Source organism: Zea mays, chromosome 6 (assembly GCF_902167145.1).
Source record: "Zea mays cultivar B73 chromosome 6, Zm-B73-REFERENCE-NAM-5.0, whole genome shotgun sequence".
In the NCBI taxonomy this organism is placed as follows: Eukaryota; Viridiplantae; Streptophyta; class Magnoliopsida; order Poales; family Poaceae; genus Zea; species Zea mays.
In genome coordinates, this window is record NC_050101.1 from 174049682 (window position 1) to 174119558 (window position 69877).

The following is a 69877-nucleotide window of genomic DNA, read 5'->3' on the forward strand; positions in this document are numbered from 1 at the left end:
TTAGTTTGCTCTAGATTACATGTTCTACAGGTGCCAAAGATTCAACTCAAAACCAATAAAAAGAACAAGACAAGGTTCAAAACAAAGGAGCAAAAAGAAACCGAAGTGCTCCCTGGTCTGGCACACCGGACTGTCCGGTGTGGCACCGGACAGTGTCCGGTGCACCACCGGACAATGTCTGGTGCACCAGGGAGGATCGCCTTCGAACTCTTCACCTTCGGGTTTCTCAGGCGCAGTCCCACTATAATTCACCGGACTGTCCGGTGCTCCACCGGACAGTGTCCGGTGCTCCAGAGAGAAGCGGCTCCAAACTAGCCAGCTTCGGGAAAACGGGAGGACGCTCCGCTATAATTCACCGGACTGTCCGGTGTAGCACCGGACTGTCCGGTGTGCCAGCGGAGCAACGGCTACCTCGCGCCAACGGTCGACTCTGACAGTGAACAGTGAGCAACAGTACACGCGACAGAAGTCAGAGCAGAGAATCAGAGAGTCACCGGACTGTCCGGTGTGCACCGGACTGTCCGGTGCCACATGAGGACAAAGCCTCCAACGGTCGACCAGCTCCAATCTCAACGGATAGGATGACGTGGCTGGCGCACCGGACATGTCCGGTGTGCACCGGACTGTCCGGTGCACCATACGCCAGCAGACTTCTCCAACGGCCATATTTTGTTTGGTGGCTATAAATACCACCCCAACCAGCCACTTCAAGTGAGGGAGTCCAAGCAACATTCCAAGTCATCAAGTTGACATACTCAAGTCCTCCCAACCACATATATTCATTGATACATCCTATACACAAGATCTAGCCCACTACAACCAACACAAGTGCCACAAAAAGAGAGAGCGAGCAATTGAGAGCTACTCAATTGAGTTTAGCCCTAGTGCCTTGTGAGATACATTGAGAGATAGTGTGTGCTTCATCCTTGTGTTCATTTGTGCGTGGAGTTTTGACTCCCATTCGAACTTCCTCCAAAGTGTTGGAGGCTTGTAAAAGCTAGCAAGAGACACCAAAGAGTGTGGTGGTCCTTGCGGGATCGAGAGTGATCCTTGAGAAGAAGAAGAGCTCACCGATCCTTGTGTGATCGGTGGAGAGAGGGAAAGGGTTGAAAAAGACCCGTCCTTGAGTGGACTCCTCAACGGGGACTAGGCCTTCGAGGGCCGAACCTCGGTAAAACAAATCACCCGTGTTCATTGTGTTTTTGCTTGTGATTTGATTACTTTCCCTTACTCTAAGTTCTCTTGCACTATTCTTTGCTCATATCATTTGGTGTTGCCTCAAGTTAAATTCTCATTTAGTGAAGCAACACTCCGCAAGAAAGAACTTGAGTTATTGCTCTTTTCATCTAAGCCCTCTTGCTTGACTATCCATATATCTAGTAGTTGTATTGATTAGTACTTCCGCATTATTTGAAAGCAACATTATTTACAGCAAAGGACTTAGCCTTTTATACTCCGATATTTGTTCATCTTGTTCTAACCACTAATCAAGGGATCTAGTTGGGGGATAAAGTTTAAATTTTCAGGTTTCGCCTATCCACCCCCCCCTCTAGGCGACTTTCAATTGGTATCAGAGCCAGGCACTTCATCTTGAGTCTAACAACTCGAAGTGATGGCTCGTAGAAGATCCCAAAAGAACAAGAAGTCCAAGGAGAACAAGGAGGTAACTCTTGAGATATTACTTTCCGATTGTTCTAATTATGTTTCTTGGTCCACTAGAGTGATAAATGCTTTTAGAACCATAGATCCACAATTAGAACAAATTTTAGACAAGAGTATTATTCCTCTTAACTATGCTAGGGAAAATGCCTCCGAAGAAGATTTAAGATGTATACGCTTAAATTATCTAGCTTATGACATCTTAAGTAAATCCCTTAGCAAAGAAGATTACCATGCCTTCATAATAAAATATGACAAACCCATTTGTGATGTGCATGATATTTGGAGTAGAATTAAAAGCAAATTTAATAAGTCCAAACATGATAGTTCATTTTGTGCTTCTACTTCCTTTGGTCCTTGTGATACTAACCCTTGCAAGGAAGAAGAAGAAAATGAACGATGGAGACCAAACGATGAATCCACCTCTCCAAAAGGTTTGTCTTCCCATTTCAATTCCTACATATGTTGTGTGGCTAATGAAAATGATAGCGGAAGCACAAATGAGGATGAGGAGGAAGAAAGGAGCTTTGTGCAACTCTACGCTCGCCTAAGCCAAGAAGATAAGGCGGTCATGCTCAAACTTCTAGAAAGAGCGAGAGAGCAAAGCGAAGCTCGTCAAAGGCTAGAAGATATTCTCTCCATGAAAATGCTACACTTTGACAAGTTGACTAAAGAACATGAGGAGCTAAAGTGCTCTCATGTTGATTTGGTCCAAAGGTATGAAACTATTTCAATTGAGCAAGATAACGCTTTACATTGTATAGCTCAATTAGTAAATAAGAATACCTTGCTTAAGGACCAAGAAGAAAAGCTAAAAATTGAAAATCTAGCTTTTCAAGAAAAATATGATATGCTCATATGCTCTCATGAAAATCTTAGAGATGATCATATCATATTAAACATTGCTCATGAGGTTGTAATAGAAAACTTAAAATCTCAACAACCTCACTCATGCACATGTATTCAAATAGAAACTATATTACCATGTGCTAATGCTTGTTGTCCGTCGACAAGCAAATCTTCCTTTGAGCTAGAATTTGCAGGAACAAATGATGATACCTATCAAAAGCTCAAAGAAGAAAATGAGAGGCTAAAGATGAGCTTGACACAACTTAAAGGGAAGTGCATTGCTCGACCTTCTCAAGATAACCGTGATCACATGGTGAAGAAGCTTGAGACGGGAACAACCGAGGCATGCACTACATCCCTTGAAGAAAATGTCAAGGACTTGAGGATTGCCAAGAGGAAGAAACAAAAGATGAAAATCAATACCTCTTCCAAAAGCCTCAACCGTGCCTCCATACAAGGTAACATCCAAGGTAATAATCAAGCCACACTTCACACTAAGAAAAATAAGAAGTGTAGTGAATGCTTTGAAGAGGGACACTTGATTAGGTCATGTCCCTACATTAAAAAAGGCTTGATTATTAACAAGGATGATAGACTTTGTTTTAAATGCTCAAAGAAGGGACACTTAATCAAATCTTGTCCCCATTTGAAACAAAAAGGCATAGGGTTAGAAAAGAAAGTTTTTACTAACCATGTAGCAAGCGACAAACAAGGAAAGAAGAAATTTTCAAGACTTCAAAAACGCCTATGCTACACATGCCGGAAAAAGGGACATCGATGCAAGGATTGTCCCATTGGTAACAACCCCACCTCTAGCTTGTCAATCATTTCGCATGTAACTAGGGAACCCAAAATTGCAACTTGTGCTAGAAAGGTAACAAGTTTACCAAGCGCTAACACAAAGGACTTTTGGGTTCCTAGATCTTTGTTTACTAATCTTAACGGACCCATCAAGCGATGGGTACCAAAATATACTTGACAAGCTTTGCAGGAAGAGGAGATGGTATGAAGCTTTGGGGTGCTTGAGGGAGTTAATTCAATTCTTAACAACTCAAGCTATCAATCTTCAAATGATCTACATAGTCTAAATTAACCCAAGGTTACTTCAATTTATTATATTCAAAACCCATATCATCTCGGGAAGATATTAATGTGTAGGAAATAAAGAATCATCATGTGCGGAAATTCAAGACCTACAACATGGAGGAATGTCAAAGGATGGTAACACTTATGCTTTTAAGTGCAAGTATCTTAAATTGTCTTTTCTTATGTGTCTTGTGTAGTCACATAGGAAAAGGAAGCACTGAAGATGTTTTTAAAATTATGTCGCCATTCTTTGAAGAAATTCCTCTCATATGGTAGATTGCATATTCTTCATTTCTATATTATGGCAATATACATGCTTTAAAATTGTTGCAAGTTCCCATGGCATGTTTTACTTTAATTATCCTATTATTGCCATGATCTAGATATAGAAGAAGTTTCCATGTTCTTAAAAGAATAAGGTGTCATGCAAGGAATTCAAATCCTAAAGACACTTATAAAAGGGAATCTTTCTTTATGTCTAGAATAGTGAGACTAATGCTTTTATCTAAGTAACTCATGTAGTCTCACTAGTAGAGAATATGTTTCTCGTTGGAGATGCGTAATTTATCATGACAAGACAAATCAATCCAATAATTTATGTTGTATGTCCTATTACTTAAATTGGATATGATTCTTCTTCATTTATCGCTCTCCATGTTATGGATTAGATTTATTCCCATAATCTTAAAGGATTGGTCATGCTTGTTTTATGAGTTAAAATTGAGCATAACATCTTCTATGGATAATCTAGTTCATGCTATAAAGTTTCCATGCTTTTAGTAATCTAGTCTTTCATTCCTTATCAAAATGATTACAAAAAGGGAAACTAGTGCTTGTGTTGCCATTAACCTTTCGCTTGAGCTTACTTATGAAAATCAACAAGAAAGTATGTGCAAGTTTAATGCCACAAGCCTCAAAGGGTTTGATCTTCACCCAAAGGAAGAAAGGTAAAAGCAAAGGTATGGGAACTCATCCTCTTAACCAAATATAGTTCCCATCAATGACTGTTTACTATAATTATATCTTTGTGAAGAAATAGATTCTTTATTAAATTTAAATTGGCTAAGAAGTGCATTCAACCTCAATCTCATTAATGCACTTGTCCATTAGAATCTATTTCATACCATTGCTATAAATGTTCTCATATTGACTTGTTTTTAAAGAAATGATTAATAAACTCAATATGAAGAAGTAAATTCCTATGATTGATCAAATGGTTAAATAGTGCATATTCCTCTTTTCTTATGATGTGCACTAATGCTAGGGTTTTTACTTCATGTCTTTGTGACTTATGAGTGATGAATTGTTCATATTTATTTTCTAAAAGAAATCATCATTCATCATATACTTCCTTGTGCTATTGACATCTCTCTTGAGTATTTTCAATAAGTTTGGAAGGAAAAAGAGACAACTACAAAGGGAGGACACTCAAATGAAAAAGGAAGAACATCAAGAACAACAACACCTACTTGGACAATAAGGTCTTCACGTTGTAAGCATTCTAAATCTTTTTCATTGTGAGAACACATGGCTTAAGTTATTTATTGCAAAATTTTATAAGCCTCTATCAAGATGTATTATGGATCTCCTTTTATGTCTTTTAAAGTGAATGTACTAAATCAATTCTTTCAAATACTTGGTGCATACCTTTAGGGGGAGTCCATTCCTATATTCATGATTATGTTGAGACTATTGCTTTATCTTAGTAATTTCATATAGTCTCTTACATAAGAATAATGTTTCTCATATAGTATGCTACTTCACATCAATCCAACTTGTTAAAATAATGACGCTTTTTATCAAGGATTGTTGCCTTTATTGCTATAGTAGCATGCTTATTGGATCCTCCTAAAATAAGCTTATATGTTAATCTAATGCTCATGTTTTTCTTTTGATCACATCTGTTGTTTGATCATTGAATAACTTCAATTATCACTTATGCCTCTTAGTGCTTCATGCAATTTCAATTTGATTTCAATGAGTAATTTCAATCGACATCTATCTCTTGATATGCACTAAGTTGAAAGGAGAATTCATGTTGCCTCTATACAATTTGTGATCCATTTAATTTGATCTAACATTAACTTGGAAAAGGATCACTAGTTGTAGAACTCTCTCTTGTGCAAAATATTTCCATGTATTGTCTTGAGTACAGGTCTCAGGCAAATTCAATAAGACCAAGGACAATGCACAGTGAAGTGAGCATCACTATGTAAAGGTACAAAAGGTGTAAAACTATTCAATCTTATTCATACATGTACCTAAATCTTCCTACATTCCTTGCATATCTTGTATAAAAGGAAGAGAAAGTATGTTCATGCATTTATCCCTGCTTCATACCTAGTTTAACCTCTTAAATTTTCACTCATGCATTATTGCATCTTTGCTAAAACTAGATGAAGTGGTTCTATTATCAAAGAGCTTAAAGCTTAACCTTGTAACGAGGATAAGCTACCTTTGTTCCAAAGGTGGATGGTCCTTAAGTCTCTTTGAAATCTTTAAAGGAAAATGCTTAAAATGTTTGCAACATGCTTTCATAAGTGCATAAACTGTCTTGAGCATCACACATATACTATGACACAATGCACTTCACTTTCTCTATGATATAGATCTGTTCTCATTAACCTAATTATGTGCACTTGGCATTTAAGGCCAAAATATGTATTCCTCTCAAGGCACATACTTAGGGGGAGAAATCTATATTATATAGAACTATGATCATGCTTAACTGACATATCTCTTGATCATATCTCTTTCATTTTGGTACAAATGCTTATATCCTATTATTCCCGTACCATGACTACGACTAATATGTTTCCAAGTATATTACTATGCTAAGTCGTAGATTGAAAGGGAAATGGAGTCTTCGGCGAAGACAAGGCTTCCACTCAACTCTATTGGTATTATCTACCCTTCGCCATCACTCCATACTATCTCTCCACATTGGTATAATCTTTCACTCATATATTATTTACCAAAGGGGGAGACAACTTATAGAGAGGGCTCTAATGATTCCGTTTTTGGCGATTCATGCCAAAGGGGGAGAAAATAAGAGCCCAAAGCAAAAGGACCGCACCACCACCCATTTCAAAAACTTAGTGTTGAATATTTTCAATTGGTATCCTATTATGTTCAAAAGGGGGAGAAAATAGTATTTCAAAAATATATATCAAAACCCTCTTGAACACTAAGAGGTGGATCTCATTTAGGGGGAGTTTTGTTTAGTCAAAGGAAAAGCATTTGAAACAGGGGGAGAAATTTCCAAATCTTATGATTCATTTACCTCTGACTATTTACAAAAGACTTTGAAAAAGAATTTCCAAAACATTTGCAAAAACAAAACTTGAAGTGCAAGCATGGTCCAAAATGTTAAAAACAAAGAAAAGCATCCATGCATATTTTATGAAATGAATATTGGTTTAATTCCAAGCAATCTTTGCACCTATCCTATGCAAACTAGTTCAACTATTCTCTTATATATTTGCTTTGGTTTGTGTTGGCATCAATCACCAAAAAGGGGGAGATTGAAAGGGAAATAGGCTTTAAACCTTTTCCTAAATGATTTTGGTGGTTGAATGTCCAACACAAACAATTGGACTAATTAGTTTGCTCTAGATTACATGTTCTACAGGTGCCAAAGATTCAACTCAAAACCAATAAAAAGAACAAGACAAGGTTCAAAACAAAGGAGCAAAAAGAAACCGAAGTGCTCCCTGGTCTGGCACACCGGACTGTCCGGTGTGGCACCGGACAGTGTCCGGTGCACCACCGGACAATGTCTGGTGCACCAGGGAGGATCGCCTTCGAACTCTTCACCTTCGGGTTTCTCAGGCGCAGTCCCACTATAATTCACCGGACTGTCCGGTGCTCCACCGGACAGTGTCCGGTGCTCCAGAGAGAAGCGGCTCCAAACTAGCCAGCTTCGGGAAAACGGGAGGACGCTCCGCTATAATTCACCGGACTGTCCGGTGTAGCACCGGACTGTCCGGTGTGCCAGCGGAGCAACGGCTACCTCGCGCCAACGGTCGACTCTGACAGTGAACAGTGAGCAACAGTACACGCGACAGAAGTCAGAGCAGAGAATCAGAGAGTCACCGGACTGTCCGGTGTGCACCGGACTGTCCGGTGCCACATGAGGACAAAGCCTCCAACGGTCGACCAGCTCCAATCTCAACGGATAGGATGACGTGGCTGGCGCACCGGACATGTCCGGTGTGCACCAGACTGTCCGGTGCACCATACGCCAGCAGACTTCTCCAACGGCCATATTTTGTTTGGTGGCTATAAATACCACCCCAACCAGCCACTTCAAGTGAGGGAGTCCAAGCAACATTCCAAGTCATCAAGTTGACATACTCAAGTCCTCCCAACCACATATATTCATTGATACATCCTATACACAAGATCTAGCCCACTACAACCAACACAAGTGCCACAAAAAGAGAGAGCGAGCAATTGAGAGCTACTCAATTGAGTTTAGCCCTAGTGCCTTGTGAGATACATTGAGAGATAGTGTGTGCTTCATCCTTGTGTTCATTTGTGCGTGGAGTTTTGACTCCCATTCGAACTTCCTCCAAAGTGTTGGAGGCTTGTAAAAGCTAGCAAGAGACACCAAAGAGTGTGGTGGTCCTTGCGGGATCGAGAGTGATCCTTGAGAAGAAGAAGAGCTCACCGATCCTTGTGTGATCGGTGGAGAGAGGGAAAGGGTTGAAAAAGACCCGTCCTTGAGTGGACTCCTCAACGGGGACTAGGCCTTCGAGGGCCGAACCTCGGTAAAACAAATCACCCGTGTTCATTGTGTTTTTGCTTGTGATTTGATTACTTTCCCTTACTCTAAGTTCTCTTGCACTATTCTTTGCTCATATCATTTGGTGTTGCCTCAAGTTAAATTCTCATTTAGTGAAGCAACACTCCGCAAGAAAGAACTTGAGTTATTGCTCTTTTCATCTAAGCCCTCTTGCTTGACTATCCATATATCTAGTAGTTGTATTGATTAGTACTTCCGCATTATTTGAAAGCAACATTATTTACAGCAAAGGACTTAGCCTTTTATACTCCGATATTTGTTCATCTTGTTCTAACCACTAATCAAGGGATCTAGTTGGGGGATAAAGTTTAAATTTTCAGGTTTCGCCTATCCACCCCCCCCCTCTAGGCGACTTTCAGTAACCATATCATTTCACCTCCTGTTGATCATCATCTCTCTCAAAAAGAAATGGGAAACCTTTCTTGAGGAGCAATGAAACACTTCCAGGTTCTTTGGCCTAAAAATCAATCTTTTGGTTAAATTTTCCACAGTGCATGTTCTGATTCTGATGATGTCAAAAACTCTCTACCCATGTATTGTACAGATCATTCTTCTTCTCACCTACATGAACTAATTCTTGTTTGTTTCTCTATCGACTTACATCAAAAGAAAAAGAAGGGGCGGAAATAAAGAAACAACATAGAAACAAGAACACCATCCCCTATTCCCATGCAATTTAATTGATTCACTAAATCAGATTCATTATGTTAAAACAGTAGCCTAGAATCATGACAGACTCGTTTGCTTCGCTTCCTCAGAACAACACGATGTGGGTGGTCTTAAAGTCATAGCTGGCGAGGCAACTCTTTGATGTTCATCTTGTATATCTTGAGCAGCTCTAGGCCATCTATCTCGCCGCCGGCGAGCACTCGCTCTACATCAGGAGAAGCAGACTCGTCAGCCCGCCCTCGACCGCGATAGATGCGTCCGCCGCCCGACGGTCCGAGTATCAGTGGTAGACCCCATAGAGCACAACCACACCGTCCTCCGCGCGCGTCGCGCCCGGGCTTCATCATCTTGCCCACCACCGTGAGGATGGCGTCCACCACGTCGTCGCACAATGCAGTGTGGCCCTAGGCGCAACCCATAGCGTATTCAAGGACCCGGAGCGCCTTCGCGGACGCGCTAGGATCTGTCATGGAACGCAGAGCGTGCACCGGGCGCCAAGGCGCACCATCTCACCATGGGCGGCGGCGCGGCGCGACGCGACCCGTAGATGGCGCAGGAGAGGTCGCTGTACATGGCGTTCCTGTCCAGGGTGCCCATCTCATCGATAGTGCCCACGAGGCATACCATCTTAGCCAGCAACTCAAACGACTTGGCCACCGCCGCCACCTTCGCCTTGGCCTCATTGGCCACGCTGTCGAGACCGTCACGTCAGTTCGTCGGTCTCTTAATTCCACCCTTTTTAATAAATTATAAAATGCATTTTAAGTCCTCTTCTGAACTAACTGAATAATAGAATCTCCCAATTTGGTTCTATCCTTGTTGTGTTCACAACCCTTTGAACCATCCTATTAGTTATGCAAATTTAGAACCCTTTGCTATAGAACTGGTGACTGGTGCCTGACAAGTTACTATAACTATTTGTTCTATGAACAAGTTTGAACCTTTCTTTAGGACAAAAACTAAATAATGATTTGTTCTATGACCTGGTGTGCGTGATGAGTATGAAATGGTAGGCACACATTTTGATATGTAGAAACCGAAAACATGCATAGAATATATACATGTTGCAAAAAGTATGCACCAATATCAGGCATGGAAATATAAATGTTGTTGAAAATATAAAGGTTGTTGAAAATAGATAGGTTGCAGAAACTGAAAACCTGTACAAACTAAAACTGCCATAGAAACTGAAAAATTGTACAAACTCAAAATGGATATGTTTGTTTATATGAAATGTCTGTTTATGTTGCTGAAATATACATCGTCTGATTATGTTACAGAAAAATGCAGATTGTCTGTTTATGTTGTAGAAATATGCATAAACACACAGATTGTAGATTATGTGTTTATATACAGGTAGCGAAACCTGTACTGAAAGTGTGCAGGTTGTTTGTAACACTAAATAAAATGAATAAAGTGATGTATGCAATAAAAATAAAATGTTATCTATCAAGTGGTTTGGTTTGTGATAGGGCAATGCCACTATACTCTGAACTCCTTGCAAACTTTGTAACATTTGTAAATTGCTTCATCCTATTAGGCACTCTCTTAATCTCTTACAATTATCTGTTTCCACATCGTCTTCTCTATTTTGCATTACACAAACCAGTAAAGGAGAAAAATACTACAACTTTAGTGCAATAACGGCTTGAATGCATAGAGATATGTTAAGAACGTATGGCATGTCAACAAAATAGATATTGCTGCTAGAGCTAGACTGTGCAAGATTTTACCTCCCCACTTCGCTAGGTCTAAACGGAAAGCCTCCAAAGCACGTTTCGAACACAAGGATTCAACCATATCAATATATCTGCAACCAAGAAAACTCAGGATACAAACCCCAATTCAGATTATTCACCCAGACTCAATTTCTTGAAAATGTGTATCCACCGAAACAATCACGAGAATGATAACCAATTGAGCAGGGAAATACTCATTTCCCTCGTAGTATCTTGCACCCAAGTACCCCTCGCTATACTTGTTGATCATGACGGACCCCACTACCTGCATCATTGAGACCGACGTGCCACCAGACGCATTGACATGAATAGACTTCAGTAAGGTCTTGGCAAAACAAATAATAATAGAATCCAGCAAAAACAATGACCAAAGATGACTAAAAATTAGTGTTGTTGCATATCAATATTACAATAGCATGTAGGAAGGGGGGATTAGCGGTTGCGGACATGAGGTGCTGAAATTAGAGGGAAAGTGAGCAAGCGCGCCCAAAGGGCCAGAACCTTACCCGTGACGACCAGGCGTAGGGGTGCCCCACGATAGCGTAGTAGACCACGAGACCCACTCAGCGTGCGTCTACGGCGGGGTGGCCACGCGACGCGCCTAGATCTGGAGGCTCTCCCGCTTGTCGTGGGCGGAATATGCGTGCCTGAACCTCCTCTCCTCGTCTACAGGAGCATCCATCGTTCTGCAGTGCCTCTTCACCCCAGCGGTGGACTCTACGAGGAGATTGGGAGGAAGGGGGTGGTACGGGGGAGGGCAATCCTTATACCATCACAACATCAAGTGTGGCGTTTGTTGCGCAGTGGATCTCCCATGTCGGAGATGACAGGCGGGTGGGGTGGAGCGAGGCGTGGCGGGCGGATCCCCTGCGTGAGCGGTCGTGGCAGCGGTGTGGACTGCGGTGGCTGGGAGCGCGAGCGAGGTGGCGAGAGGCACGTGTGTGGATAGGGTGGTTGACTGGGTTGGTTGGTCGCATGTGCGGGTGCGGGGCAGGTTGGAGTCACGGTAGTGCCGTGGTCTACATTATTGACTTAATAGATAGTAGAGATATGATACATCTAGTAGTAGTTAATGAAATATGAAACTACATCTCACTTATTTTCTATGAAATATGAAACTACATCTCACTTATTTTCTAGAAGTAGTTAACGAGGCCACACACAATATACGCCTCAACATACTACCATATTACCACATTGTTAGCTAAAGGAGGACAAACGATCAACCATTAACTGAGCTATAAAAAGGACAACACTTCTTTTCAACTCATATTTTCAGCCCTTTGGCTAACATAAAATGTAGTACTTGGTTTTATCAGTTTAACATCTGATACGTTGACTATGGGTGTGTTTGGCATGGCTCTGCTCCACCCCAGAGCAGCTCTACTCTAAAACTCTGGGTGGAGCAGCTCTGCTCCAGAGTTTAGATTGTTTCTCATAACCAGTGGCAATGGCGGGTAAATAACTCAAAACTTCATGACTAGGTTGCTTTTTTGGAGTTTTCAGAGCAGCAAAAGAGATACTCCAAAAAATTGTACTGCAGCTCCAAAAACTCCATAGAGTTTACAACTCTGGAGTTAGGGTGTTTGGCATGCTCTGGTCAGCTCCTCCTTGGAGTTTTGCTCTGGAGCCATGCCAAACAGGCCCTATATGTCCACTTTAATTTTAAACTTACTTTTTTGGGGATAGTCTATCGCACTCACGTGTCGCCCAATAGAGCCTAGTATACATCCACTAATATCATTAAATATAATTATGTAGCACGAACATATGGATTTCAAGCATATAGTCCATGCTCATAAAGTTTTCAAGCATAGTGTCGCATAGGAACTGATCGATTTTTTAGCAGATATATGGAACAGCAGGAAGCGACCAACTTCATGACCTTTTCCGGAGACTGATTGCTTCATTAAATCACAGGCCGAAATGTCGTCCAATCACCACAAACACGCTTGGGCCTGGCCACCCTACTAGGCCCATGCCCATGGGTTATCGGTCCGCCGCTCCGCCCTGTACTCTTTTGGTCAATAGCGACCTTTTGCTTGTTCAACTCGGACTCGGACCCCTGGATGGAACCGCGTGCTTTTTAGCTACCGAACGGCGGCGATGCGTCTTTTCTCCGGCGTCCTCGATTCTTCGTCCGCGCTTGCCTCCGCCGTCCTGGGCTCCGTGTCCGACCGCCTCGGATTCTCGCGCATAGTTTTCGGTCGAGCGAGCCCTTCGAACATGCCGGCTCTCGCTTGTTCTGCCGCTTCCTCGTCTTCTGCCGCTACCGGCGCCCAGAAACCGTGGCTCTTCGTCGGTCTGGGGAACCCCGGGCGGATGTACAAAGGCACTCGGCATAACGTAAGTTCGCGACCTCTCTCCAATTGTCCGTCTATCGGTCTCGGGTAGGATAAATCTAAATCTACATAAGACGACGATAGCTGCGAGGGCGAGGGGAAAGGCATTTCGATCTAGACTAGTTTTTGTTTACTTCGATATATGGATGGACTGTTTGCTAATGCAGGAGTGGGGAATCAGTTCGGTAGTTGTTGAAGGGTGGGCATGCTCGGTGATTGTGGTGCTACAATCTTATTACCATCAACTCATTAAGCAATTCTGCATGCACATGTTTACATGACAACTACCTTGGCATTAAACAGTCAATTTGGATTTTTTTGTCAGGATCCCCCCCCCCAAAAAAAAGTAGAAGAATAGAAATTTCTTTCTCGGAGTCTATCACTTTTTCCAACTAGTGTGGTTATGTACAATCCCTTGTAATTGTAAGGTGCGTTTTGTTGTAATGATAGAATGGGATGAGATAGGACGATCCCTTAAATAATGTTGTTTGGTTCAGGGTTAGGGGTTGGGACAGTAACAGTACTATTCCAGTGTTGTCCCCAGTTGTCTCTCAAAATTGGAGGGACGAGAGAGGACGCCAAAGGACGTCCCTGTCCCGCCTGTCCCCAGTTGTCCCGCAACCAAACACATCCTAACAGACATTTTTCTTTCTTTCTGTCTGTCTGCTGACAATGGAAAATAAATTATTCTCTTTTAGGCTTTTTTTTCTTGTTGCGCATAGCATATCTCCTCTATTGAATCCCTTTTGCTTGTCTGATTATTGGAGGAATTATGTTGTTTCAGGAGTTAGCTTATAGAGGTCATGACCTTGTCATAACGAAATTAGTTAAGCGTGAATCAAATTTGTGAAATGTAAATCTCCGTTCAAAGTTACAATTTTGCATTCACAGAACTATATAACTTCAACTGGAAGAACCAAGATAGCATGTTTATAAGTAAGTTGGAAAGGGCTACCACTTATTGAGGGCTGAATATTCTCTACCAGGCTGTAACTTCAACTAAAGCTGTTATATTTTCATAGAAAGTTTTGGCATTTAGGCATCATGAGCTTTCTTAATTTGCAAATTGGTAGTCTTGAGCACATTGTTGCTTCCATTTAGTTCTTTATAATCTGCATGTATGTCTTCTAGTGGTTTTCGTATGCATTGGTTTATGGTTCAAACATGGACATAAAGTAGTATCGTTCTCTAGAAAACTAGATCTTTAGTTATGTTATAGGATTTAAGCTAATGCTTCAGTAGAGCTTGCTGTGAAGTAAATAATAAAGTAATAAACAATTGTAAGATACAGAATCTTGTTTTAATCATTTTATGTCACAACACAGGTTGGGTTTGAGATGATTGATGCTATTGCGGAAGCTGAGGGCATATCAGTCAGCAGTAAGCAATTTAAGGCAATTGTCGGAAAAGGTAATTAATTTTACTGATACAGGGTGTATCACTGAGTGATAAACTTCGACCTAGCTAAGCATTTTGTGTTCCCCTCATGGTGATCAACTTGAAAGTTGAGAAATTTGCTGGTACCATAAGTACTTGGCATGTCTGGTTGTGTATATTTCAACTCTTACTCGCTAGAATAGTTGACCTCCATTGTCCCTTATTTATGGCTCTGCCCTTGACTGGCCGAAATGCTGTAATATCTGATATTTTGTTTTTCTTCTTTCTTTTTTTTCTTGCTAGCTAATTTAATCAGATAATTATTTGTGTCATTTCTCTTGTGTGATATGTGCAGAATCAAGTAAGATGTCATCTCTCTTGAGTTTTACCACTGGTCTTTCTAAGATTTTTCTTACTTCACCTGAACTTTCCTGTTAAACAGCACAATTAAGTGCCACTTTTTATGCTTTTGAGCATTATCTAAGGTAGCGAGTGTTTCCAATGATCGAACATATGAATATGAGCCCATTTATTTGATTTTTCTCAGTTCTTGATCATACACTTACTGATTGCACACAATACTGAGTTAATGCTTTGAAAGAAGTATCTACTAGCAAGTTTGTTTGGAATTCCACAGTAGGTATTTACCTAAAAAAAGTTTGTTTGGAATTTTCAATCATTTGCAAACAAAAAATATTAATTTGCGATATATATATATATATATATATATATATATATATATATATATATATATATATATATATATATATATATATATATATATATATCCAATGCAATTAAAATAGACATGTATGTTTTTAAAATAATAATGTTTCCCTCTAATTTAGGCCTCATTGGTGATGTCCCTGTAATGCTTGCCAAGCCACAGACTTTTATGAATGCAAGTGGTGAGTCTGTAAGTGAAACTACTCCACTGCAGCTTCAAAATCAATTGTTCTCCCTAGTCCTTCTCTTTACTGCTGTTTATGTAGGTCGGACAGCTGGTTTCATACTTCAAGATACCACTCAATCAATTAGTTGTGGTAATTGTTGTCCTTGAGCTGGTACTTTGTCATGTTACCAGAATCTTTTCTCACATAAATTATTCTCCTATTATTTATAGATCTACGATGATCTTGATCTACCCTTTGCGAAATTGCGTCTGCTACCAAAGGGGGGACATGGTGGCCACAATGGGTATTCATTTCTTTTCTAGAAGCCGTCTTACCCCTTGTACTCCCTGGCTAAATTGGAAGGGACTTGAATTAATGCTTCAATAGAAATAATGTATAACACCATAATTATAAATTGATATTTACTCACAAGCCTTCCCTCCACTATGAGACGGCTGTTACATTTCTTTTTCTTCGAATGGAACTTGAACAGAAATACTTGTGAACCCTCTGTTTTCTTCAATAGTTCACACGCCATGGTAATGTAGTTCTATCATAACTATCATGTTTTGTTTTGCTTAACCATTTGTACAAATTGCAGGATGAGGAGTATTGTTGACCATTTGAATCAGAGCCGTGATTTTGGACGCCTAAGGATTGGTATTGGTACTACAATTATTTACTTATTTTTAATTCAGGTGTCAAATATGAAATATGCCCCCCTCCCCAAAAATGTTTTGTAGGCATTGGACGGCCACCTGAGGAGCTGGGTGCTATCAATTTTGTTCTGCGGTCATTCACCAAGCAGGAAAAGGAAGAGGTTTGTACAGTTGTACTAGACTGCACTAAACCATTTGGATGCATGTAAATTTGCTTGATCACAATTCCTATGATGTTTTACTTAATTAGACAATGGTATCATAAAATCCTAACCTGAAATCCACTACACTGATCTGTGCAAGCAAAATATCGGTAATTCACGTATCGTGACTCTCGTCTCACCAATTTCTGCAGCTTGAAGTCACGTTCCAAAGGAGCTTGCAAGCTGTAAGAATTATGGTACGGGAAGGATTCAACAAAAGTGCACAGTTTGTGAATACTCCACAGCCACCAGAAATGCTGAATAGATGAGAGCCCAACGACACATATACAATATTAGGTTCCATAATCAAAAAATATAATATTAGGTTCGTCTAGTTGCTGGCCGCCAACATGTATGTGCCCTAATTGATTAGTAGAGGTTTTCATTTGATCACACATCAAGTCATGTAAATTGGATTCACATATTGTTTTCAGATTATTATGGGGATTATTTGGATTTATGTTTTGTGTTTTTTTTTCGGCGACAACCCATTGTATGTACTGCTCCAACGTTCATGGATCTCACTACCAAACCACAAAATGTTTAGAATGACAGACATGTTTTGAAGTTATCTAGCCTGTTCGTTTCGAATTAAAGTCAATTGTTCGGACTGCTGTAATTGCAATCCATAAAGAAAATACTACAGTGTGAACAAATGGTTTTAATCCGAAGCGAACAGTCGAAGCGAACAGTCATCAGCAGAATATTTGGTTTACGTTTGTGCATCAAGATGGAGGGATGCATTTTTTTTTGGATAGTCTGCTAATTGCCACTGCCGACTGGACAGTTCGATCCAAAATTTGTCTCCAACTATGTTAGTTATCTTTTAATATACAAACGGACTCTAATCATTGTGATTATTAAGATATCCAATTCATCATTACCATTATATAATCCACTGGTTTAGACTTTTCAAAACCGACCAATCCAAATCACTCCACACTTATAACTTTCACCAAATCAATTAAATAAATTATACTCATACTTAACACACCATAAAAAACAATAATTCAGATCGCTGAATAACTCTCTATTCATTACCCAATCAAATTCAAGACAATGTTATTGGATCATCTCTTATTCCTCGTCCCTTCCCCCTCACTTGCTCCCTCACCTTCAACACAGCCGCTCCTTCCCTCGCTCGTGCCACCCTCGTCGTCGACCCTTCTGATCGTAGCGTTAGCACGAACTATATACTAGTCTATACCACTATGTATTCCACTACTTAAAGACTTTAGAAAACTCACCCAACCAAATCACTTCAACATATATAATATACACAAAATCCACTAAAAATACACCAAAAAATAACACAGTATCAAAACCAACAATTCAAATCACTGAATAACCCTCTTTTCTTACCCACTCAAATTCAAATTCAATAGACAATATTATTTGAATCATTCCTCATCTTTCATTCCTCCCCCCTCCTCCAAACCTGCTGCTCATTAGTCCCTACCCTTTCTGACGTCGTGGTCAACTTCTCTCCTCTTTTTTTATTATAGCGTTAGCATAAGCTAGATGCTAAGAGCATCTTCAAGAGATTAGCTAAATAGCTCATTAAGTTACATTTTATTTAATCAATAGCAAAATAACTCTTCGGCTAATTATCTGACTCTAGATATATAGTCCGACTAGCCACCTGATTAGCCAAACTAGATAGATAACATGTTAGCGTAAAGTGTAATAAAAATAAATAGAGAGTTAAAAATAAAAAGTCTTTTTAAGATGTTCTAACATACCTTAAAAAGAAAGAAAACATACTTCAGTTTTTTCATATAATCGTTGTTTTTGTGTGCTTCTCCACAGTTCGCGGATACGTGTAGGGTTTCCACTAACCCCAGCACTCAAAAAAAGAAAGAAAAGAAAAACACGATTCCGCTGATCCACCTCCATCCGCGTCACTCACCAGTCTCCTCCCCTAATCCCACTCCGCCGCCGCCAGCTTGCCCATGGCGGCGACAACCCACGCCGCCTCCATGTCGTTCCTCCTCTCTCACCCCCAGTCGCGCTCTGCCACCCCAAGCCGCCACCTCCCGCTCCGTCCGGCAGCCCGCCGCGTCCAGTGCGCCACCGACGCCGCCGCCCTTTCCCCGGCGGTCACCACCAAGCACCGGCGCGCGGCGGATGAGAACATCCGCGAGGAGGCGGCGCGGCACCCGGCCCCGAAGCAGGGCCTGTCGGCGTGGTACGAGCCCTTCCCGCCGGCCCCGAACGGCGACCCCAACGAGCGCTACTCCCTGGACGAGATCGTGTACCGGTCCAGCTCGGGGGGCCTCCTCGACGTGCGGCACGACATGGAGGCGCTGTCCCGCTTCTCGGGCGCCTACTGGCGCGACCTCTTCGACTCCCGCATCGGGCGCACCACCTGGCCGTACGGGTCCGGCGTGTGGTCCAAGAAGGAGTTCGTGCTCCCCGAGATCGAGCCCGACCACATCGTCTCCCTGTTCGAGGGCAACTCGAACCTGTTCTGGGCCGAGCGGCTGGGGCGCGACCACCTCGGCGGGATGAACGACCTGTGGGTGAAGCACTGCGGCATCTCCCACACGGGGTCGTTCAAGGACCTCGGCATGACCGTGCTGGTGAGCCAGGTGAACCGGCTCCGCCGCGCGCCGCTGTCGCGCCCCATCGCCGGCGTCGGGTGCGCGTCCACGGGGGACACCTCGGCCGCGCTCTCCGCCTACTGCGCCGCCGCGGGGATCCCGGCCATCGTCTTCCTCCCCGCCAACCGCATCTCGCTGGAGCAGCTCATCCAGCCCATCGCCAACGGCGCCACCGTGCTCTCGCTCGACACCGACTTCGACGGGTGCATGAGGCTCATCAGGGAGGTGACCGCCGAGCTGCCTATCTACCTCGCCAACTCGCTCAACTCCCTCCGCCTCGAGGGGCAGAAGACGGCGGCCATCGAGATACTGCAGCAGTTCGACTGGGAGGTGCCCGACTGGGTGATCGTGCCGGGAGGCAATCTGGGGAACATATACGCCTTCTACAAGGGGTTCGAGATGTGCCGTGTCCTCGGGCTCGTCGACCGCGTGCCGCGCCTCGTCTGCGCGCAGGCGGCCAACGCGAACCCGCTCTACGGCTACTACAAGTCAGGCTGGACCGAATTCCAGCCGCAGGTGGCCAGGCCGACGTTCGCGTCAGCGATCCAGATCGGCGACCCGGTGTCCGTCGACCGGGCCGTGGTGGCGCTCAAGGCGACGGACGGCATTGTCGAGGAGGCGACGGAGGAAGAGCTCATGAACGCGATGTCGCTCGCCGACCGCACCGGGATGTTCGCCTGCCCGCACACCGGGGTCGCGCTCGCCGCCCTGTTCAAGCTCAGGGAGCAGCGCGTCATCGGGACGAACGACCGCACCGTGGTCGTCAGCACGGCTCACGGCCTCAAGTTCTCGCAGTCGAAGATCGACTACCATGACAGCAAGATCGAGGACATGGCTTGCAAGTACTCCAACCCGCCTGTGAGCGTGAAGGCCGACTTTGGCGCCGTCATGGATGTGCTGAAGAAGAGGCTCAAGGGCAAGCTCTGAGCGCCTGTGCCTGGCTAATGCAATCAACTGATTGGAATGCAGTGGTTTCGTCGGTATCGGGGGGTCTTTTAGGCTTCAGAAATTCTGTCTGGGTTAGGCTATCTGTTTGTGGAGTTTAGCAGGAGAATGGATCTCTCTCCTGCAAGACTGGCGCTCTCTCTTGTGCTGCTACGATGTGTTACCATGGATAATAAGTGACCTAGTTGCTGTTGGATTGAATAATCATCACTCGCTCCTTTGTCCTCTGTGCTGGCAATGCTTGTCGAGTTCTCATGTATTGTTGTTTTGATCATTTTGGTGTTGCAATGCTGGCTGAAAGCTACTGGTGACAGTGGATGTCAACCTTGCTGGTCTGGCTGTGAGTTCCGGTTGCAGAGATTTGATGCCTGAATTTCTGTTGGTGCTCCATGACCATGACTCGCACCAGCCTGTCCAGCCATCGTGGCCCAAAGTAGATATTCGTGTGCATCGCAGCCTAGATGCAGTTTGCAAATAGTAAGCGGCAGGCCGACAATTAGCATCATCACCAATAAGGCGCAATCAAGTAGTATGAACGTGGTCCAAAGTGGATGACCTGGCTTTTCTTTTTTTTAGGCAAAGTAGATGGTCTTGTATCCTCTTTTTATGCAAAGTCGTAGGTAATCTGGGTCGGTGATTTTGGGTCTGTTTGGTTTCGGCCCATTTGTTTTGTTTTGGCGGCAGATCGGTGCTTGTTTGTCATTTGGACCCGATTAAATGCATCCGATCAAGTTAATCATGTGCTATGCGTTTGGTTGATCCAACTGCACCGTTGGGCGAGTGCTAGCATGATACATTATCAGGCTATAATACTTACTGTAGCGGGGCTACAGATTAAGCTCCGTCTGTATTGGCCCTGTTTGTTTGATCTTTTTTTAGCTTCTGGTCACCAAAATCTGCTGCATATCGTTAAACGTCCTAGCTTTTAAGCTAACATATATAAAAATCATTTTAGTAAAAATCATCCAAAATTAACATGAACACAAAATCGGTCGAATTGTCATGATTGTAGGAATCCACCGCATCCTAAACCTTTGGACCACATCATCTTCCTTCATACTTAATCACCATGATACTTAAATTCTTACCATAGCTAAATTCTATGTATAGACAGATCCTCTGAAAAAATGAGCTGAATCAAACAGGCCGCCACGCCCTGCCTGCTTTATACGGCACCGACGCTAGCTACGCAGAGCGTGTCAATCGTCTCACACGTCACACCTGCCTGCCAAAACGAGTCCACGACCAAACTCGTCTGGCAACGGTAGACCCCAAATTCAAACCAGACCGAAGCATGTGGAGGTTTCAATTTTCAAAAGGGCACATTTTGTTAGGTAGCAGTCCAGTGAACAACATCTACCGTCAACCGAGTTCTGGCTGGGTGTGACCGACTCTGAATTTAGAGTCTCTTTGCGTTTGAGTGTGTGGTGCGCGCGGCCTAGTAGTACTGGTTTTCATAGAGTGCCACGTCAAAACTATTGCTCTCTATGCATCATTCGGCCTACCGCCTATGGGCCGGCCCTTAATTGAATTGTACACCATCCTTATCTCAAGGGGGGTATTTTTGACATTTTTCTGGCTGGACCCCACGTGTCAGATTCGTTAAATCTTCAATTCTAACTTATGTGAACGGAATTGAGTGGAGTAGGAAACAATTCGGAGCATATACCTACTTACTTTTTAATGACTTTTATTGAATTAGAAACTTATATTGACAATACACGCAAACCAAAATGATGACTACCGCTATGCCATCGACGAGTTTGGCGCATTAATCTTTTTGCCTTTTCGCTGTCTCCACTCTGCAGTATACTTTTTCTCTACTAATCCTTAAGACGATAGTGTAGACAAGGCACAACCATGCCCCCGCCTGTATCCCAACCGTCGGATTGGGTCCATCCCCACAGTCCGATCCCACTCTCGCTACCGCAGCCGCCCCAACCTCCTTCCCCACGCAGCCGCCCCAACCTCCTTCCCCGCGCAGCCGCCATGCGCGCAGCCGTCGGGGAGGATGAACTCGGCGTAGGTGCAGAACACCTCGTCGAGGATGGCGGAGATCTGGTCCTCGCTGAACTTGACCCGAGGGTTGACGGTGACGACAAGGGCGGCCATCTCGTTGCGGTCCAGCCCGCCGTCCCCATTGGTGTCGAAGCGCTCGAAGATCCTCCTCACCTTCTCCGCCCGCGACCCACGGCCGGTTGACGCTGCCGACGCGGACAGCGCCATGCTGTCGGGGTTGATGATGTCGCACGCAATCACGTCCTGTCGGTGAGGGAGACGGCAACGGAGGAGGGTTGAGGCCAAGTGAGGTGAACCCTCGATAGGGGGGAGGGGGGAGGCGAACGGACCTCATAGGGCGTGGTGGAAATGAGGGGCCGACCGAGGCGCTTGGCGATCTCCTTCTTCTGTTGCTGCGCCTTCTGGGAAGCGACGCGGTTGGGGTCGAGGTGGCGGAGGCCAGCGAAGAGGACGAGGCAGCTGAGCGCGATGCTGGCGGCGTACAGCACGAGCTCCTGCACGAGCCGCGACGACGCCTCCGAAGACCTCATCGCCCGCACTCGTCGCTGAGGCTTTGCTCCCCGTCCGTCCCGCGGATGCCTGAGTGAACGCCGGTCTCTGTCTGGTTTGCGGAGGAGGGATTAGAGGGGGCGGTGCGAGCTGGGGATTGGATTGGATTCTGCTGCTTACACAACTTTAGCTTTGTGCTTGTGCTCGCAGGGGGTTTGGGCTATCGGGTTGGACCCGAGTCCACTGGCTCTGGATCATGAAGGGAAGATAGTCCCTCGCCAGCTTGCTGGCCATTTGCCCGCAGCGGCTGTGCCCGTCGAACACGCCGCAGAACATGTCGTCCTCAATGCCGAATCCCTGGAGACGACAGATGAATCAGGATCCAGGATGCTAGCCACCGACGGTCCGTATAACGTCGACAAATTAAAACTCTTGGGTTGTTTTGCCGTCGTAGCAAACCCCAACAAAAAAAACCGGCGAGGAAATCCGAAACAGGAATCATCGCGATCTTTCCACCCCAACCGTACGGTGAATTGGTTGTGGCTGATGTGTATTTATCCTCACTGTGGTACAGTGAATTGGTTGTGGTTGTTGTGTATTTATCCGACCGTACGGTGAATTGGTGGTGGGTGGCAGCTGTGATTTTTTCGTATTGGTAATTGGTAGGACAGTTCCTGGAATTTCTTGACCTCCCAGTTCAGTCCCAGGTCAAGCGCCTGGGCAAGGACCGCGGCGTTACCCCGCGAGGAAGAAAGACCAGCAGAGAAATCTCTGTACCATCGATGCAAGGAAAAATGAAGTACAGTCGGTGGAGTATTTTTTTGAAGGGATTAAATATTTTTTTTAACCCAAACAAACAAAACTTTGTACCGTGAAGGGTCACAATTTTTGTTCCGTGGCATCGCACGAGCACGTTCCTAGTTATTATATAATTAAATTAAACAAATAAAAGAGAATATCATTGGATCGACCGCGTTCCTTGGCTGCAACTATTATCAGCAAAGAAAAAAGAAACCTCGCGCGTCATGAGCCATGAACCCATGACCCACGTGCACATGAACAATCCCAATCAACATGGTTCGTTTTGGACATGTTCGTTTGTGATTGTTGTTGCACAGGGCCTAAGCTCCTACAGCTCTGCTACTGCTCATCTGTGTACGTGCAGCTGTGTGGGCCGTGTCGCTGCATAGAGCAATCACAACGTTGTTTAAAAGTAGTTTATATATAAAAGTAGAGACTAGCTCGTCGAATACTAGTCCATACACAATCGAGTCGACCATATCTTTTTTATTTTTTTAAAAAAACTACAGATTATTATTAAACGAAATTAGATAAAGACGCAGCACACGAATACTAACAGTTCTCCTATATTTATGGTCAAAACTAACCAAACAATGGTTGAAAAACAGACGTTGATCACCAAACCGAGGTAGTGCAGCTGAGAGGTCCTGCATCAAAGTTTGGTGAAATGAAGGGCAAAGAAACCTGGCATCCGATGCGAGATCACCAAACATCCGTGTACGGTAGGAGCAGAAATTACACGAGTTTACTTTCATCTGTTAATGATGAATTATCAGTATATGCAATGTTAGGCTGTTTAGTTTAAGTAGGTAGTTCATTATTTTCTAACTCCTCGTTTGGCTTTTAGTTTGTAGAAAAAAGAATAAATTGATTCATCGTCATTTTATTTTTCATAGACTATAATAATAAATAATAATATCATTTCATTCTTTATATAGGCTAATAATTAGTAATAAAAAAATAATGAAATTGACCTATATGCATTATCTCACCTAGAATGGATGAATCTTCAAACAAACACCCCTGTATTTACGGTAGGGGGCTACAGTTCAGGCTCATCATTGCTTCTGTTGAAAAAAAAAGATTAGGAAAAGCAGCGTGAAAACGGGGAAAATCAGACGGAGACAGCGCGCAGCCCCTTTTTTCTTGCTGAAGATGCGCGTGTGTGCGTTGGAATTTTCCAAGGAGGAAGAAGGGAAAGCCTAGGAAAGCCACCGCTCACCTTCTCTTTCTCTGTAGCCTCTGCCACCAAACAGCTTTGGAGTGGGATCTCCTCTTCCTTCCCCGCCCTCTTCCGCCGACAGCGGGAGAGTACGCGGCGCAGCGGCTACACCACCGTCTCCAGGCTCCCAAACACGTCCCTGCCATCCTTTTTTGACTCCGGAGTCCCTCCCCTCCTTGCCTACCTGGCGAGGATCCCATACCCAATCCCATCCAACTAGCTTCCTACTACTTCCCCCCCGTCCTCTCGATCCCTCTCCCCGTTCCCCTGACCAGCCGGGCGTCAAGTGGCAGGGAGGAGAGGCGGCACCGCGTGTGAGGCTCAATGGGGAAGGGGAGCGCGCGGGCGCTGGCCCTGGCGCTCGCCGTGATTCTCGCCTGCTCCGACGTCGCCGTCGTCACGGCTCAGGAAACCGAGCGGATCGAAGGTACGCGGCGGCGGCGCGACCTCTCTCTCTCTGCTTCTGATCTACACGAGCACGTTCTTGTCAGTTTGCACGAGTCGAGCTGCTCGTTTTCTCTAGGATCTTTTTTTTTGCCTGCAGTACTTACATCTAGTAAGTTAGCAAAACAAGAATTTTGGCAGCTATTAGTATGCCAGTTCCATCTGTTAGCCCTCTGAATCCTGAGTCCATATGACGCTTAGTTACAGACAAGCAGAATGCAAGTCGACCCTTTGGTGTTTTGTTCATAGTCAATTGACCTGGTTCTGGATTAATTCAGTTAAAAACACGTTCTTTTTTTTTTCTCGAACATCCTGCTACTGATCACATACATGCTTTAGATTTTTGTGGTTGACCACCTGATGCACTCTATAGAAGTAACCCATCAAGCTTGACAAACATGAACATACTCGTGGATATATGATGGTAATCATGATTCATTCAGTTTAACGTAGGTGGTCAATTCACTTTAGACATGTAGAGTGCCTAGCTAGCGTACCGTTCCTTCAGGAGAACTCTTAGCTAGGTATGTTCTTTTCCCCAATTTTATGCTAGCCCTAATGCTGTGGCGAACCAAATGCAGGAAGCGCTGGTGATGTGTTAGAAGATGACCCTGTTGGGAGGCTCAAGGTCTATGTCTATGATCTCCCCAGCAAATACAACAAGAAGCTGCTCAAGAAGGATCCTAGGTGCCTGAACCATATGTTTGCCGCTGAGATCTTCATGCACCGGTTCCTGTTGTCAAGCGCTGTCCGAACTTTTAATCCTGAGGAAGCAGATTGGTTCTACACACCCGTATACACGACGTGTGATCTGACCCCTAAGGGTCTTCCCTTGCCTTTCAAGTCTCCTCGGATGATGCGTAGCGCAATCCAGCTGATTGCTACGAACTGGCCTTACTGGAATAGATCAGAGGGCGCAGATCATTTCTTTGTCACACCCCATGACTTTGGTGCTTGCTTTCATTATCAGGTACAATGCTAGTAGATTAAATAGCGGTTTCATGCATTTATTTATCCTTCTAATGAAAGATTAGATGGTTCAGCATTCAGCAATGATAGTTTAGTAGTGTGTAGTGCCAAAACAACTGAGACATACCTAATTTTGGCAGTAAACATGGGGGTGAAAGGGGTATCAAGGTGCTTGTATCAATCTGATTGAACTACTCTAACTTAATTGGTTCAGGCTCCATAGATTCTCTGACCCTCGTAGAAGAAACATGCCACAGATTTTAGTAGAAAAAACCACTCACTAAATTTCCAATTGACTACTGTTACTGTCTGTTTCAATATCTTGATATTTCTGTAACAAGTACTTCAAACTGTACCAGGAAGAGAAAGCCATTGGACGGGGAATCCTTCCCTTGCTTCAGCGTGCTACGTTGGTTCAGACCTTTGGACAGAAGAACCATGTCTGCCTGAAGGATGGGTCCATCACGATCCCGCCATATGCGCCTCCTCAGAAAATGCAGACTCACCTTATCCCCCCGGACACCCCTCGATCCATCTTTGTGTACTTCCGAGGTCTGTTCTATGACACCGGCAATGACCCCGAGGGCGGATACTACGCAAGGTAATTCATCTATCTGTCTACAAGCAATGCAATTGGCACCTCGCTCATTTTTGGTCCTCCCACTGCTTCCTGGGTCTATTCTCTGATGACTGATGGCATTGCCTGTTCTACAGAGGTGCTCGTGCATCGGTCTGGGAGAACTTCAAGAACAACCCGCTGTTTGACATCTCGACCGATCACCCACCAACATACTACGAAGACATGCAGCGCTCGGTGTTCTGCCTCTGCCCGTTGGGCTGGGCACCGTGGAGTCCCAGGCTAGTCGAAGCCGTGGTCTTTGGCTGCATCCCGGTGATCATCGCAGACGACATCGTCCTCCCCTTCGCGGACGCCATCCCGTGGGAGGAGATCGGCGTCTTCGTTGCAGAGGATGATGTCCCGCAGCTGGACAGCATCCTGACATCCATCCCCACAGACGTCGTGCTGAGGAAGCAGCGGCTCCTTGCGAACCCGTCGATGAAGCAGGCCATGCTGTTCCCCCAGCCTGCTCAGCCAGGAGATGCGTTCCACCAGATCCTGAACGGCCTAGCGCGCAAGCTCCCGCACGGCAGCAATGTCTTCCTGAAGCCTGGTGAGAGGGCCCTGAACTGGACCGCTGGACCACCAGGCGACCTGAAACCTTGGTAGCGTCCTGTGGATCTGAGATGGATACGACTTGTTCTGAAAGGAAATATGGAGAACATGATTATATATATACCCGTGCCTTTGAGTTACCATGGGTGCATAGTGCTGACAAGAAGCCAAATGTACATCGTTCTATGTTCTTTTTCTATAACTGTTATATACATATAAATATCTTCGTTTCTTCTTCTTCTTTCTTCCATTTCTTCACTAGATGATAAGAGTGCCAAGCCTTGTCGGTCATATGTGGATATATCATAAATGAAATTCACAAGATTGTACTACTTGCGCCGATTGTCTGATCTCATTTCACTACCCTACCACACTGCCAGGTGCCGTACTGTCCATTGTGTTTGTGGTGGTCGACCTGGCTGATTTCGATTCCCTTCGATTCTGTGTGTCTGAATAATTAGGTGACAAAGGTGAAACTGCTATCTGAAGCAAGATCATAGGGAAGGCTGTCCGGTCTGCTGATCAGGCAGCACGTCACCTTCGGTCTTTTAACTGAATGTTGCTGGGTTCTCAAGGAATGTTGGGCAAAATTGCGACTGCCCCTGTGATGTGAGTGCGGTGACCTAGAGGAAGAGGGTGGTGCGGTAGATAGGGGTTATGAAATGAGGTCAACATCGAGACCTGCACTTAGTTGGGACGTCACGAGCTGAAATGCTAACTGACGGCAGTTCAGAAATGTATCTCAGGAAAAAGGTTGCCTGTTGGGTCTGGTGCTACGTTCCTAAATGCCACAAACACTGGGAGAGATGGTGGGAGATTGTATTTATTTTTTGTAAGAAAAATCGTGCTGTTAAAAAAAACCCATGAAATTTTGCGCAGCTCCAGGTGGGTGAGATTGCGCTGCACCTCACTATCTCAGTGACTCAGTAGGAATTTGAAATTCAAATCTGGTCCTGTTTTTAACCACGGGTTAAAAAAAAATCTTCGGTAAGGTGTCGTGAGTCGTGACTGACTGGTTGGTGAGGTCAACGAAAGGGGAGGGGAAGGTGGAAAAAAACATTATGGCGTGCCATGATCTACCAAACTGGCTGGAGAAGACGACGAAAACGACCACCTAACACTGGCGGATCAGACGATCCAAGTCAAATATAGTAGGTAACGAGGAGAAAAATATATATTAAAAAGATTTTTGTTTTCGAAACGAAAATAAAAATAAAAAATAAAGATGACATGAAGTGTGACCAAAGCAAAGCGAAACGCGTTGCAGAAAAAGGGAGGCGGCAGTACCAGCAATAGCCTAGTACTACCACTTTCCAGGAATTTAAGAATTTTATTTATTTATTGTTTCCAGGACGCAACCACTGCCGGAGTGCTGGTATGTTTCTGGTAGGAGTCCGTGGGAACGAAAAAAAGTCATCTTGAAAACAAACGCAGGGAACGGGAACCTGGCATGGCAGATGGCACCCACCAGGCCACCACCTCCGCCGACAGCGAGCACGGCCACCAGCATCACCCCTGCCCTGCCATACTCACTTTGACCCCGGCCCCGGGCGCCTAGTCTATTCTCTGATTTCTCTCTGCCTGCCAAGAATCCCGCCAGTTGCCTTCCACTTCCGCCAGACTCCGCGTTCCTCCTGACTCCTGAGCAGCTGCCGCCTGCCCGAGAGTGGAGGGGGAGGCAGGCGCCCAGGCCAATGGGTGGGACGGGGAGCGCGACGGCGGCGCAGGCCCTGGCGCTCGCCGCCTTGCTCCTCGCCTGCTCCGGCGTCGCCGTCGTCACGGCGCAGGACATCGAGCGGATCCAAGGTACTACGCGGCCTCGCCCTTCTGCTTGCTTCGTCGTCCTCTCCTTCTCTTCCTCTTGCCCTCTGCTTTCTGTCTCTCTCTTGCAGCCGCCATGATCCGATTAGCGAATAATGCGTCGCCTCCGCCCGTAGAGCGTTGATCTAGCGAGGCCCGTCCGTGCTCGTCGCCGCGTTTGTGCTGTCCGGAGTGGATCTGATGACCAGGTCTTGGGAAGACAAGCGAGCGCGTAGTTGGCTAGGTAGATCAGGTCTTACTGAATTACTGATACAGACGCTCCCACGCTTCTTTTTTATGCAGTCTGCAAATCTGCAATGGATGGGTCATGATCCTGCCTTGTATTTGATTGTGCTCCAAAATGACAGACTCGATTACCTCAAATCTGTCATCTTCTTTTATAGAGTTACAGTATTATTATTTATCGACTTCATAGAACTGTGCCAAGGATCCTTCAAACTCTTATAATTGATGTCATATCTAGCTATAATAGACCACCACTCATAGAACATCACTGTATCGATCCTCATGTTCCCAACGCGGACGTGACTGAATTTCAGGAAGTGCCGGCGACGTGCTGGAGGACGACCCCGTCGGGCGGCTCAAGGTGTACGTGTACGAGCTGCCCCCCAAGTACAACAAGAACGTGGTGGCGAAGGACTCGCGGTGCCTGAGCCACATGTTCGCCACGGAGATCTTCATGCACCGCTTCCTGCTGGCGAGCGCGGTCCGGACCCTGAACCCGGACGAGGCGGACTGGTTCTACACCCCGGTCTACACCACGTGCGACCTCACGCCGTGGGGCCATCCCCTCACCGTCAAGTCCCCGCGGATGATGAGGAGCGCCATCCAGTACGTCTCCAAGCGCTGGCCCTACTGGAACAGGACGGAGGGGGCCGACCATTTCTTCGTCACTCCACATGACTTTGGAGCGTGCTTCTACTTCCAGGTGAGTGACGGACGCTACCGATGCAGCTAGGAATGCAGAGCATGGAGTTCCAGCCTAGCCATTTCCCCCATACACAGCGAGCTTGCACTCAGAGTTGATATATATGCTTGCTGCTGTCCAGGAAGAGAAGGCCATCCAGCGAGGTGTCCTCCCGGTGCTGCGCCGCGCTACGCTGGTCCAGACGTTTGGGCAGAAGAACCATGTCTGCCTCAGGGAAGGCTCCATCACCATCCCGCCATACGCTCCGCCTCACAAGATAAGAGCTCATATCGTCCCGCCAGAGACGCCTCGGTCGATCTTCGTCTACTTCCGCGGCCTGTTCTACGACACCGCGAACGACCCCGAGGGTGGTTACTATGCAAGGTACCGTAGTGCTACGAGCCTGAACTACCTGACAAAGGAGTCCTTAGTGGATGAATCATCATCACTGATTAGCAAGTCTTGACGCACCTGCGCTGCGCTGCCGTGCGTATAACTAACTGTATACGACGCAACAATGCAGGGGCGCCCGTGCGTCGGTGTGGGAGAACTTCAAGAACAACGCGCTGTTCGACATCTCGACGGAGCACCCGCCGACGTACTACGAGGACATGCAGCGCGCCATCTTCTGCCTGTGCCCGCTGGGCTGGGCGCCGTGGAGCCCGCGCCTGGTGGAGGCCGTGGTGTTCGGCTGCATCCCCGTCATCATCGCCGACGACATCGTGCTGCCCTTCGCGGACGCCATCCCGTGGGAGGAGATCGCCGTGTTCGTGCCCGAGGACGACGTCCTGAGGCTGGACACCATCCTCACGTCCATCCCCATGGACGAGATCCTCCGCAAGCAGAGGCTGCTGGCCAACCCGTCCATGAAGCAGGCGATGCTGTTCCCGCAGCCCGCGGAGCCGAGGGACGCCTTCCACCAGGTCCTCAACGGGCTGGCGCGCAAGCTGCCCCACCCCAAGGACGTCTTCCTCAAGCCCGGCCAGAAGGTGCTCAACTGGACAGAGGGCGCCCAGGATGACCTCAAGCCGTGGTAGGCCGTGGCTGCTGCTCTTTTGTAAACGACACAACCAGATCGATGATGGTGATGCTGATGAGTGAACCACACAACCATTGGTTAAATGTAAAGCTCTTAATCCTCTTGCTCCTCCAACCTTTCTTCTTTTTGATTTTGAGGCAATGTGCATGTCTTGCCTGTATATATACACTAGTACATGACAATCAGGGTGGCCGGCCGGGGCAAGACAAATTGAGGTGCCAACACATTACACACTAATAGTATTAGTATTATATTCTAGCATGTTTTGACGGCAATTCCTTTCTTTAGAACTCGGTATAGCAGAGGGACAAACCCAACGTTTTTTTTTGTTTTTTATGCTTCAAATCTTACTATTACGTCACTGTATTATTAATTAGCAGAGGGACAAACCCTTCGGGGTGTTTGGTTTCTAGGGACTAATATTTAGTCCCTAGATTTTATTCCATTTTAGTTCCAAAATTGCCAAATATAGAAATTAAAACTTTATTTTAGTTTCTATATTTAGCAATTTATACACTAAAAAGGAATAAAATGAAGGGACTAAACATTAGTCCCTATAAACCAAACACCCCCGAAGACACCACATTAGTATTCACTAGACACACTAGGAATCTGATTTTTACTAATAAAAGGCCGCGACGGAGATACCACATTAATTTTCACCAGACGTGCTGAAAAATACATCCTAAAAATTCTTATAATAATCAGAAATATCTGATCTTTGATTTGTCAGAACCTTATCAACATCAACAATGATATCAACTGTTCGTTTCACCGTTAATCCATGTAGATTGGGTCCATGTAGATTGGGTGATATTGAGTCGGTTTAAATCTATCGTAAATCAAAATTTATACCAATCCATTCCAATACACTTTAATCCACATGACCTAAATATAATATAGTTTATTTTAAAAAATTATTCACCATTATCATTGTAAAAAATATATAAAGGAACACTCTACTTTTGCATTTCAACTACCCACCCATGCTCCTTCTGTGCTGTTTTCACTTTTCTGTGATTTTCTTCGGCTGCAGCAGCGCGTGCCCGGCTTGTTTGATCCTCACTACGAGTTTCAGTAGGCATCCGCTTGGTTGTTTTTTGCGGCAGCGTGATTTGGATCAAGTCGTGTGTTTTCGTCTCTTCCAAGAAATCGTTGGATCACTTTTCTCTCGTCGTATTTTTATGCTTTGGCTAGGCCACCCTCACTTTTCCTTGCTCCTCCGTTCACCATCGCTCGCATCGATCTGCTGGCGCAAACCACCATTGAAACTCTCCGACCAGGTGAGCTCGACGCATGTCATCATCGAGTCGGCCTGGCTGGTGATACTGGGGAACTCAAGTCCGAGGTCGAGAGCAGTGGAGTAGGTTCTTAATGTGTAAAGGGGAGGACGGTACGAAATAGATATATATTATGCTAATACTAAATGAATATAATAGCGGGGATAGCTCAGTTGGGAGAGCGTCAGACTGAAGATCTGAAGGTCGCGTGTTCGATCCACGCTCACCGCATTTTAAAAAAAATTTAAACTATTTCTTTTCCTTTTCTTACTGTGTTGTGTTCATTCTCTTTTTTTTCTTTTCTCTCTGCGTTCAACAGAAAAGGCTCATTCTCTTTTTATTTTCTTGCTGTGTTCATTCTCCTTTATTATTTTTTCTTCTCTTGCTGCATATTGTATTCAACTACAAAATGCAACTACTCCCTCTATTCCAAATTAAAATTCGTTTTAGATAATTAATAGATTCACACAACACTTGATGTATATATTTTATGTTTCTAAATTCATCATCATTTATATGAATGGAGACATAAAAATCAAGAGGTAAAACGAATACTATTTTAAGTGAGAGGGAGTATTAGTTTTGCAGCTAATAACTATTTTCCCCTTTTAATATATTTCTAACTGTGCTAATTATCTATTTAGGGTTAGTTTGGCAACCCTATTTTCCAATGGATTCCTATTTTCCCAAAGAATATTAGGTCATTTTCCCTTGTGAAAATATGAATCTTTTGGAAAAATAAAGTTGTCAAACTAGCCCTTATTATTTGCTTACTTTGCTCGACCAAAAACACAACCACCTAGTTTTTATCCAAGGATGCTTTGGGTTTCCACTTATATTTTTTTAATAAAGGATGTGTTTCCATTAGTTTCTTAGAATTATAGATAGACAATGTCAATCTTCCCGCTAGATGCCTAGATCCAGTAGTTATTCAGACCTTGATCATTTGAAGAACAAGGGTCTGAGAGGTTGAGGGGAAATAAATTTCCTATAAAATCAAAATCTAGGTCAATTCTCTCGAATTCTTTTTGATTCTGGGACGATTAGTTTCTTAGAATTATAGATAGACAATGTCAATCTTCCCGCTAGATGCCTAGATCCAGTAGTTATTCAGACCTTGATCATTTGAAGAACAAGGGTCTGAGAGGTTGAGGGGAAATAAATTTCCTATAAAATCAAAATCTAGGTCAATTCTCTCGAATTCTTTTTGATTCTGGGACGATTAGTTTCTTAGAATTATAGATAGACAATGTCAATCTTCCCGCTAGATGCCTAGATCCAGTAGTTATTCAGACCTTGATCATTTGAAGAACAAGGGTCTGAGAGGTTGAGGGGAAATAAATTTCCTATAAAATCAAAATCTAGGTCAATTCTCTCGAATTCTTTTTGATTCTGGGACGAAACGAACAAGCTAGTGTAGCAAGGCTAGGGCTCACTGGTCATACACACCATAGAATCGATGGATCTCGTTTGCCCGTTGTAGACGAATCGAAGGAGCAGGGCTTTCCCCCGATCAACGAAGCAGATTACTAGCAAAGGGTGCACAGCCTGCTGCTGTCTCGGCCCGCCATGTATGCCGCGCTGGGCCGCCGGCGACCAGGTAAAGCTGATGGGAATTGGAATGGGCTAGCTACTGTTTCTTATGCTTTGTTGGTTTCTACGCTACCAGCCTACCACCCAGAATACTGTTTGGTTTGTAACATATACTCTCTCCGTTTCTTTTTAGTTGTCGCTGGATATTTCAATTTTGCACTATCGAGTGACAAATAAAACGAAACGGAGAAAGTATATTTTAACCTAAAATACTGTTTTTTTACTCTGCTTTAGTAGTTGACAGGTCCTATTTCATTTTAAGAGATGAGATTGGATTCTAAGAATACAACCAAGTCTCATCTTCTACCATCATCTAGGCAATCATTCCAATCTGCATCTGAATATGCACTTACGGTTAAAAGGGATGATGACTTTAATAGCTTCAACAACAACAACAAAAATTGAACTTGGTTTGAGATATCGTACAATTCTCGACTATAGCGCAATGAATAGTAATAGGAGCATGTAAAAACTAAGATACATTATTAATCGAGAAACGGTCAAAAATCTATACCAGCTCTTTGTGCGCTAGCCAGAGGAACAATAAACAATAAAAAAAATCCATGTAGAATTAAAACTATATTGCACCACCAGAGTTAATACAGATCTAAAATTTATCTAGTTTAGCTAAATGAAACATAGGCTAATCCCGTGAAATAATCCAAGAGCAGAAGTCCGTCCGTCCGTTTGGTCAAAAGAGCAGGCGGCCGGCGGGGTCAAGTTATACGTGCGCCAAATGATTGCTATCTGGCGCGCGCATGCATGCCCACGTTGGAACGAACCACGCCCTTTCTTTTAAATTTGTTCTGATAAGATCTCGTGTACGTAATCTATCTATCTATCTATCGACCTGAACATAGCGAAGCATATTAGTGCGTGCGTATGATGCCTCTGCTGATGATGGACGGCAAAAGTGCCACGTCAGTTGGATAAACCCTCGCGATTAACAATTAAGCGCCGGATCGCGGAATATATATGATGTCCAATTAATGGGAGCCGCCGTCAGTCAGTGCTAGTGCTAGTGCTACCACGGACGTGCACATGTACATGTGCAGCATAAAAAACAATACGATGAGCAAGCAAAGCACATAAACTCTCTCTGACTGAACCATGGAAAGCTAGCGCTCGATCCGGCCTGTTGAAAAGCACTGGATGGATGATGCATGCATGGTTCGTTTCCATCTCTTTTTGGTGTGATACGACAGATATGTGCGTGTGCCTAATCTGGGTTAGTGGAGTTAACTAGTGCACATGTCGACAGAGATAGATACGTGTGTGTGTGTGTGTGTGTGTGTGTGTGTGTGTGTGTGTGTGTGTGTGTGTGTGTGTGTGTGTGTGTCAGCGACAGCGAGGCGTGGCCGACGGGTGGATGGATCGACTTCTCGTCGTAGGATGCATCGGCGCCCACAAACTAAGTAAAAGGTGATCGCCATGCATGACGTGCGTACGCAATTAATTAATTAGTTAATTAGTAATGAGAGCAAACAAAAGCGTGTGGGCCGTGGGGTGAATGCGTGGTGAGTGGTGACGACGGCATATATAAACACGTGGAAGAATCACAGAAAGATGTGTGTGTGTGTGTGTGTAAGACCTGGACGATGATGGACACGCACGCCGGCCGCCACACCCACACGATAGATAAGGATGGATGGTCGTGTCCGGCGCCCTCGTCCTCGTCCGTGTGCTTCTCTTGCTCGATCAATCGCAAACTAAACAGTCGGCAACCAACCAAGTTGCGGCGGTAGATAGATAGCAGAAATCTCTCTCTGTCTTTTGTGCTGCCGCTAAAGAATGGTATACTATAAAACAACTTGGGGCTCGTGATGAGGTCACGACGATTCGACGCGTATATAAAAGAACTGGATAAAAAAGGATCATGTGCATGCGTGCGAACGCAGATCCAGTAGGCTTGCGGCCCTGTCAGTGCACACGCGAAATAGGAAGCGCTGGCGTCAGCCACGCGCTGATATATCTATCTATCGTCTATATAGCTACTATACATATATACCACATGACATGATGCCCTTGATTAAGTAATAACCTCCCACATCTATCTATCTATCTATCTATCGCATACCACGATTAAACTAGTTAATCCCCACAGTATCCGATCGACATCCATCGCTGCACGTACATGCACGCCACTTCTCTGAGATGAGATGGCCCAACCCAGCCGCCGCTTTCAGATAAAATGTTCTCTTTCCCCCCTCTCTTTTTTTTTCTTTTAAAAGAATAAAGGAACGATGCTTATGCATGCTAGCACCAGTTAAGCAGAGTTGATTAAAAATCATAGAAACCGTCTTGCTGCAAAAACAAAATGCCCTATTTTTTAACCGAAAATTGATGATTGTCTTTTAAAATTTTGAACGGATTTTTTTTTAAAAAAAACTAAACAGACGGGAAACTGATCCTGAACCGGAGGACCGGTATCAGAAAATAGTCTCAAAAGTCAAAACCCATGATTTCCAAGCGGTTTTTCCAACCTTGATCTCGCCTCGTTGCCTTGTTCGTCCGCAGTAAACCATGTAGTTTTTATTTTTCTCTAGAAGTCAGACCATTTAAAATTATTTTGAAGTTATATAAAAACGTATTGATATTTTTGTTGAAGGATCGAATAGACAAGCAAAGCAAAGAGGGTGAATGTCAACCAATAAAAATAGCTGACTAGTGTAAGAAGAAAATATACCGTGATTGTACAACATAGAAAAATTTAAAGTATCTATCGTGCTCGTGAGAGTAAGTTTGTTTGTGGTGTTCAGTTTATCGGTCGACACGTACACCGTGTGTGGACATGGGACAGAGAGCGCCGCCATGGCTTGCAGGACACTGGCGCCGCCATGGCTTGTGTGTACAGCAGGGAGGTCCTGCCGCCGACCGACCTGGACCTGGCTTTTCCAGGTGCTCAGGCGACCCTAGCTCGTCGACTGGTGTGGTGGCTGTCAAAGCCGGATGGAGGTGCGCAGCGCGTTCCGCAGAGGGCTCGGTGCTCTGATGATTTTGGAGGGTCAGTAGTATCACTATCACGGCAGGCGATGAGGACCCTCTCTGCGTTGCTCAGTAGGTTGGATGTCTGTCTGAAACTCTATAGTTAGAAGCCGCGAAATTAAAGCATTGGGGGCACTCGCAAACCAACCCGCGCGCGGATCCCTACCAAATCTGCATATTTTCTTTCGTAATCCTGCACTTAATCATCGCTTGATGTGTGCAGTGCAGTGCAAGAGAGGGACGCATTGGCATGTATGGCAGCTTTGCAGAGCAGACTGGCAGGGCATGATGGATGGAGACGAAGGTGCAGCACCGATAGAATAGAACTAGGGAGGTCGATGGGCAGGGCGACCGAGCAATCAAACAAGCAAAAAATGCGACGGGCACTGTCGCTGTTGGCGATACAGCTGCTGCACCTGCACTGCCGCTGTCCAGGGGGGAGCCGAGCTAGGGGGGATGCATCTGAGGAGGAGGATAGCCAGCCGCAGCCGCCTGCTCTCCTCTGCCGCTGGTCGGTCTGGTCCACACTTCATGTGAACGCCACGCCGCGGCCGCGCGCGCCTGCCTCCCCTTCCCCGTCCTCGGACCCCGCAGCCGCAGCGCCCCCATGCCACTGCCAGCCAGCCGCTGTGGTGTGGACTCCTCGGCGGCCCTGCTGCCTTTCCCATCCCATCCGCCGCATGGCGCACGTCGCCCTCACGGAACGGAACCCACGTGGCGCGGCAAGGGGGTGGAGGCAGCTGGGTGGGCCCTTCGGCTTGCCTCTCTGCTCTGTCCTGGTTCGTGTCTCGCCAGCACGACCCCGCCCGCGTGCATGGACACTGGACAATCATTGGCGCCTGAACCCTGGATCGTCACTCGCCACGCTCCACTTATACTCCGCTGTTCATCACCAATAATCGCACTCACCTGTTGACGCTTCATTGGCTGAGCTTAACTATCTGTCTGACGCTTCATTGGTTGAGCTTAACTATCTGACTGTTTTTAAGCAGGTGGATCCAGAACGCAGACATAAGTATTTCTATATAAATAGTATACTTCTAGACCCAAAAAAAAACTTGTAAATTTTGGTTAAATTTATAGAAATAGTCTTATGTTCTGTTTGGACGTAGATATTGGAGATATTGAAATTGAATTTGATCCGATACTAAATCTATCTAATATTGGAAATGTGGTTCAATACAAATCTATTGATTAGATGTATCTAGATTTGCAACTCCATCCAATACATAGAGTCTTGGCTATGAATTGTGAGAGACACTTTTTAGTTAATGTCTAATTCCAAGGAATTGAGTTTTAATTCCAGCTCTGAATTCTTTAGCCAACCAAACAACATAATTTAGAATTCATGATTCCAATTCTCAATTACAGTCTTGAATATTTACATCCAAACCTATAAATATTAAGGAACAAAATGTGCATTACTACTAGTGGCATCCTTAAGAATATAAGGTGTCCAGGAATATTAAAGGCTAATTCTGACGGACTGAATCTCTCCCGTAAGGTGTATGAGAGTGGTCAATAGCTTTTGGTGTTCTTGATACCGAAGGAGGTCGAAATATTATTCTTTTAAAGCTCAAAGGTGTCTTATAGATGTTGCTCCTTCATTCCAAAAGCTATAGAAAATATACTCTCTACCGACGCACTTCACCACCCGGTCGGGAACAGAGATGGGTCCTCCAGGATCCTGACTCGGCACTTCCAAACCAAGCAGGCATCAGATTTGTCTGGTCCACCATCGGACCGCCACGTTTCTGCCTCCCGTTAAAGTAGTCGTTACCACACGGTCCAGTGCACCACCGGACCACTCTTGTAGACAATCTGGTGACATTTATCCTCGGACTATAGAGTTCGCACGGAGGAGGCCCGGTGCACCATCGGACCTATACTGTACAACTTTATATGATATCTAAAAAGGAAAAAGATTGGTTGGCAACACATAAAGATGTGTTCTCTTGGACAAACCAACAAAAGCAAATAGGGGCATTTCGGGTAATCGAGTCAAAACCATACTAGAACCGCGAATATGTAAATGTTGGAGTCAAGAGCACTGTTGACGCAGCGATTGATGCATATCCGCCCTCTAGAAAGTCCTGAAAATTCTACCACGCCGTCACGATCACCATTTACCACCACGAAGACCTGCGCCTGCAGTTGCAGGAACATAAACGCCAAACATGACTAGTACAGCTGACAGCACTAATCTAGAGAGAGAGAGAGAGATTCCAGACTTTCTTTTACTTTTAGCTCACAATAAATGCTAGAACAACAACAGAAGCCAGCATGTAAACACATAAGAATTTGATCGAAGCTCTTTCTCTCACAAAAAAAAAGAAATACAATGAAAGCAGAAGGCAAAGGATAATTACACGAGTAATACCAGTCAGACTGAGCCATGTATGCATGCATGGCCACTGGGGTGCACCATGCCACCATCACATCACCTTCACTTTGAGTTGACCCACACCAACACAAGCCCATGAGGTATACTCATACACATACACCCATGCATCAGTCCGTGACACACATATTATACCAACTAATAACCAGTCCATAAAAAAATCATGGACTATATATAAAAAGCCACATATTGTTATTTAATAAAATATAGTAAAAAGAAACATATGGCCATATATTTTTTAATATTGCTTCCATCACAAAACAAATACACTTCTAATTTTTTAATAAAGATATTAATGTTAGTGAAAGAAATCATATTTATACCACTCTAATACATAGTTATTATATTTTAGAAAAAAAATAATTAGAGTTAAATTATCTTATACGGAATAGATATTTTTGGGCAAGAATTTAAACTATAGTTTTAGGTCTCTGAGGGAGTATATATATACATGATGAGAAATGTTTTTGTTTAGTGTTACGCCACACCTGACCCTTCCCACTTATATAAATCACACGCACACACCCTTCACTTGTCCGCCCCCACAATTTCCGCTCCTTGAACCGAGTCTTCCCCCAAAGCATTTCCTCCCTTTCGCGTGGTTGTGCCGTTGTGGTAGTGATCGGATGGACAGCACGAGCTGCCTGGTGGACGACGCGAGCAGCGGCGCGTCCACGGGCAAGAAACCGGCGCCGGCTCCGGCTGCGGCGACCGGCAAGCCGCTACAGCGCGTGGGCAGCGGCACCAGCGCGGTGATGGACGCGGCGGAGCCGGGCGCCGAGGCAGACTCGGGCGGCGCGGGGCGGGCCCCCGGCGGGGTCAGCGGGAAGCTGCCGTCGTCCAAGTACAAGGGCGTGGTGCCACAGCCCAACGGGCGGTGGGGCGCGCAGATCTACGAGCGGCACCAGCGCGTGTGGCTCGGCACGTTCACGGGCGAGGCCGAGGCCGCGCGCGCCTACGACGTGGCCGCGCAGCGGTTCCGGGGCCGCGACGCCGTCACCAACTTCCGCCCGCTGGCGGAGTCGGAGCCGGAGGCCGCCGTCGAGCTCCGGTTCCTCGCGTCCCGGTCCAAGGCCGAGGTCGTCGACATGCTCCGCAAGCACACCTACGGCGAGGAGCTCGCGCACAACAGGCGCGCCTTCGCCGCGGCGTCCCCGGCCGCCTCGCCGCCGCCCGAGAATAACCGCCGTCCGCCCGCCGCCTCGTCGTCGTCGTCGCCCGCGGCGGCGCGCGAGCACCTCTTCGACAAGACGGTGACGCCGAGCGACGTGGGGAAGCTGAACCGGCTGGTGATACCGAAGCAGCACGCGGAGAAGCACTTCCCGCTGCAGCTCCCGGCGGCGGCGGCGGCGGGCGTCGGTAGTGGCGGCGAGTGCAAGGGCGTGCTCCTCAACTTCGAGGACGCCGCCGGGAAGGCGTGGAGGTTCCGGTACTCGTACTGGAACAGCAGCCAGAGCTACGTGCTGACCAAGGGGTGGAGCCGCTTCGTCAAGGAGAAGGGGCTCCACGCCGGCGACGCCGTCGGGTTCTACCGTTCCGCCGGCGGCAAGCAGCAGCTCTTCATCGACTGCAAGCTCCGGCCTAACAAGACGACGACCACGGCAGCAGCCTTCGTCAACGTCAACGCGATGACCACCACGGCCGCACCACCCCTCGCCGCGGTGAAGGCGGTGAGGCTTTTCGGCGTGGACTTGCTCACGACACCGAGGCCCGCAGCGGTGGCGCCGGAGCAGGAGGAGGTGACCGTGGCAAACAAGAGAGCTAGGGACGCCATGGCCACCGCGGCTTCTACTCCAGCTCCAGTACACATGGTTTTCAAGAAGCAATGCATAGACTTCGCGCGCTGACCTAGCTATAGCTAACGTTTTTGCTCTCCAACCCCCCTCTCATGCTTGCTTCGCTTCGCACGGATGATAAGATGCATGGTGATGTGGTAGCTAGCCAGCTAGTAGCTTTGGCGCTAGCTCTTGCACGCTTAGACCTTCATTCATCAACCTCATCCTTGGATTGTTCATTCTGTTTCTTCTTATTATCTTTCTGTACCTGTCCTAATCGTTCTATCGCATATCTCTGCCGTAAATTAGCTAGGCAGCATGTGTGTGTGTTTTTTTGGAGTGGCAAGTGTATACTAATGAAAAAAAAAGAAGCCATGGAGATTATTACATGCATGCCATAAGAAGCAATGTTTAGAACCCGTCTCTCTTCCTCTTCAAGAGCCTCTCGATCGATCTAGCTAGGAGCTAGCCATGTGTCTAGAGCAAGAGATTTTGAAGAAAAGCTGTGGATGGGATCGACATGTATGTATATCTAAATATGTGCTGCAATTTTGACTCCCTTGTTGTGGCGCTTTCATGTGGTTAAGATGTGATGGGTGTGTGCTGCACCTGCGCCCCAGATGCATTGCATGTACCACCTGAAGTGCAAAAGGCTCCTGGAGTTATCTGATCCCAGCGCGCGGAAAGAAGGAAAGGGAGGTGTCCCATAATTGCATGTGTGCATGCACCTGATATATCTCCACAGTGTGATGTGATACGATCCATCCACATATGCGCAGCAAAATAAATTTGGATGACATATACTTTTCGCATGGGAGACTGACACAGCATACATGTAGATTAAGACGTGTGGTGTATATTGTCGTGTACGAGTGAAGTTTAAAATAGAAGATGGTATATTGGAGAGCTGGTGACAACAAGCCATCTTTAAGAGATTAGCTAGAAACACGTTCTAAATTTGATGATTTATCTATTCTCTAAAACGACAAACTCTTGAAGGAAGGAGCCGCTGGGCGAGGACGTACGCATAGCGAGCGAGGTCAGGTATCTAACTCTAGTTAACAATTTTTCAGGGATAAAGAGCTACTAAATTTGCAGGACTTTTGAGAGTAATGTTGAAAACTGTTTTTTCTTCTTCTAATAATACTCATATTTATGTTTACAAAACTATTTAGCTTCTCTCCTGAGATTATTGCTCCAAGCTAGCTAGGTAGCTAGCAGATAAAAGGTCGCCAATAATGCCAACAGATCGAGAGAATCATCAATCATATCTATCTCTGGCAACAAATAATCACAAAAAAAAAAAAAATCGAATTGAAGGGCGTACACATATGCTTGCACGTATTGTCACCATTGTCAAGGCCAGTACGTTAGGCAAAGCTCACTCGGAACAGCTTCTAGACTCAATTACCAAACAGTCGGTTTTATATTTTCTCGTTGATTCTATGAGGTGGTTCTGAAATAAATTTAACTGTACAAGTGAAAGCCGATTACTGCTGGCCCTCAGCAAAAAAGTTCAAAAGTCCATGCATGGTGGTCTACTATACTATACATATTCTCCACGTATGTGTCCCTTGCTCTGATGGTCCTCTCTTAGCTTCCTTCAAGCCCTGCAGTAGTGCATCTCACACGCCACATGTGCATATGATCAGTGGGCGCGATCGATGTAGTACATGTTTGCGAAAAAAATTTTCAGGCCATCGATGATCGGAGTCGGACATTCCGGGCAGTGTTATAATGAGGCGATAATAAATGTCTTTCTTGTAAATCTTGCTATCGATCTGATCTGTGACGACTGCATGCACACCACTGGCCTGGCTGCCCGCCCGGAAAGCAACGGAAAGTACGTCTAGCTGTTTGGCGACGTCGACGTCGATCGAGCTAGAGAAGAGAACGTGGGGATCCATGGAGAAAAAACAGTGCGCGGCATCTCGAACTGGGAAGAGCACGCCGGCTTCTAGAGAACACTGGCCGGGCGTGTGGGCTCCAACAACTACCGCTTCCCAGTCCATGCAGTCTCCCCTAAAATTTAAAACTTAAAACATATAATTCTCATTACCAACTATATAGAGTTCCAGTTTCAATAATTGTTCCGTGTCACTCTTCCCGCTTAATATAAAAATAAATTAAAATTGGCAGATATAGGGGTTTAAATCTTAGTCGTTGAATCCACATTCTCACCCCACCTAATTTTTTTTACTCCGTCACTGAGTGTAAGCGATATGATTTGTCATTTTACTTTCTTCTCTTCTTGGTGTTTAAACACACACAAAAAGAAATGGTCCCCGGTAGATGCGAGGTAAATTCCAGTGGGAAGAGACACGGGCAACAGCTAGCCTAGCTTCACCGACTGGCGACTGCTCCAGCTGATCCATCGAAACAGATAAACTAAACTATGGCAGCCATCCGTGCAGGCGGCAGACGAGGCTACACGTCTCCTGCAGAAAAGACGGACGGCCGAGCTAGAGAGAGAGCAGGCACGCCGTGCTGGCGGACTGCTGCTTCGTACGAGGATACCTATCCATCTGCACTGCCTGCTCAACATGACGTGGTGGCCGTACTTCGGGATTTTTTACTCCCGCGAGCTAATAATCTCTTCAACTTAAAATAAAACTGAATATCTAAATTATTTTATCATATAAAATAACTTTTATTCTCAAACCAGCTATGCTTAATATTCAATCTGAATACTAGTTTACTTTTATATGTATTCGATCACCCTCCATCCCAAAAATTAAAAATTCATTTAAAATAATCAGTATATTCTTGCAATACTTGATATATATGTCTGTATTCATCATGGTCTAGTTAAATATAGACATAAAAATTAAAAGCTAAAACGAATATTATTTTGAAACTTTTTTTTGGAATAGAGGAAATGGAAAATGAGAGGTGAGTTTATCGATACAACGGAGTGAGCATTATGTTTAGAGTGCTAGAACATCTCTAAGTGGCTAGCCAAATGTCTCGTTAAGCTAAACTTTGATTACTTAACACTAAAATAACTCTCTAATACACTAGTATAACCCGCAAAACAATCCGGCTCTCTAACTTGACCTCAAAACTTAGCTAGCCACTTCGGCTAGCAAAATGATAACCGGCCAGGAACAAACAGCCCCAGTCCACATTAGTCCTTGCCATTTTGAATTTTGATGCATCGGCAGAGATCTCTGCTGCATGCTGACAATCCAGAGAAATGGTTGGGTTCCCAGTTCCCAGCTCGTCATCGTGGCCTCTCCCTCTGGCCTGCCAGTCTGCCACCTAATCCTGATCGACGACTGATGAGCCACCCCGGCCCCGGGCGCACACTGTTCCCCGTTGGAATTCTTCTCGGCGGCTGAGATGATGAGTGAGATCGAGGGGTACTGTTGCCGGCGACACCTATTGCAGAGTACATACATGGGGTGGCTGGCAGAAAACAGACAGCGGAGAGCGCAGTCGACGTAGTCAGAGACGACAGCACACCAGGCTGCTCATCAGAGACGGCAGACCAGGCAGCTCATCACCGACTTCTGCGACTGTTGACAAAGCCAGGACCTTCCACCTACTCCTCCTGCAGTCTGCACGCCGGCCGGCTGGCGGCTAGCCGGAGAGTCACAGCCACACACACACAGCCGCAAGTTGCATTGCGTGATCAAGTGAACCGGCAGGACCATCGGTTGGATCGAGACGATCACCACGACGACGACGCTAGAGGCTAGACGCTGGCACCGGCCACGAGTCAACCACCCGGCGTCGGCGACTTTGGCTTTGTGCCCTGACGACCGGGTAATGCATGCCTGGTTTGACCCAGCGACTTTGCAAGTTTGCTTGCATTCGTTTAATTTAATTATTATGCACTAGTTCAATTTTTTTTCTTTCTTTCCAATTTCTCCTCCCCCCCCCCCCAAAAAAAAATACAATGATTATATATATCTTTGCGATCTTATATACATATATTTTTTTCACCAAACATTGATCTATTATTCACTGAAGCGAACAGCGAAGTAGTTGTCGTTCTCGCCGTACGTACGCTCCAGTGTGAAACCCGTGTGTGCTCCAGTGACAGTGAGCTCTTGGGCCCTTGTCTGCATCTGCACTACTTGCATGCATTGCCCACCGCGCGTTGATGTCAGGGGTTGGAGTCAACGGTTGCCGGGCAGGGCCGGTCCTGACATTTCGGGGGCCCTAAGCAAAAATTTATATAGAGGCCCCATATAACTATATATGTGTATATCATTTACACATCTACTAAACATACATCAGTAAAAAAATGCATATAATATTACACATTATTATTTATAAAATATCATTGGCTGAAATAATAAAAACTTACTTATCACTTCTCATCTTATAAAATTTCTTCTAACATTTTTTGATACAAAAACATCGATTATACTATTGATATCGATATCATTCAATAGCTTCTTCTCGATGCATAAAGACGCCAAACCATTCAACCTTTCTTGACTCATTGCTGATCTTAAATAATTCTTCAGTAACTTCAATTTTGAGAAGCTTCTTTCAACAGATGCAACAATAATAGGCACAATAAATAATATTCTATAAGCAATAGATGCATTAGGATAACAATCCACATCTATGATATGCTCAAAAATCTCCATAGCAGACAATGCGTCGTTAGGCAAAGTAAACTTTAGAATATTCAATTTAGAAATCAAATCATTTAACTCAACATCACATGAACCATCATGAGAGAAAGTGTTTGCAAATTTAGTGCAACACACTTCAAGTTCTCTATCGTTTAGTGACCTTAGTGTGCTTGAGCTCAATAAAAACCCAGATATACCTTTAAACATGGAGAGTTCTTCAAATCTGGTCCTCGAAGAAGTGCTCGCCATGTAAACTAATACCAAAAAATAGTTGACTTCAAAAGCTCTCTCATTTTCTAGAATTTCTTCGTGGCACCTACTTTCATCCAATTGTTTCTTTCTCACCGCTTTACGCTTTACTAGAAATGATGCATTTACACCAATATCTTTAGCAATGGTTACCAGCGAGCAACGGCTAGAGATTTTGGGAATAGAATAAATGTATATCACACATATATATATAAGAGTATATATCTATTTGGGCCAGACTGGGGGCCCTACTAACTTTGGGGGCCCTGAGCGGCGGCATACCCTGCCTACCCTCAGGGCCGGGCCTGTTGCCGGGTCACCGTAAAACGTGAATCCTGGACAAGAAAAACTTATCTCGATTGGTCGAGGGAGAGCGGGGGTAAGGTACGGTGAAATTCATGACCCCATTGACCTGGTCTTTGTCACTTAACCCCATCAAGAAGCAACCCTAGTTTTACTTGCTTTGCCTTGTTGTTAAGGAGCAATTTGCAGTTTTTTAATACACCGAGACTCTACTTGGCACAGTTGTTTCACCGACAACCGACAACTTCATAAGCTATTGTAACCTGTTTTTGTTTCGTCAAACAACTTTTTTTTTCTTCAAAACAACTCCTTTCTAGCCTTCACCACTTGTCGCAGCTTCACTGAGCTGTATTAAACCGGAGCTAACGACTGAGGTTGGACCTGATGCATGTGTGTACATGCAAGTATGCAACACGCCAACAGCAAGTTAATTGGAGTAAATTTTGCTGCTGCTTGGGGTTGGGGAGCACGGGAAGACGCGGTAAAAATACATTATCATGTCGTACGTGCTAGCTACTTCTCCACGGACGCTAGCTAGCTAGTGTCACCCCACTAGCTTTTTAAAAAAGAAAAGAAAAACTAAACTATTCCTCTCAAGCTTATCATGTGTTCAGAAAACCCTCTACCCTGCATTTTCTAACATAAAATATGATATCATCTATGACCCTTCCAAAGTTTAAAACTAAGACATAATTTATACACATAGAGAGTGAAAAAATGGTAAGGAAATCTTTGTGATGTAAATTAGATCAATTTATTACTTCAAAAAAATTAGATCAATTTAAATAGTTGGAGAAGGGGTAAAATGAACCAAGTGTTATTTTTAGGAATCATCCGAGAACATAAGTCAAGCTTGGAGAGAGAGAGAGTAATATAATATAGACATTTTTTTTTCTAAAGAAAAATGGATGGATGGACGATAGGACATGCCATTAATTGGTGGGTGCTGGGCAAACGTCAACTGGATATCTACATAGATAGATATAAGCCCATGCTTAGCACATCGTCAGAACCGATCGAGCCTGCTCCAACAGCTGTTGTTTCAGCAGTAACCTTGTGATAAGAAGATAAAGGAATTGTGTTATAATGACCACCCTCCGGCTAGCTGATACAACAGCTAACAGATGACGGAATCCACATGTGTGATAGCTGCGATATTGTGCCTGTCATCTTCAGAGCTCTCTGTTGCGCCGCACTGCAGATATTTCTGTTAGCTAGCTATACTCTGATCTAGTAGCCATGCATGCCATGTTTTCTTCTTCTTCTTCTTCTTCTCTAACCTAATAAAAAAACAATAAACAAAAAAGGGTGGCCTGATCTCGGCTCAGGTCGTCGGTCGAGACTTCAGAGTCCTAAACAAATCCAGTGGTATCTATCTACAGTGACGGGGCAGGCATCTTGGGTACTTCACATTAACAGACAAGCGATCCAGCAACATGCACCAGAGAGCAGAGGAGTTTAGGTTCTACGAGTCAAAAACATAAAAAAAGGACTTTTCAAATGCACGGGTAGCCATCTTCACGCTGTTCCAGCCAACTGGATGGTTGTTTGGTTGGTCTAGACTCCAAGCCCATGTGCTGGCCGCCCTGTCCTGTCTGTGTCTGTGGATTATTCTTGCTCACTGCTGCTCGAGCAAGCAAAGCTAGATGGCATCAGGTGCCAGAGAGTTCAGTTCAGTTCAGAGAGCTGAAGGCAACACGACGCGACTGTTAGTTACTTCGTATTAGGAGGGAGACTGACGGCTAGCTACTACGACGGCTAATAGCAACTAACCTAACGAACAAACAAACAAGGGGAAGCACTTGACGGAAGCGCGAGGCGACCTCGCCATGCTCCCCCTGTGAGTTGGTTCTGAGCTTGGTGCACCCTGTGCCGCACCCTCCCTCTCTTCTCGGTCTTCTTCGCTCCCCCCTCCCCGCTTCCCGCTTCTCTCCCCCTTCCCCGCTTGGTCTTCTTCGTGCTGGATGATGAATTTGTCTCGTTTGGACTTTCGGCCGGGTTTGCTTTTTGAAGCTGATGTTAGACGCCGGTTTTCCTCTCCTGTTTGCCCTGGAAGTCCGCACTCTCCGTCGGCCTTCTGGCTTGTTGTCTCGTTTGGAAGATGCATCTTCAAGCTTGATTCAGTCTCGGTTGGTCATATTCTTCAAGCTGCTTTTGGTGGTTCTGCCAGGGGATTCATGGTCCTCTCTCTTGCCGACCGGGTTTTCCGCTTCATGGTTTCCTCCAAGGATGTTGGGTTCCACATTTACAACTCTAGATGCATTGTTCGTCTAGAATTCAAAGCTTTCTTCAACTTGTGGAACTCGGGTGGACCAAACTGGAACTATGAACTCATATTATTCCTTCAGGAGGAGAATGCCAACTGGTGGTTTGTCACGGGCAGGAAAAAAATCTCATTCGCTGATATGGTTAAGCGTCCGCCGTTGACTGGTGTGAACGCTGTCCCAGTTCTTCGGCATTATCGTCCTTCCCGTTCCGCTGGAAATTTGAATGCTCCGAGGATTTCTGTTTTCAATAGATTGGGTTCCCCCTCTGGAGCTCGAGGCCCAAGGTTTTCTGTCGCCTCTTCGACCTCGGGGGTCTCGTCGCGTGATCTTCGTCGCAGGATTGCTCCTCCAGTGGGTTTTCCCAGGCTTAACGGAGGCAGGATTGAATACGGATGTCAGGGCCGTGATGATTGCTCCTTTTCAATTTCAAATTCAATCTCAAAATCAACTGTTGGCGGCCTTGGTCTCGTAGGTTCATTGGCGGCCCATTCTGCGTAATGGACCTTTCAGGCCTGGGCCTGGTCTTGGGGGGCCGGACTTGTCTGGCTCGGTTTCCTCAACATTTTTCTGTCAGTTTTGTAAAGCCAGGGGGCATTTGGAATTGTTCTGCAAACGTAAAAAATCGGAATTTGGATTTCCTCTCTCCTCGTTCCCTTCCTTCGAAAGTAATTGCCTTTTGGAGGGGTCGCCTCGCCTCTTGGACTTCGGATCCTGGTTCCGCCCTTCCACCCGGTCCCTGACGGGTGGGACCCCTCCCTTCTTTGCCTCCTTCGGTGAATTCGCTAGGGCGGTATTATTAAAAATATCCGAACAGGCGCCAGAAACGTCCTTGGAGCTCGCGTTGGGTGTCACTTCACCAAAACCCCAAACCGCTCCTTCGCTCTTGGCTCTCCGGCGATCGTCTGAGAATCTGTCAATGGCGTACCGGCGTGTTGACCCGGAGCCGTTCCTCCCACCAGGATTCAGCGCCTCGGTGGTCCAGCATCGTGGGATCATGGTCAGGTCAGTTTCGCAGTGTTTGCCGCCTTCTCACGAGGACTGGGCGATTATCAATATTCATCCTTTGCCTGAGCACGAGGTCTTGTTCCCTGCGGTTAGGGATGTGGTCAGGGAGTATCTTGTTGAGCATCGAAGGGTTGGTGTTCGAGCCATTCAGCGCTCGCATTTGGGGCAGGTGATTGTGCAATTCCGTAGTGTTCTGGAATCCAAATGATGCTTGGAATCACCGTGCTCTTCTCTTCAACCATGAGTGTTGGCTTATGCTTTTGGGGTTTCCCTTGGACTATCGTTCTTCAGAGTTCTTGCAGGCCGCCATTGGGTCATTTGGGAGGTTGATTCTATGGGAGGAGGATCGGAGTAATATCTCTAGAACCCTGCTTCGTGTTCGCGTCACTTCGCTGGATGAAGTCCCCCAATTTATTGTTTTTCGGAGGCTGAGGGCTTTGCTGGTGACTCCTGGACTGTGCAATGTGAAATTATTCAGCAGCTCATGCTTGGAGGGCAGGCTCAGGATGAGGACCCCATCCCTCCGGCCTCCGAGGATGGCCATCAGCTCCCCTGGCCTTCTTCGGGCTGGGTCAGCCCCTGCCTCCGGCAGGGCTTGACCTAAACTTCCCTCCGGAGCCTGCGGGTGGAGTGTTGCCGGCTCAGCAGGATGACTTTGGCCAGGGAGAGTGGGACCAGTGGATTGTGAATGAACAGCCCATTCAGCAGGCCCCACAACCCTTTTTGCCAGAGGAGCAACACATTCAGCAGGAAGAACTACAACTCAGTAACCAACACTCTGGCTTGTCGTCAGATAGCTCCATTGGTGCTGGTCAGCTTGCACCCCTTCTGAATGGTCATTTTGCGGTGAATGGTCATGCACTGCTTGGGGATGGAATTGACATCAATGTTGCCCCATTTATTGGGCCTCAGGAGGTTGATGGACCGGCGCCTCAAGTGGATCATGTCCATGATTTGGAGGTCGTGCCCCCTCAGGCCCATGTTGATGAGCCTAACAATAATCACCCTCAGAATTTGGAGATGAACTTCATGCTCCATCAGGAATGGCAACCTGACCCCGTCTTCCAGATGTTTGAAGAGAGGAAAAGAGCTCTCCAGTTCTCTAGGCTCTGGGCCAAATTCTTTGCTCCGTCTGGGTCGACTGACCACTCAGTGGACATCCCTAAGAAGTGGGCACCTTTTTTCTTTCGAATCTTCTTCAGCCGGATGCTTTCAATTGGTCGAAGACTTTTCTACTGTCAGATATCCCCCCAAATTTGCAGGAGCAGGGAATGAATTCCATCCCTTTTGTGGTCCCTAAGGAATGTCCAGTTGATTCCTCCCTGGGGGATGTCACTTCTGGGATCTCCAAGGATTCCGATGGTTGTGGTGGGCCGTCTCCAATCATTGTGGAGTCAGGGCTCAGAAGAAGCAAACGATTGAAGGAATCACGTGCTGGGTTCAGGCATGGGGCCTGCCCAAAAAGGAACTGCCTCATGTGCCGACATAACTTCGATGGCCCACCCCCACTATCCTCCAAGGTGCTACGGAATCTGGGCACCAGGCTTTGTAACCTGTCTGAGGATGATCTTTCTGAGCAGAGGTTGAAGCAAAAGAAATCGACTGTGGGACCTGTTGGGCCGCGGAGGGTTGACAGGAAGGACCTGGCTGATGACAAAACTGATGATTCATCTGATGAGGATAAACAAGGCAACCAATAGGCGGATGGCGGGGGATCTGGGCTTCGGTGTGGACCCCATTAACTTTTGGGTGTGCTCGGTTTTACTTTTGGTTCATGCAGGTCTTCTGGATACTTGGCTGGCACCTGTGCGTGCTTGTTTTAATGTTCTGTTAATATTTTGCTTGTGGACTGACTCTGGCTTTACCCACTGGTTTGGGTATTGTTATGCTCCAAAAACTTCTGGTGTACTCAATGAGTAATCCCAATACTGTTAACTTCTTGGAGTGGTCTGTGCTGAGCCACAACGTTAGAGGAATTAACTCTACCGCTAAGTGGAATGCTATTCGTTGTTCTATTCGAGATGCTGGTTGTGAGGTTGTTTGTTTGCAAGAAACAAAAAAGGAGTTCTTTGACTCGGCCTACCTTAAAAACTTTTGCCCTGTCCATTTTGATTCTTTTGCTTTTGTTCCCTCGATGGGGAACTCGGGCGGATCTGTTATCATTTGGAAGAGCTCTAGGCTTTCCGGGAATGTTATCTTTCAAAATAATTATGCCCAATCGGTGGAATTCACTTCAAACTTGTCGGCTTGTTCCTGGATTATTACTAATGTTTATGCTCCTTGTACCCAACATGGGAAAATTGATTTCCTCAACTGGCTGCATAATATCTCTATGCCTCCCGACAAACTTTGGCTTCTCGTTGGTGATTTCAATTTAATCCGTCGGCCGGAGAACAGAAATAGGATTAGGGGTGATACTAACCTTATGCTGAAGTTCAATGAAGCAATAAGCAATTTAGACTTGATTGAAATTCCCCTTCACGGGCTCACGTACACTTGGTCGAACAGACAGCGGGAACCTCTTCTAATCTTCTTCAGAGGCTGGATTGGTTTTTCATCTCTCAAGTGAAAGGGAATTAGGCTTACACCTAGTTCCTAAATAATTTTGGTGGTTGAATTGCTCAACACAAATCTTTGGACTAACTAGTTTGCCCAAGTGTATAGATTATACAGGTGTACAAGGTTCACACTCAGCCAATAAAAAGACCAAGTTTTGGATTCAATAAAGGAGCAAAGGGGCAACCGAAGGCACCCCTGGTCTGGCGCACCGGACTGTCCGGTGTGCCACCGGACAGTGAACAGTACCTGTCCGGTGCACCAGGGGACTCAGACTCAAACTCTTCACCCTCGGGATTTCTCGGAAGCCGGCGCGCTATAATTCACCGGACTGTCCGGTGTGCACCGGACATGTCCGGTGCTCCAAGGAAATGCGGTCTCCGGAACTCGCCAGCCTCGGGTTCGCGTGGTAGCCACTCCGCTAAAATTCACCGGACTGTCCGGTGTACACCGGACTGTCCGGTGTGCCAGCGGAGCAACGGTCATCTTCGCGCCAACGGTCGACTCTGACAATAAACAGTGCAGAACAGTACACGCGGCAGAAGTCAGAGCAGAGGATCAGAGAGGCACCGGACTGTCCGGTGTGCACCGGACTGTCCGGTGCCACATGAGGACAAAGCCTCCAACGGTCGACCAGCTCCAATCTCAACGGATAGGATGACGTGGCTGGGGCACCGGACATGTCCGGTGTGCACCGGACTGTCCGGTGCGCCCATCGCCAGCAGACTTCATCAACGGCTAGTTTTTGGATGGTGGCTATAAATACCACCCCAACCGGCCACTTCAAGGTGTGGGAGTCCAAGCAACATTCCAAGTCATCTAGTTGACATACTCAAGCCCTCCCAACCACCTATATTCATTGATCCATCCTATACACAAGATTTAGTCCACTACAACCAACACAAGTGCCACAAAAGAGAGAGCAAGCAATTGAGAGCTACTCAATTGAGTTTAGCCCTAGCGCCTTGTGAGATTCATTGAGAGATAGTGTGTGCTACATCTTTGTGTTCATTTGCGCGTGGAGTTTTTGACTCCCATTCGAACTTCCTCCAAAGTGTTGGAGGCTTGTAAAAGCTAGCAAGAGACACCAAAGATTGTGGTGGTCCTTGTGGGATCGAGAGTGATCCTTGAGAAGAAGAAGAGCTCGCCGATCCTTGTGTGATCAGGAGAGAGAGGGAAAGGGTTGAAAAAGACCCGTCCTTAAGTGGACTCCTCAACGGGGACTAGGCCTTCGAGGGCCGAACCTCGGTAAAACAAATCACCCGTGTTCATTGTGCTTTTGCTTGTGATTTGTTTGCCTTCCCTTACTCTAAGTTCTCTTGCACTATTCTTTGCTCATATCATTTGGTGTTGCTTCAAGTTAAAATCTCATTTAAGTGAAGCAACACTCCGCAAGAAAAGAACTTGAGTTAGTGCTCTTTTTCATCTAAGCTTTCTTGCTTTGTTATCATAGAATTATTAGTTGCATTGATTTATCACTTCCGCATTATTTGAAAGCTATACTCTTTACTAGCAAGAACTTAGTTTTTATACTCCGATAATTGTTCATCTTGTTCTAACCACTAATCAAAGGATCTAGTTGGGGGATAAAGTTTTAATTTTCAGGTTTCGCCTATCCACCCCCCCCTCTAGGCGACTTTCAATTGGTATCAGAGGTAGGCACTTCATCTTGAGTCTAACAACTCGAAGTGATGGCTCGTAGAAGATCCCAAAAGAACAAGAAGACCCAGGAGAACCCAACTCGGAAGGAGGTAACTCTTGAGATTTTATTTGATGATTGTTCTAACTATGATTCATGGTCATCTAGTGTGATAAATGCTTTTAGAACCATAGATCCTCGATTAGAACAAATTATAGACAAGAGTATTTTTCCCTCTAATTTCAATGGAAAAATTAATTCCGAGGAGGATCAAAGATGTTATCGCTTAAACTATCTAGCTTTTGACATCTTAACTAATTCTCTTAGCAAAGAAGATTATCATGCCTTCATATCAAACTATGACGAATCCGTCCATGATGCGCATGATATTTGGACTAGAATTAGAAGCAAATTTGATGAGTCCAAACATGATAGTTCATTTTGTGTCTCTACTTCCTTTGGTATTTGTGATACTAACCCTTGCAAGGAAGAAGAAGAGAATGAACGATGGAGACCAAACGATGAATCCATCTCTCCAAAAGGTTTGTCTTCCCATTTCGATTCCCACATGTGTTGTGTGGCTAATGAAAATGATAGCGGAAGCACAAATGAGGATGAGGAGGAAGAAAGAAGCTTTGTGCATCTCTACGCTCGCCTAAGCCAAGAAGATAAGGCGGTCATGCTCAAACTTCTAGAAAGAGCGAGAGAGCAAAGCGAAGCTCGTCAAAGGCTAGAAGATATTCTCTCCATAAAGATGCAACACTTTGACGAGTTGACTAAAGAACATGAGGAGCTAAAGTGCTCTCATGTTGATTTGGTCCAAAGGTATGAAACTATTTCAATTGAGCAAGATAACGCTTCACATTGTATCGCTCAATTAGTAAATAGGAATACCTTGCTCAAGGACCAAGTAGAAAAGCTAAAAGTTGAAAATCTAGCTTTTCAAGATAAATATGATATGCTTCTATGTTCTCATGAAAATCTTATGGATAATCATATCATATTAAACATTGCTCATGAGGTTGTGATAGAGAACTTAAAATCCCAACAACCTCATTCGTGCACATGTATTCAAATTGATACTATATTACCATGTGCTAATGCTTGTTGTTTGTCAACAAGCAAATCTTCCTTTGAGCTAGAATTTGCAGGAACAAATGATGATTCATATCAAAAGCTCAAAGAAGAAAATGAGAGGCTAAGGAAGAGCTTGACACAACTAAAAGGGAAATGCATTGCCCAACCTTCTCAAGATAACCGTGATCACATGGTGAAGAAGCTTGAGACGGGAAAAACCGCGGCATGCACTACATCCCTTGAAGAAAATGTCAAGGATTTGAGGATTGCCATGAGGAGGAAACAAAAGATGAAATTCAACACCTCCTCCAAAAGCCTCAACCACGCCTCCACAAAAGGTAACATCCAAGCTAATGATCAAGCCACACTTCACATTAAGAGGTGTAGTGAATGCTTTGAAGTGGGGCACTTGATTAGGTCATGTCCCTATATTAATGGCTTGATTATTAACAAGGATGATAGACTTTGTTTTAAATGCTCCAAGAAGGGACACTTACTTAGATCTTGTCCCCATTTAAAACAAAGAGGCATAGGGTTAGAAAAGAAAATTTTTACTAACCATGTAGCAAGCAACAAACAAGGAAAGAAGAAATCTTCAAAACTTGGAAAACGCCTATGCTACACATGCCGAAAGAAGGGACATCAATGCAAAGATTGTCCCATTGGTAAAAATCCCACTTCTAACTTGTCATTTGATTCATATATAACTAGGCAACCCAAGATTGCAACTTGTGCTAGAAAGGTAACGAGTTTACCAAGCGCTAGCACAGAGGACACTTGGGTTCCTAGATCTTTGTTTACTAACCTTAATGGACCCATCAAGCGATGGGTACCAAAATGTGCTTGACAAGATTTGTAGGAGAAGGAGATGGTATGAACCCTTGGGGTGCTTGAGGGAGTTAATTCAATTCTTATCAACTCAAGCTATCAATCTTCAAATGATCTACATATTTAAGATTGACCCAAGGTCACTTCAATTTATTGTATTCAAAACTCATATCATCTCGGGAAGATATTAATGTTGTAGGAAATAAAGAATCATCATCAAAGCCTACAACATGGAGGAAAGTCAAGGGATGGTAACATTTATATTCTTAAGTGCAATTATCTTAATTTGTCATGTGCCTTGTGTAGTCACATAGAAATAGAAAGCACTTAAGCATATGTTTTAAAGTTATGTCATCATTCTTTGAAGAAATTCCTCTCATATGGTAGATTGTGTATCTATCAATTCTATATTATGACAATCTACATGCTCTAAATTGTTGCAATTTTTCATGGCATGTTTTTACATTAATTATTATTGCCATGTTCTAGATATAGAGAGATATTTCATGTTCTTAAAAGAATAAGGTGTCATGTAAGAAATTCAAATACTTAGGACACTTATAAAAGGAAAAATTCTCTCTATAGCTAGAAAAGTAAGACTAATGTTTTTATCTAAGTAATTTAAGTAGTCTCACTTGTAGAGATAAATTTCTCTATGGAAATGCGTAATCCATCATGACAAGGAAAATCAATCCAATAATTTAGGTTGTATGTTTTATTGCTTAAATTGGATATGATTCTTCTACATTTATCGCTCTCCATGTTATGAATTAGATTTATTCCCTTAAGTCTCAAGAATTTAACCATGCTTGTTTTATGAGTTAAAACTAGGCATACTTCATGGAATAATCTAGTTCATATTATAAAATTTCCATGCCAATAGTAATTCACTTTTCATTCTTTATCAAAATGATTACTAAATGGAAACTAGTGCTTGTGTTGCTAACGTATCTCTTGAGCTTACTTATAAATATGCATAGAAGGGAAAGTACACAAGCCTCATGGGTTGATCTTCACCCAAAAGAAGAAAGGTAAAAGCGAAGGTATGGGAACTCATCTTCTTAATTAAGTTTAGTTCCCATCTCAATGGGTATTTAATCTAAATTATCATATTCTACCCTTGTGAGGAATAGATTCGCTATTGGACCGAAATTAACTAAGTGTGCATTCAAATATCATTTTCTTAATGCTCATGTCCATTAGAATCTATTTAATGCCTTTGCGATATTTATATATATGTTATCATATTGATTTGCTTCCAAGTGATGATTAACTAACTTCAATATGATAAAGTAAAATCTCCAATGATTATTAAAATGCTTAAAAGGTGCTCACTCATTTTTCTCAAATGAAATGCACTAATGTTAAGGATTTTACTTCATGTCTGTGTGACTTGTGGATGATGAATTTTGTATGCTAATTATCTAAAGTAATCATTCTTCACCATATACTCCCTTGCGCTATTAACATGTCTCTTGAGTATTTTCAATAAGTTTGGAAGGAAAAAGAGACAAATATAAAGGGAGGACTCTCAAATGAAAAAGAAAGAACATCAAGGACAACAACACCTACTTGGACAATAAGGTTTTCACAACAATCAATGGTGTGGTTGTAAGCATTCTAAATCCTTTTTCATTATGAGGTTACCAGGCTTAAGTTATTTGTTGCAAAATTTATGAGCCTTGATCAAAATGTATAATGCTTCCCCCTTTATGTCCTTAAAGATGAATGCATTGAAATCAATTCTCTCAATTACTTGATGCATATCTTTAGGGGGAGTCCATTATTATATTTTGATTATGTTGAGACTATTGCTTTATCTTAAGTAATTTCATATAGTCTCTTGCATGAGAATAATGTTTCTCATATAGTATGCTACTTCACATCAATCAAACTTGTTAAAGTAATATCACTTTTATCAAGGATTATTGCTTTCATTTTTAAAAGTAGCATGCTTATTGGATTCTCCTATTTTTAAGCTTGATTGAAAATTTAATGCCTTTGTTGTTTTCTTGATCGCATATTGGTTGATCATTGAACAACTTCGATTATCACTTATGTTTCTTAGTGCCTCATGTAATTTCAATTTGATCTCAATTGGTAATTTTAATTGACATCTATCTTGATTTGCACTAAGGAAAAAGGAGAATTCATGATTCATTTATGCAACTTGTGATCCATTTGATATATGCTAACAATAACTTGAAAAAGATCACTAGTTGTAGAACTCTCTCTTGTGCAAAGTATTTCCATATATTGTCATTGAGTATAGGTCTTAAGCAACTAAGACTAAGGACAAAGCACAATGAAGAGAGCGTCTCTATGAGAAGGTAAAAAAAAAGGGTAAAATCACTTCCTTTCATTTAAACTTGTACCTAAATCTGCCTCTTATAAGCATTCTTTGCATATCTTATATATAAGGAAGAGAAAGCATGTCCTTTGCATTTATCCCTGCTTCATACCTAGTTTAACCTCTTAAAATTTCACTCATGCATTATTGCATCTTTGCTAAAACTAGATGAAGTGATTCTATTGTCAAAGAGCTTAAAGCTTAACCTTGTAACGAGGATAAGCTACCTTTGTTCCAAAGGTGGATGATCCTTAAGTCTCTTTGAAATCCTTAAAGGAAAATGCTTAAAATGTTTGCAACATGCTTTCATAAGTGCATAAACTGTCTTGAGCATCACTCATATACTATGACACAATGCACTTCACTTTCTCTATGATATAGACTTGTTCTCATTAACCTAATTATGTGCACTTGGCATTTAAGGCCAAAATATGTATTCCTCTCAAGGCACATATTTAGGGGGAGAAATCTATATTATATAGAACTATGATCATGCTTAATTGACATATCTCTTGATCATATCTCTTTCATTTTGGTACAAATGCATATATCCTATTATTCCCGTACCATGACTACGACTAATATGTTTCCAAGTATATTACTATGCTAAGTCATAGATTGAAAGGGAAATGGAGTCTTCGGCGAAAACAAAGGCTTCCACTCCGTAAATCATACTTCGCCATCACTCCAAGCAACTCTCTATTCTTTGGGGGAGAAATGAGCATCAAAGAAAAGGACTTCATCCTTGGGGGAGAGAGTAAAAGCTCAAAAGCAAAAGGACCGGACTTCGTCTTTGGTATAATCTTAACTCATTCATTTATGACCAAAGAGGAAGAAAAATGAGCATCAAAGACCGGAGGGCTCTAATGATTCCGTTTTTGGCGATTCATGCCAAAAAGGGGGAGAAATGAGCCCAAAGCAAAAGGACCGCACCACCACCACCAAATTCAAAAACTTAGTGCTTTCCAAAAGTATTTATCATTTGGTATCCTATTGTGTTCAAAAGGGGGAGAAAGTAGTATTTCAAAAATGGTATATCAAAACCCTCTTGAACACTAAGAGGTGGATCTCTTTTAGGGGGAGTTTTATTAAGTCAAAAGAAAAGCATTTGAAACAGGGGGAGACAATTTCAAATCTTGAAAATGCTTTGCAAACTCTTATTCATTTACCTTTGACTATTTGCAAAAGAACTTTGAAAAGGATTTACAAAAGAATTTGCAAAAAACAAAACTCATGGTGCAAACGTGGTCCAAAATGCTAAATAAAGAAAGAAACATTCCTTGCATATCTTGTAAGTAGTCATATTGGCTTAATTCCAAGTAACCTTTACACTTACATTATGCAAACTAGTTCAATTATGCACTTCTCTATTTGCTTTGGTTTGTGTTGGCATCAATCACCAAAAAGGGGGAGATTGAAAGGGAATTAGGCTTACACCTAGTTCCTAAATAATTTTGGTGGTTGAATTGCTCAACACAAATCTTTGGACTAACTAGTTTGCCCAAGTGTATAGATTATACAGGTGTACAAGGTTCACACTCAGCCAATAAAAAGACCAAGTTTTGGATTCAATAAAGGAGCAAAGGGGCAACCGAAGGCACCCCTGGTCTGGCGCACCGGACTGTCCGGTGTGCCACCGGACAGTGAACAGTACCTGTCCGGTGCACCAGGGGACTCAGACTCAAACTCTTCACCCTCGGGATTTCTCGGAAGCCGGCGCGCTATAATTCACCGGACTGTCCGGTGTGCACCGGACATGTCCGGTGCTCCAAGGAAACGCGGTCTCCGGAACTCGCCAGCCTCGGGTTCGCGTGGTAGCCACTCCGCTAAAATTCACCGGACTGTCCGGTGTACACCGGACTGTCCGGTGTGCCAGCGGAGCAACGGTCATCTTCGCGCCAACGGTCGACTCTGACAATAAACAGTGCAGAACAGTACACGCGGCAGAAGTCAGAGCAGAGGATCAGAGAGGCACCGGACTGTCCGGTGTGCACCGGACTGTCCGGTGCCACATGAGGACAAAGCCTCCAACGGTCGACCAGCTCCAATCTCAACGGATAGGATGACGTGGTTGGGGCACCGGACATGTCCGGTGTGCACCGGACTGTCCGGTGCGCCCATCGCCAGCAGACTTCATCAACGGCTAGTTTTTGGATGGTGGCTATAAATACCACCCCAACCGGCCACTTCAAGGTGTGGGAGTCCAAGCAACATTCCAAGTCATCTAGTTGACATACTCAAGCCCTCCCAACCACCTATATTCATTGATCCATCCTATACACAAGATTTAGTCCACTACAACCAACACAAGTGCCACAAAAGAGAGAGCAAGCAATTGAGAGCTACTCAATTGAGTTTAGCCCTAGCGCCTTGTGAGATTCATTGAGAGATAGTGTGTGCTACATCTTTGTGTTCATTTGCGCGTGGAGTTTTTGACTCCCATTCGAACTTCCTCCAAAGTGTTGGAGGCTTGTAAAAGCTAGCAAGAGACACCAAAGATTGTGGTGGTCCTTGTGGGATCGAGAGTGATCCTTGAGAAGAAGAAGAGCTCGCCGATCCTTGTGTGATCAGGAGAGAGAGGGAAAGGGTTGAAAAAGACCCGTCCTTAAGTGGACTCCTCAACGGGGACTAGGCCTTCGAGGGTCGAACCTCGGTAAAACAAATCACCCGTGTTCATTGTGCTTTTGCTTGTGATTTGTTTGCCTTCCCTTACTCTAAGTTCTCTTGCACTATTCTTTGCTCATATCATTTGGTGTTGCTTCAAGTTAAAATCTCATTTAAGTGAAGCAACACTCCGCAAGAAAAGAACTTGAGTTAGTGCTCTTTTTCATCTAAGCTTTCTTGCTTTGTTATCATAGAATTATTAGTTGTATTGATTTATCACTTCCGCATTATTTGAAAGCTATACTCTTTACTAGCAAGAACTTAGTTTTTATACTCCGATAATTGTTCATCTTGTTCTAACCACTAATCAAAGGATCTAGTTGGGGGATAAAGTTTTAATTTTCAGGTTTCGCCTATCCACCCCCCCCCCCTCTAGGCGACTTTCATCAAGAATGGTCGACTGTCTACCCGGATTCCCACGCTAAGACAATGTCGCGAGACATCTCCGATCATGTTCCTTGTTTGGTTTCCTTTAAGTCTAAAATTCCTAAACCTAAGTTATTTCGGTTTGAGAACTTCTGGCTTGAATTGGATGGTTTCATGAACCTTTTTCAAACTACATGGAATGGGATTCCTAGCATTCCCGACAAGGCTAAGAACCTGACTGCCAAGTTCAAGTATGTAAGGAAAGTTCTGAAAGACTGACAGAGATCGCTGCCAAAAATTGATATAACGGTGAAGAACATCAAGTTGCTAATTGAGCTTATTGACAACATGGAAGAGCACCGGGATCTATCTATTGAGGAATGGAATTTCAGGGAAATTCTGCAACAAAAGGTGGCAGATTTGCTTAATATTCAGAAAATATATTGGAAGCAGCGTGCGGCTATTAGGTGGGTTACTGATGGAGACATTTGCTCTCGCTTCTTCCACGCCCATGCCACCATTAAGCACAGGAAAAATTCAATCCATACTTTGACTGATGACAATGGGATCATGTTCCTTGAGTATGAACATAAGTCTGATCTTCTCTGGGAGGCTTTCAAATGCAGACTGGGTTCGTCTGACTTTTCAGACATTGGTTTTGATCTCTCAGAACTTTTAACCAGCAATGGGCAACTTCAGGGGTTAGATTCTCCGTTTTCTAAACTGGAAATCGATAGTATTATAAAACTCTTACCTTCAGATAAATCCCCGGGCCCAGATGGTTTCAATACAAATTTTATCAAGAAGTGCTGGCATGTCATTGCCTCAGATTTCTATGATCTGTGTGATAAATTCTATCATGGTCAGGTCTGCCTTAGAAGTATCAACGGGTCCTTCATTGTTTTGATACCGAAGATAGAGAGCCCTTAGAAGGTGGGGGATTACAGGCCAATTTCTCTCCTAAACAATAGTATGAAAATCTTAACGAAGTTGTTGGCAAACCGTCTGCAACCGTTCATGCCCCGGTTAATTCACAAGAATTAGTATGGTTTCATCAAGGGGAGGTCTATTCAAGACTGCTTGGCCTGGGCCTTTGAATACATTCACTTATGTCACTCCTCAAAAAAAGAGATCATTGTGCTCAAGCTGGACTTCGAAAAAGCCTTTGACACGGTTGAGCATGAGTTGATTATCCAGGTTCTGATCCACAAAGGCTTCGGTCCTAAGTGGATCAACTGGATTCGGAGCATCCTTCACTCTGGCACGTCTTCGGTGTTACTTAATGGAGTTCCTGGTAAGCCCTTTCATTGCAGGAGAGGTGTTAGGCAGGGTGATCCCCTTTCGCCTCTGTTGTTTGTCCTGGCAGCTGACCTTCTTCAGAGCATCATCAATAAAGCTAGGCTGCGGAATCTTCTTAAGCTCCCTTTACCGGATATTGGTGACCAGGATTTCCGGATTGTTCAGTATGCAGACGACACTCTTTTGATTTTAGAAGCATGCCCTAAGCAACTTTTCTTCCTCAAGGCAATCCTCAACTCTTTTGCTTCTGCCACTGGCCTGAAGGTTAACTATAATAAATCAAATATGTTCCCTATAAATGTGTCCCCTGATAAAATGGTGATCCTGTCCCATACCTTCAATTCCAGATTGGCGAGATGCCATTCACCTATCTTGGCTTGCCTCTGGGCCTTGCGAGACCCAGAAAGGAACACTATCTCCCTCTTATTCAAAGGATTCAGAAGAGGCTGTCCTGCTCCGCAAACTTTTTGTCTCAGGCTGGGCGCTTGGAAATGGTAAATTCAGTCTTCTCAGCCCTACCAATGTTCTTTATGTGCACGCTCAAGATTCCTAAAACCATCATTAAGGAAATTGACATTTTCAGAAAGCACTGTCTGTGGAGAGGAAATGACATCAACTCCAAGAAGCCACCTCTGATTGCTTGGAATTCGGTTACTCAGAGGAAAGTGAATGGTGGGCTGGGGGTTCTTCGATTAGAATCGCAGAATGAGGCTCTTCTAATCAAATTCTTGCATAAATTTTTCAATCACAGTGACTTACCTTGGGTGCATCTTATCTGGAATAATTACTATTTACTCTGTGGTCTCCCTGGCCATAGAAGCGTCGGCTCTTTCTGGTGGAAGAGCATAGTCAAGCTTCTTCCAAACTTCAAAGGACTGGCTATTCCCGCTATTGGTAATGGCAGATCAATTTCGTTCTGGGATGATCAGTGGAGTCAGAGCATCCCGAGTCAGAGCATCCCGAGGCATAATTTTCTAGAGCTATTCTCCTTTGTCAAAAACACAAAATTGACTATTAAAGAGGCCAAGGAGCAGGAGCAGTTTGATGGTTTTTTCATTTGCCTATCTCTGAACAAGCGTATGATCAATTTCTGGTGTTGAAGGGATCTTGGGAGCAAATTGTTCTGAATGACGCTCACGACCGTTGGAGGTACATTTGGGGGTCGGACAAATTCTCATCCCAAAAAGCTTACAGATTTTCCATGGGCCGGATGCAGATTAACCCTATCTACAGACTAGTTTGGAAAAGCAAATGTCAGCCTAAGCATAGAGTCTTCTACTGGTTGTGGCTCAAAAATAGGCTAAATACCAGAAATATGCTGAGAAGGAGAAACATGGAGCTGGACTCTTATTCTTGTGAAAACTGCCTTTGGCAAAGAGAGGAGACCCTCTATCATCTATTCCTCAGATGCAACTTCGCGAAAGCGTGCTGGAACTCAATTGGCATAACTCCGCCCAGAATTTCTAATACTGAGGAGGCATCAGCGAACCTTAATCACCAGCTTAACGTTACCTTCTCTATGGAGATTATTATTCTCATGACTTGGAGCATCTGGAAAAACCGAAACGAGTGGTTGTTTTCAAACAAAGATCCCTCAGTGCATCGCTGTACGCAGGAATTTCGCAAAGAAATGCGACTGATCATTCACAGAGCGCGGGGGAAAGTTGACACCTCTATCCCGAATTGGCTGAGTCTGTGGCAGACATAGGAATAGTGCTCTCTTATTCTTTTCTTTTTATTGTTTGTAAAAGGACTAAGTTCTAACCTTTTCTTTTCGCTTTTTAATAAAATTCCCAGTATGGGTCTCCCCCTCCTGATTCTTCAAAAAAAAAGGAGGGAGACTGACTGACGGGGAGGACGACTTGGGTGGGAGAGGATGGTGAGCAAGTAGTAGGTACGCAGGGGCGGACCCGAGTAAGGTCGAGTGAGATCTCCTATTCAGTTCAATTTAGATGTCCCTACTGTGGACTGTTATTTTGGTGCTTATCTTTACAAGTATATCCTTAGTTATATTGTATCCTTATTCCGCCCCCGTAGGTACGTGTGCTTATCTTCGTATCTCTGCCGGGCGGTGCATGCGTAAATGTATATATACTTATACTGATGGTGTCATTGTATTACGATTACGACCCTGGGCGCGTGCGGTTGAGCGCTAGTTTTCCACTGGCGTTCAAACGGCACCCGTCGACGGCAGAAGCATCGATCGCGCGCCAGCTGGTCACCGCTCGCCCAGACAAAGGTCGTTGCACGTCGGACGGAAGTTTCTAGCCTAGCTTGGGGGCAAAGAAAGGTAGTAACAGTCAAGTCGCCGTGTGTCAGGCTCAGCTGGATGCGTGCGTCGTGCGTGTGGTGGACGGATTATGGATCCGTTGTTCAAGCCTATCGCTGTGTTCAAACATCTGCTGTGGATTGCTACTGTTTGAACAGTCTAGAGCCACAGAACAGGAACAGTGCGTGTGTGTGTCGTGTGTGCCTTTCTCCGCAGTCTGGTGATCTATACGTCTCCATGGACGGGCCATGCCATGCATGATGACTTTACACGTACGGTATACACACCACGCATAACACAAGCACAGCGATCCCAAGAATAAAACCGTGCACCAGGTACACGACGAATAGTAATAGAGCATGCATGCATGCCTGCCAGGGTTTCTGTATATGTTTCGGTGAATTTATCGCTGCTGCTGACCATGCATGCACGCCGGTGCTGGAAACGTGCATCACGTGACTGAATGTCTGGATCGCTTAGCAGACAGATGGCGGGGAGGACTGCTGGTCTGCTGCTGGTGGTGCTGGACTGGATAGCTAGCTAGCTAGGGAAAGGGAATGACGATTCCTCCCAGGAAAACCAGCTGGCGGTAGGAAATCACGTGGAACAAGCTAGCTAGTGAGTATAGATGGCCATTTGGCACTAATACGATGGGCCAGCCCAGGCACGGCACGAAAAAGCACGGTCCAGGCACGACCCGGTCCGGTTAGTATAGTGCCAGTGCCTGGCACGGCACGGCTATAGTGCCGTGTCTGGGCCACTATCTCGACCCGTAGTGCTGGCACGGGCACGACACGGTTACATTTTTTATTTTAAAAATTATAGTTTACATATATTAAATATAAGAATTCAACATATAACACAATAAAACTGCAGCTGCACTGGTTAGATGGATGCGTTTAAGCCTCTTATGCACTAGGTTGTGGGTTCGAGCCCCCACAACTACATATTTTTTGCTAAATTCTACAATATACTCAGATGGGCCATAATGCCACCGGGCCGGCCCGGCACGACTAACAGGCTCACGGGCCATGCCTGGGCCGCGGTAGCGGCACGCCGGCCCATCTGGGCACGGCACGGTTCGTAGCCGGGCCTGGCGGGCCGTGCCGACCACGAGCCGTGCCGGCCCGTTTGGCCATCTATGCTAGTGAGCACAGAAGCGACATGCGACTACATGATATCATCAGTATATGCCAATGCCATCTGTATGCCGCGGCGCGCCCAGTACTAGAGGCTGCTGTGCCTTACTGTGATGTGAGCGACCGATCGAAACGCCCGCGCCGGCCAGCATGCGACTGGACCATGCATGAGGAAAATATGCAGGACGTCACTTCCTCCTTGATGTACTTACTCTCTGCTGACTGCTGCAGTGCTGCTCCTAGGTGAGATCGATCGATGGATCGATGCGTGCTCGTCCACGACACGCGCGTACATGGAATCTGGACCCGGCGGGGCACGCACGCACGCATGCTTCCGTTGTACAGTGCGTGCTAATCATCATCGTACTGCATCAAACATATGAAACATGCATGGTTCACCTACCTACCTATACCTCTAATTTACAGCAGGACCGACACAACAAACAGCACCTTACTATTAGATAGACCATCACATCTATCAACCAAGCGAGCAAAAAGAAGAGAGAGAAAAAAGAAAAAGAAAGGAATGAAGGAAACGAAGCGACTTTGAAGACTGAAGCTGCAGCTAGCGCGCGCTGTTCGTAACGGGCGGCATGCATGCAGCGTTCTGATCCATCACCGGGCACCGCGTCCTTCCTCCATCTCCTCCATGGGACCTAACGACGATGCTTCCTGGCTCGCGGTCGCGGTGCTCATCTCCACTGCCACGTGGCCTCTGCTGGACAGGCGTCGGTGGTGGTTGGAGCTCGCTGTTGACTGCGCTTGGCCCTCGCGCTCAGGGTTGAGAATGTGCTCGGAGTACGCATGGGGCCAGAATCCTGCGGCACCGCGGGTAAAGACATCGATCCGCCCAACAGTTAAACTCGAGAAACGTTTTGCTCAAGCCCCCCCCCCCCCCCCCCCCCCCCCCCCCCCGCGCTACACGCCTGAGCTGCATTGAGTTAACAGAATGGGGCAAGATGGAATGAAAAGGAGATAGAGAAGTGGAAGTTCATCTACGTTCTTAAGTGAATTTCGGTGGATTGAATAGCAACATAATTAAGAAAAGCAATAACATTTGTGAGATCTGCAGGTTGTACTTGCACATTGTGCAAATCCCTTAAGATGAGCTGAAACTCACACTCCACTCACTTGCATCCCTTTGATTCATCGATTGGATAAGATTGGAGAGTATCCCGTGCATTTTTTCATCGTTGTTCTTGCACATTGTGGTACTAAGTGAGCGTGTGTTGGCTGATGGAGATCTTGTTACTCTTAGCGATTGACACCACTAAGTCGTCCTGGTGATTGGAGGTATCGTTGAGCGACTTTAGTGATTGTTGCTGGCTTTGATCGAAGCAATTGTAAGGGCCTCTTATGCTCCTCCCCACGGGGGATCACAGATAGAAACTCTTATGGCACCCTTGGTAGGTCAAGCTTGCCTTGCTTCTTAGCTCACGAACCATCAAGTGAGGACCCGCCACAATAAAGATTAATACTTATATTATCAGTGATTGTTAGAGTCCACCGTATTGTTGGCTAGATCTATATGTGTCTTTGTGATGTTTTTGGGATTTGTTTACTTTTTTGCGTCATGTGTCGGATTGCATCCTAATCCTCTGATTAGTAGTACGTAAAAGATGGTTAGCAACTGCACATGCAAATGATGGCGCGTACCTTGTTCACCAGATGGCGGTGGGAAAAACTGAAGGTAGCAGAAAGACGCAACCACCAACCCTGCAGCAGGGAACTAAGCCTGTAAGCAGATGGAGTGCAGGTGAGGCAGTTGAAACTTGAAGTATCAGGGAAGTGCCTACCAAGAATCCCACCGGCAAACACGTCCTGCCAGTGGTGCCAGTAGTCGTCCACCCGCGACACCGCCACCATGGCCGCGAGCAGCAGCGGCAGGAGCACGACGCAGAGCTTGGCCACGTGGCCGCGCCGGTCGAACGCCTTGACCTTGCCCGCCAGGTACCACGACAGGAAGCCTAGGCCAGCGAAGGACCCTGGAATGTCGGTCGGGCATCAAGGAAAGGGATGTTCAGTATCAGTCAGCAGAGTGCTGAACGTCTGCATCGATGGTGTGCAGCATAGCAAATAGGTCTCAGAGCTGCAGGTGGTCAGGTCTGGTCTGGTCACTCACACGAAGAATGGCCGCTTGGGAAGCTCTTGTGCCCTTCTTTGATCACGCTCGCGACGCCGTCGCACAGGACTCCTCTTGTGATGTTGTCGTACTTCTGCAATGGAGCGAACGTCGGGTGATGTGGTGATAAACTGATAGCCAAGAGTAATTTAGGGGGTGTTTAGTTTTAGACACTAATTTTTAGTCCCTCCAATTTATTCTATTTTAGTCACTAAATTGTCAAATATAGAAACTAAAATAGAGTTATAGTTTCCATATTTTGCAATTTATAGACTAAAGTAGAATAAAATGGAGGGACTAAAAATTAGTCCCTAGTAACCAAACACTACCTTAGAGCAAATTAAAGCAGCACGGAAGACGGAACTCACCGGCACTCCGTCAGGGAAGCAGCGCCAGAAGAAGTTGGGGCGCGGCCGGCCAACGCCGTCCTTGATGGCGTCGGTGAGGACGCCGGTGATGAGCACGGAGAAGAGAAGGCCTGCTCACGCATGAACCGAACCCACAAGTGTCAGAAGAGCCTGAAGAACAGCTGGAACTAACAAACAGGAAGCTTGCCTAGAATGGCGTGGTGCATGTCGTACACGTTCCTCCGCTTCAGGTATAACCCGACGAACACGACGATCGGGCCGATCACCGCGTACACCTGCGCGATTCAATTCCAAAGCAGCCATCTTTCAGTAACCCACCGCCATCGATTTATCTCTTCTGTCGTCGCAGGGACTGGTCTGAAGGCTGTGTGCGTGCGCGTGTATGCGTGCATGTACCGGCACGGCCCAGACGGGCACGGTGTTGCTCTTCAGCGGGTACCGGAGGTCCGCGAGCATGTCCTCGCCGACGAAGCGGTGGAACGGCTCGACGAGGTTGAGCCCGACGTCGGCGGCGGCGATGAGCAGCAGCACGGCCCAGTCCAGCCGGTGCAGCCTCGCGACCTTGCCCCCGTGGGTCTTCAGGTACGGGTGCGGAGGCCCCAGGCGGATGGCCGGCGCCGCCGGCATCTCCTCCGGCTGGTCTGCCATGGCGGTACAAGGAGGGAATGGTGAGCGATCGCATCGAGGCGGTTGGAAGAAATCAATGCTGGCTGGCACTTCTACTCCCACATGGCAGCTGCAGCGGCCGGTTAGGAGAGGGAGCAGCGGCTTGCTGGTGCGGCTGCAGGTTGCAACCGCCGTGATCCGGACACCTCAAGCTGAGCGGAGAGAGACGGACGACGCGGGTGGAAGTGGAAACTGAACGCGCGGTACCGGTAGTCCGGTACGCACAGAGGAGAGGCGTTTGCGCGTTGCCGTGTTGCGTCCAGCAGCTGGAGAGGTCAACGGCCTCGGCTGTCCGCGACGAGACGACCTCCTCGCCACCTGCTGCCCTGCACGACAGCTGAGATGAACACACCGATTAAACGACGGCGGCAGTACATATAATAATGCGCATTTCGCTGTATCTTTGAGAGGAAATTGGTGGCCAAACCAGCCACCAGAGCAGGTTGAAAAATTAAGGGGACAGACGAGAAGGCTGGATGGATGCTGACCTGGGGATGGTAGTAGTTGGTTTGGTTGCCTCAGGATAAGCAAACCATGAACCAAGAAGAAGAGATCCAAGATCATTCGCGTCTCTGTTGGGCATAAATGAACATACAGACGGCTGTCGGCCTCCCTGACTCTTCGTGGGGGCTAAAGCATGTGGAGACGACTGGATCGTGGTACTGCATTGACCTTGACCGACTCCACGGTCGGCTACGAGAACAAACAGCATTCGGAGAACCTGAAAGGACGGCACGGGTTTGGTCAGCTGACGCCCTCTCATGTGAAAACTGGATCGTGTGATCTGATTGCAAAGTGATCGGAAGGCAATGGCCGCTGCTTGCTCGATCGGTCAGCGGCCGGCCGGCCGCCCCCTCGAGCTTCTCGTCCCGTTGGGCGCTGGCCACCTCCGTGAACCGGCGGACGCTGGGATCCGGCCTCCTCCGACAGTCCTCTCGCTGCCGAAACAGCTGACGGAGTACAGCAAAAGACCCGTCCCTCTCCTCGATCTCCTCCGTGCCATGCCGTGCCGTGCCGTGCCCGTCGTCCACACTCTTCGCCGCGATTGGTTCCGGAAACGGGCGTCGGTTTGAAACGTGGGGGCAATGGAATGGCGCTGCTTTCACTTTCAGATGTGTTCCTCTGACTCCTCCCAAGATGGCACCGTTGTGTGATAAAAACAGTTACAGAGGCTGACATTCCTGTCAGGACACCTGCAGCCAATTGATTGAGCTGCCGTGCTGCCTGGCCTGCCCATGGACCTTCTATCCGCGCGGTGGTTGCCCGTCTACTCGACTCTGATCCTTATCCGCCGTGAGCTTTTAAATTCTCAACGACATCTCCTAAATTTCATCATTTAAAGATGGTTTGGGAACCCAATTTTTCTAT

The 69877-nt window shown here is 45.4% G+C and overlaps 6 protein-coding genes, 1 non-coding gene and 1 pseudogene across 10 annotated transcripts; 6 read left to right on the plus strand and 2 right to left on the minus strand.

Annotated features, from left to right (window-relative positions):
• Nucleotides 1–9155: 9155 nt before the first annotated feature.
• On the minus strand, nt 9156–11491 carry LOC109940587 (U-box domain-containing protein 28-like; annotated as a pseudogene).
• A 1325-nt stretch (nt 11492–12816) lies between these two features.
• On the plus strand, nt 12817–16761 carry LOC103630687 (peptidyl-tRNA hydrolase, mitochondrial). 3 transcript variants are annotated; one of them, XM_008651741.4, is made up of 8 exons: nt 12817–13155; nt 14477–14561; nt 15377–15444; nt 15521–15571; nt 15652–15725; nt 16023–16087; nt 16165–16241; nt 16436–16761. In XM_008651741.4, exons 1-8 carry the CDS (start codon nt 12916–12918, stop codon nt 16550–16552), a joined length of 777 nt encoding a protein of 258 aa, XP_008649963.1. In that variant the 5' UTR covers nt 12817–12915; the 3' UTR covers nt 16553–16761. The 3 variants fall into 3 exon arrangements, with proteins under 3 accessions (XP_008649963.1, XP_035816134.1, XP_008649964.1); XM_035960241.1 differs by having other exon boundaries at nt 16023–16081; nt 16165–16285; XM_008651742.4 differs by having other exon boundaries at nt 16023–16081.
• A 1426-nt stretch (nt 16762–18187) lies between these two features.
• LOC103630689 (threonine synthase, chloroplastic-like) lies at nt 18188–20085 on the plus strand. The gene has a single exon (NM_001319721.1). The coding sequence runs from the start codon at nt 18236–18238 to the stop codon at nt 19811–19813; it is 1578 nt and encodes a 525-aa protein (NP_001306650.1). The 5' UTR covers nt 18188–18235; the 3' UTR covers nt 19814–20085.
• Nucleotides 20086–24393: 4308 nt separating this feature from the next.
• On the plus strand, nt 24394–27184 carry LOC100191546 (uncharacterized). Its single transcript, NM_001136976.2, has 4 exons — nt 24394–24789; nt 25388–25776; nt 26135–26376; nt 26490–27184. Exons 1-4 carry the CDS (start codon nt 24687–24689, stop codon nt 27001–27003), a joined length of 1248 nt encoding a protein of 415 aa, NP_001130448.1. The 5' UTR covers nt 24394–24686; the 3' UTR covers nt 27004–27184.
• Nucleotides 27185–28305: 1121 nt separating this feature from the next.
• On the plus strand, nt 28306–30974 carry LOC100281324 (uncharacterized). Its single transcript, NM_001154242.2, has 4 exons — nt 28306–28755; nt 29310–29698; nt 29820–30061; nt 30201–30974. The coding sequence occupies exons 1-4, from the start codon at nt 28644–28646 to the stop codon at nt 30712–30714; spliced, it is 1257 nt and encodes a 418-aa protein (NP_001147714.2). The 5' UTR covers nt 28306–28643; the 3' UTR covers nt 30715–30974.
• Nucleotides 30975–32154: 1180 nt separating this feature from the next.
• Nucleotides 32155–32227, plus strand: TRNAF-GAA (transfer RNA phenylalanine (anticodon GAA)). Its single transcript has one exon. It is a non-coding gene; the product is annotated as a tRNA-Phe (tRNA).
• A 7297-nt stretch (nt 32228–39524) lies between these two features.
• LOC100273875 (uncharacterized) lies at nt 39525–41169 on the plus strand. The gene has a single exon (NM_001148270.3). The coding sequence runs from the start codon at nt 39602–39604 to the stop codon at nt 40820–40822; it is 1221 nt and encodes a 406-aa protein (NP_001141742.1). The 5' UTR covers nt 39525–39601; the 3' UTR covers nt 40823–41169.
• Nucleotides 41170–65685: 24516 nt separating this feature from the next.
• Nucleotides 65686–69065, minus strand: LOC100280353 (Lipid phosphate phosphatase 2). 2 transcript variants are annotated; one of them, XM_035959553.1, is made up of 9 exons: nt 68998–69065; nt 68573–68846; nt 68240–68484; nt 68031–68118; nt 67844–67953; nt 67476–67569; nt 67150–67338; nt 67010–67069; nt 65686–66171 (listed from the first exon to the last, which is right to left on the minus strand). In XM_035959553.1, the coding sequence occupies exons 3-9, from the start codon at nt 68468–68470 to the stop codon at nt 65969–65971; spliced, it is 975 nt and encodes a 324-aa protein (XP_035815446.1). In that variant the 5' UTR covers nt 68471–68484; nt 68573–68846; nt 68998–69065; the 3' UTR covers nt 65686–65968. The 2 variants fall into 2 exon arrangements, with proteins under 2 accessions (XP_035815446.1, NP_001146751.1); NM_001153279.1 differs by having other exon boundaries at nt 65704–66171; nt 68240–68846; nt 68998–69007.
• Nucleotides 69066–69877: the final 812 nt, after the last annotated feature.

Bases quoted from the DNA above. Each gene is read 5' to 3' on its own strand.
- LOC100280353 (NM_001153279.1), bottom strand. From the start codon at position 68,491: ATGGCAGACCAGCCGGAGGAGATGCCGGCGGCGCCGGCCATCCGCCTG. The intron at 67,570-67,843 runs GTGAGTTCCGTC...GCTCCATTGCAG, and splicing joins GCTTCCCTGACGGAGTGCCG to AAGTACGACAACATCACAAG. The intron at 67,070-67,149 runs GTAGGCACTTCC...TCCCTGCTGCAG, and splicing joins GTTTGCCGGTGGGATTCTTG to GGTTGGTGGTTGCGTCTTTC.
- LOC103630687 (XM_008651741.4), top strand. From the start codon at position 12,916: ATGCGTCTTTTCTCCGGCGTCCTCGATTCTTCGTCCGCGCTTGCCTCC. The intron at 15,572-15,651 runs GTAATTGTTGTC...TATTATTTATAG, and splicing joins CACTCAATCAATTAGTTGTG to ATCTACGATGATCTTGATCT. The intron at 16,088-16,164 runs GTACTACAATTA...AATGTTTTGTAG, and splicing joins ACGCCTAAGGATTGGTATTG to GCATTGGACGGCCACCTGAG.
- LOC100281324 (NM_001154242.2), top strand. From the start codon at position 28,644: ATGGGTGGGACGGGGAGCGCGACGGCGGCGCAGGCCCTGGCGCTCGCC. The intron at 29,699-29,819 runs GTGAGTGACGGA...GCTGCTGTCCAG, and splicing joins GAGCGTGCTTCTACTTCCAG to GAAGAGAAGGCCATCCAGCG. The intron at 30,062-30,200 runs GTACCGTAGTGC...GCAACAATGCAG, and splicing joins GAGGGTGGTTACTATGCAAG to GGGCGCCCGTGCGTCGGTGT.
- LOC103630689 (NM_001319721.1), top strand. From the start codon at position 18,236: ATGGCGGCGACAACCCACGCCGCCTCCATGTCGTTCCTCCTCTCTCAC.
- LOC100191546 (NM_001136976.2), top strand. From the start codon at position 24,687: ATGGGGAAGGGGAGCGCGCGGGCGCTGGCCCTGGCGCTCGCCGTGATT. The intron at 24,790-25,387 runs GTACGCGGCGGC...AACCAAATGCAG, and splicing joins GGAAACCGAGCGGATCGAAG to GAAGCGCTGGTGATGTGTTA. The intron at 26,377-26,489 runs GTAATTCATCTA...CCTGTTCTACAG, and splicing joins GAGGGCGGATACTACGCAAG to AGGTGCTCGTGCATCGGTCT.
- LOC100273875 (NM_001148270.3), top strand. From the start codon at position 39,602: ATGGACAGCACGAGCTGCCTGGTGGACGACGCGAGCAGCGGCGCGTCC.